Source organism: Aegilops tauschii, chromosome 5 (assembly GCF_002575655.3).
Source record: "Aegilops tauschii subsp. strangulata cultivar AL8/78 chromosome 5, Aet v6.0, whole genome shotgun sequence".
Taxonomy (NCBI): Eukaryota; Viridiplantae; Streptophyta; class Magnoliopsida; order Poales; family Poaceae; genus Aegilops; species Aegilops tauschii.
Window position 1 is genome coordinate 466301113 of NC_053039.3, and position 72089 is coordinate 466373201.

Below are 72089 nucleotides of genomic sequence, written 5' to 3' on the forward strand. Positions count from 1 at the left end.
ATGTTTCCTAGCCATAGACATGAGTTGTCATTTGATTAACGGGATCACATCATTAGGAGAATGATGTGATTGACTTGACCCATTCCGTTAGCTTAGCACTAGATCGTTTAGAATGTTGCTATTGCTTTCTTCATGACTTATACATGTTCCTATGACTATGAGATTATGCAACTCCCGTTTACCGGAGGAACACTTTGTGTGCTATCAAACATCACAACGTAACTGGGTGATTATAAAGGTGCTCTACAGGTGTCTCCGAATGTACTTGTTGGGTTGGCGTATTTCGAGATTAGGATTTGTCACTCCGATTGTCGGAGAGGTATCTCTGGGCCCTCTCGGTATTGCACATCACTTAAGCCTTGCAAGCATTGCAACTAATGAGTTTGTTGCGGGATGATGTATTACGGAACGAGTAAAGAGACTTGCCGGTAACGAGATTGAACTAGGTATTGAGATACCGACGATCGAATCTCGGGCAAGTAACATACCGATGACAAAGGGAACAACGTATGTTGTTATGCGGTCTGACCGATAAAGATCTTCGTAGAATATGTGGGAGCCAATATGAGCATCCAGGTTCCGCTGCTGGTTATTGACCGGAGACGTGTCTCGGTCATGTCTACATAATTCTCGAACCCGTAGGGTCCGCACGCTTAACGTTTCGATGACAGTTATATTATGAGTTTATATGTTTTGATGTACCGAAGGTTGTTCGGAGTCCCGGATGTGATCACGGACATGACGAGGAGTCTTGAAATGGTCGAGACATAAAGATTGATATATTGGAAGCCTATATTTGGATATCGTAAGTGTTCCGGGTGAAATAGGGATTTTACCGGAGTACCGGGGGTTACCGGAACCCCCCCGGGGGCTTAATGGGCCTACATGGGCCTTAGTGGAAATAGAGGGCAGCAAGGGGAGTGTGGGGCGCGCCCCCCCAAGGCCCAAACGGAATTGGTTTAGGGCAAGGGGGCCCGGCCCCCTCTTTCCTTCTCCTCCTCTCCCTTTCCTTCCCCCTCTCCTACTCCTACTAGGAATAGGAGGAGTCCTACTCCTAGTGGGAGTAGGACTCCCCCTTGGCGCGCCTCTCCCTGGCCGGCTGCCTCCTCCCCTTGCTCCTTTATATACGGGGGCAGGGGGGCACCCCATAGACACAACAATTGATCGTTTGATCTTTTAGCCGTGTGCGGTGCCCCCCTCCACCATAGTCCACCTTGATAATACTGTAGCGGTGCTTAGGCGAAGCCCTGCGTCGGTAGAACATCATCATCGTCACCACGCCGTCGTGCTACCGAAACTCTCCCTCAACACTCGGCTGGATCGGAGTTCGAGGGACGTCATCGGGCTGAACGTGTGCTGAACTCGGAGGTGCCGTGCGTTCGGTACTTGATCGGTCGGATCGTGAACGTACGACTACATCAACCGCGTTGTGCTAACGCTTCCGCTTTCGGTCTACGAGGGTACATGGACAACACTCTCCCCTCTCGTTGCTATGCATCACCATGATCTTGCGTGTGCGTTGGAATTTTTTTGAAATTACTACGTTCCCCAACAGTGGCATCCAAGCCTGGTTTTATGCGTTGATGTTATATGCACGAGTAGAACACAAGTGAGTTGTGGGCGATATAAGTCATACTGCTTACCAGCATGTCATACTTTGGTTCGGCGGTATTGTTGGATGAAGCGGCCCGGACCGACATTACGCGTACGCTTACGCGAGACTGGTTCTTCCGACGTGCTTTGCACAGAGGTGGCTGGTGGGTGTCGGTTTCTCCAACTTTAGTTGAACCGAGTGTGGCTACGCCCGGTCCTTGCGAAGGTTAAAACAACACCAACTTGACAAACTATCGTTGTGGTTTTGATGCGTAGGTGAGAACGGTTCTTGCTAAGCCCGTAGCAGCCACGTAAAACTTGCAACAACAAAGTAGATGACGTCTAACTTGTTTTTGCAGGGCATGTTGTGATGTGATATGGTCAAGACATGATGCTAAATTTTATTGTATGAGATGATCATGTTTTGTAACCGAGTTATCGGCAACTGGCAGGAGCTATATGGTTGTCGCTTTATTGTATGCAATGCAATCGCCCTGTAATGCTTTACTTTATCACTAAGCGGTAGCGATAGTCGTAGAAGCATAAGATTGGCGAGACGACAACGATGCTACGATGGAGATCAAGGTGTCGCGCCGGTGACGATGGTGATCATGACGGTGCTTCGGAGATGGAGATCACTAGCACAAGATGATGATGGCCATATCATATCACTTATATTGATTGCATGTGATGTTTATCTTTTATGCATCTTATCTTGCTTTGATTGACGGTAGCATTATAAGATGATCCCTCACTAAATTATCAAAGTATAAGTGTTCTCCCTGAGTATGCACCGTTGCGAAAGTTCTTCGTGCTGAAACACCACGTGATGATCGGGTGTGATAGGCTCTACGTTCAAATACAACGGATGCAAAACAGTTGCACACGCGGAATACTCAGGTTAAACTTGACGAGCCTAGCATATAACAGATATGGCCTCGGAACACGGAGACCGAAAGGTCGAGCGTGAATCATATAGTGGATATGATCAACATAGTGATGTTCACCGTTGAAACTACTCCATCTCACGTGATGATCGGACATGGTTTAGTTGATATGGATCACGTGATCACTTAGAGGATTAGAGGGATGTCTATCTAAGTGGGAGTTCTTAAGTAATATGATTAATTGAACTTAAATTTATCATGAACTTAGTACCTGATAGTATCTTGCTTGTCTATGTTGATTGTAGATAGATGGCCCGTGCTGTTGTTCCGTTGAATTTTAATGCGTTCCTTGAGAAAGCAAATTAAGTTGAAAGATGATGGTAGCAATTAGACGGACTGGGTCCGTAACTTGAGGATTATCCTCATTGCTGCACAGAAGAATTACGTCCTAAAAGCACCGCTGGGTGCCAGACCTGCTGCAGGAGCAACACCAGATGTTATGACGTCTGGCAAAGCAAAGCTGATGACTACTCGATAGTTTAGTGTGTCATGCTTTACGGCTTAGAACCGGGTCTTCAACGACGTTTTAAACGTCATGGAGCATATGAGATGTTCCAGGAGTTGAAGTTAATATTTCAAGCAAATGCCCGGATTGAGAGATATGAAGTCTCCAATAAGTTCTACAGCTGCAAGATGGAAGAAAATAGTTCTGTCAGTGAGCATATACTCAAAATGTCTGGGTATAACAATCACTTGATTCAACTGGGAGTTAATCTTCCGGATGATAGCGTCATTGACAGAATTCTTCAATCACTGCCACCAAGCTACAAGAGCTTCGTGATGAACTATAACATGCAAGGGATGGATAAGACGATTCCCGAGCTTTTCACAATGCTAAAGGCTGCGGAGGTAGAAATCAAAAAGGAGCATCAAGTGTTGATGGTCAATAAGACCACCAGTTTCAAGAAAAAGGGCAAAGGGAAAAAGAAGGGGAACTTCAAGAAGAACAGCAAGCAAGTTGCTGTTCCGGAGAAGAAACCCAAGTCTGGACCTAAGCCTGAGACTGAGTGCTTCTACTGCAAGCAGACTGGTCACTGGAAGCGGAACTGCCCCAAGTATTTGGCGGATAAGAAGGATGGCAAGGTGAACAAAGGTATATGTGATATACATGTTATTGATGTGTACCTTACTAATGCTCGCAGTAGCACCTGGGTATTTGATACTGGTTCTGTTGCTAATATTTGCAACTCGAAGCAGGGGCTACGGATTAAGCGAAGATTGGCTAAGGACGAGGTGACGATGCGCGTGGGAAATGGTTCCAAAGTCGATGTGATCGCGGTCGGCACGCTACCTCTACATCTACCTTCGGGATTAGTTTTAGACCTAAATAATTGTTATTTGCTGCCAACGTTAAGCATGAACATTATATCTGGATCTTATTTGATGCGAGACGGTTATTCATTTAAATCAGAGAATAATGGTTGTTCTATTTATATGAGTAATATCTTTTATGGTCATGCACCCTTGAAGAGTTTTCTATTTTTGTTGAATCTCGATAGTGGTGATACACATATTCATAGTATTGAAGCCAAAAGATGTAGAGTTGATAATGATAGTGCAACTTATTTGTGGCACTGCCATTTAGGTCATATCGGTGTAAAGCGCATGAAGAAACTCCATACTGATGGACTTTTGGAACCACTTGATTATGAATCACTTGGTACTTGCGAACCGTGCCTCATGGGCAAGATGACTAAAACGCCGTTCTCCGAAACTATGGAGAGAGCAACAGATTTATTGGAAATCATACATACATATGTATGTGGTCCGATGAATGTTGAGGCTCGTGGCGGATATCGTTATTTTCTCACCTTCACAGATGATTTAAGCAGATATGGGTATATCTACTTAATGAAACATAAGTCTGAAACATTTGAAAAGTTCAAAGAATTTCAGAGTGAAGTTGAAAATCATCGTAACAAGAATATAAAGTTTCTACGATCTGATCGTGGAGGAGAATATTTGAGTTATGAGTTTGGTCTTCATTTGAAACATTGCGGAATAGTTTCGCAACTCACGCCACCCGGAACACCACAGCGTAATGGTGTGTCCGAACGTCGTAATCGTACTCTACTAGATATGGTGCGATCTATGATGTCTCTTACTGATTTACCGCTATCGTTTTGGGGTTATGCTTTAGAGACGGCCGCATTCACGTTAAATAGGGCACCAACAAAATCCATTGAGACGCCGCCTTATGAACTGTGGTTTGGCAAGAAACCAAAGTTGTCGTTTCTTAAAGTTTGGGGCTGCGATGCTTATGTGAAAAAGCTTCAACCTGATAAGCTCGAACCCAAATCGGAGAAATGTGTCTTCATAGGATACCCAAAGGAGACTGTTGGGTACACCTTCTATTACAGATCCGAAGGCAAGACTTTTGTTGCTAAATTCGGAATTTTTCTGGAGAAGGAGTTTCTCTCGAAAGAAGTGAGTGGGAGGACAGTGGAAGTTGATGAGGTAACTGTACCTGCTCCCTTATTAGAAAGTAGTTCATCGCAGAAACCAGTTTCTGCGATGCCTATACCAATTAGTGTGGAAGTTAATGATGATGATCATGGAACTTCAGATCAAGTTATTACTGAACTTCGTAGGTCAACCAGAGTAAGATCCGCACCAGAGTGGTCCGGTAATCCTGTTCTGGAGGTTATGTTACTAGACCATGACGAACCTACGAACTATGAAGAAGCGATGGTGAGCCCAGATTCCGAAAAATGGCTTGAAGCCATGAAATCTGAGATGGGATCCATGTATGAGAACAAAGTGTGGACTTTGGTTGACTTGCCCGATGATCGGCAAGCAATTGAGAATAAATGGATTTTCAAGAAGAAGACTGATGCTGACGGTAATGTTACTGTTTATAAAGCTCGACTTGTTGCAAAAGGTTTTCGACAAGTTCAAGGGATTGACTACGATGAGACCTTCTCACCCGTAGCGATGCTTAAGTCTGTCCGAATCATGTTAGCAATTGTCGCATTTTATGATTATGAAATTTGGCAAATGGATGTCAAAACTGCATTCCTGAATGGATTTGTAGAAGAAGAGTTGTATATGATGCAACCGGAAGGTTTTGTCGATCCAAAGGGAGCTAACAAAGTGTGCAAGCTCCAGCGATCCATTTATGGACTGGTGCAAGCCTCTCGGAGTTGGAATAAACGCTTTGATAGTGTGATCAAAGCATTTGGTTTTGTACAGACTTTTGGAGAAGCCTGTATTTACAAGAAAGTGAGTGGGAGCTCCGTAGCATTTCTGATATTATATGTGGATGACATATTGTTGATTGGAAATGATATAGAATTTCTGGATAGCATAAAGGGATACTTGAATAAGAGTTTTTCAATGAAAGACCTCGGTGAAGCTGCGTATATATTGGGCATCAAGATCTATAGAGATAGATCAAGACGCTTAATTGGACTTTCACAAAGCACATACCTTGACAAAGTTTTTGAAGAAGTTCAAAATGGATCAAGCAAAGAAAGTGTTCTTGCCTGTGTTACAAGGTGTGAAGTTGAGTAAGACTCAATGCCCGACCACTACAGAAGATAGAGAGAAGATGAAAGATGTTCCCTATGCTTCAGCCATAGGCTCTATCATGTATGCAATGCTGTGTATCAGACCTGATATGTGCCTTGCTATAAGTCTAGCAGGGAGGTACCAAAGTAATCCAGGAGTGGATCACTGGACAACGGTCAAGAACATCCTGAAATACCTGAAAAGGACTAAGGATATGTTTCTTGTTTATGGAGGTGACAAAGAGCTCATCGTAAATGGTTACGTTGATGCAAGCTTTGACACTGATCCGGACGATTTTAAATCGCAAACCGGATACGTGTTTACATTGAACGGTGGAGCTGTCAGTTGGTGCAATTTTCTAAACAAAGCGTCGTCGCGGGGTCTACGTGTGAAGCGGAATACATAGCTGCTTCGGAAGCAGCAAATGAAGGAGTCTAGATAAAGAAGTCCATATCCGATCTAGGTGTCATACCTAGTGCATCGGGTCCAATGAAAATCTTTTCTGACAATACTGGTGCAATTGCCTTGGCGAAGGAATCCAGATTTCACAAGAGAACCAAGCACATCAAGAGACGCTTCAATTCTATCCGGGATTTAGTCCAGGTGGGAGACATAAAAATTTGCAAGATACATACGGATCTGAATGTTGCAGACCCGTTGACTAAGCCTCTTCCACGAGCAAAACATGATCAGCACTAAGGCTCCATGGGTGTTAGAATCATTACTGTGTAATCTAGATTATTGACTCTAGTGCAAGTGGGAGACTGAAGGAAATATGCCCTAGAGGCAATAATAAAGTTATTATTTATTTCCTTATATCATGATAAATGTTTATTATTCATGCTAGAATTGTATTAACCGGAAACATAATACATGTGTGAATACATAGACATACAGAGTGTCACTAGTATGCCTCTACTTGACTAGCTCGTTGATCAAAGATGGTTATGTTTCCTAGCCATAGACATGAGTTGTCATTTGATTAACGGGATCACATCATTAGGAGAATGATGTGATTGACTTGACCCATTCCGTTAGCTTAGCACTCGATCGCTTAGTATGTTGCTATTGCTTTCTTCATGACTTATACATGTTCCTATGACTATGAGATTATGCAACTCCCGTTTACCGGAGGAACACTTTGTGTGCTACCAAACGTCACAACGTAACTGGGTGATTATAAAGGTGCTCTACAGGTGTCTCCGAATGTACTTGTTGGGTTGGCGTATTTCGAGATTAGGATTTGTCACTCCGATTGCCAGTTATATTATGAGTTTATATGTTTTGATGTACCGAAGGTTGTTCGGAGTCCCGGATGTGATCACGGACATGACGAGGAGTCTCGAAATGGTCGAGACATAAAGATTGATATATTGGAAGCCTATATTTGGATATCGAAAGTGTTCCGGGTGAAATCAGAATTTTACCGGAGTACCGGGGGTTATCAGAACCCCTCGGGGGCTTAATGGGCCTACATGGGCCTTAGTGGAAATAGAGGGCAGCAAGCGAAGTGTGGGGCGCCCCCCCCCCCCCCCCAAGGCCCAAACCGAATTGGTTTAGGGCAAGGGGGGCCGGCCCCCTCTTTCCTTCTCCTCCTCTCCCTTTCCTTCCCCCTCTCCTACTCCTACTAGGAATAGGAGGAGTCCTACTCCTAGTGGGAGTAGGACTCCCCCTTGGCGCGCCTCTCCCTGGCCGGCCGCCTCCTCCCCTTGCTCCTTTATATACGGGGGCAGGGGGCACCCCATAGACACAACAATTGATCGTTTGATCTTTTAGCCGTGTGCGGTGCCCTCCTCCACCATAGTCCACCTTGATAATATTGTAGCGGTGCTTAGGCGAAGCCCTGCGTCGGTAGAACATCATAATCGTCACCACGCCGTCGTGCTGACGAAACTCTCCCTCAACACTCGGCTGGATCGGAGTTCGAGGGACGTCATCGGGCTGAACGTGTGCTGAAGTCGAAGGTGCCGTGCGTTCGGTACTTGATCGGTTGGATCTGAAGACGTACGACTACATCAACCGCGTTGTGCTAACGCTTCCGCTTTCGATCTACGAGGGTACGTGGACAACACTCTCCCCTCTCGTTGCTATGCATCACCATGATCTTGCGTGTGCGTAAGAATTTTTTTGAAATTACTACGTTCTCCAACAATCCGCCCCATATTTGGGTTGGATATGAGGGGTGCCGGTCGGCCCGGGCGTTTGAGGCTCATTTGAGGCGTCTGTCTGGGTAGAAAAAACGTGACCGGCCATTGACCGGACGGCCCCACCGGACGTACGAGGCGGGTTGAGGCGCCCGATTGTAGATGCTCTAAGGCCACAGGAGACGAGGCAATAACCCTAGACGAGGGATAACCCTGCCATACTTTTTTATTCTATCAATAAAAAACATAGCTATTCACATTAGTTTTTCTATACAATCTTTTGTGGTGCTCAGTAGGTTACATACAAAAATTGCTCTAAAATTAATGTATGTCAGATAGAGCATAGAAATCGATTAAGCGTCATACAATAGCGAAATGACGGAAATGACTATGAGAATATCCCTAGTATTCGTCATAGTACCATATGATTAGTCGATGCGCTGGCTCGCTTTCCGACTACCTACATATATGGAGAAACAAAAGGACTGATTGCAGCAACTAACGCGCTTTGTAATTGTATGAATCGTAGCACCGCACTTACTCGGACAGTAACGTTTTGGCTTATACCACTCCACTGTGAAATTCGTAGCAAAATCGTCGAGCTTTGGCTCGAGGAAAACCTTGTCGCTTCTCGAACGTACTTGCGTTGGTTTCCTTGTGAGCTACTATTTGACTCGGGTGACATCTCTCGGTGTCCTCAGTCCTTCCTCTTCCGACTGGAAAGAATTTTCATGCGACTTGGACGGTTCTCAAGTAAGTCGCGAGGATAGCGGAGCCTAATTTAGAACACGTCAAAGTCCAAGCCAAAACTATTGTACTCGTCTGTACGATTGATGCCGACTCATGTTATTTGATCATTAACTTAGACGGGTTTGGTAATACTCAGGCAACCAAAACTAATTTCTGCGCCAATCGACTTCCAAAACGCGTAGATAGACGAGTGGAAGGAGCAGCGAACCCCTGATCGAGGCAGAAGACGGCGAGACACGAGGACTGGACGCCGGCGAAGCCTCGGACAGAAGCGAGCCCGAAGCAGACGATGACGTGGTAACGGTGGACGCAGGTGTTAAACGTATCAGATGCACTCTTTTCGTCCGAAAAAACTTGCCCCAACCTTATCCCTCAAATAGATATATCTAGCACTAACTTGATGCTACATACATTCATTTGAAGGATAACTGTTTTTCGGACGGAGAGAGTATGTATGAGCTGTTATCAGCTGGACACGTTTTATCACCTAATGCCTATTAATTAAATAAACCGTTGGCGTGATGCGTCGTAACAAATTCGCGCCAGAGCCAGAGCAAGCTGACGTGCGTGCATAAGAAAGTGAAGGTGCACAAGCACAATGATGCATCTTTCATTCTTTCTCGACTAGGAAGCAACTGGAGCTGATAGGGCAAAAGTGATCGACTATGCTACTACCATGGAAGAATTTTAGCAAACTCATCATGATGCCCTGCTGCAAGGATTTTGTGGTAAAATGGACCTTTGTCAGCGTCCCATGCATCTCATTTGGTCATGTTGAACCCGGCCCTAGTGGCTTAGTTTTTTTAGTTGGGCTGAGTTGGCACTCCTGGCGTGGTGTTGCCCAGTAAGGCAGTAAGCAGTCAACACAGTCAAAACCTGTTAGCATAGTCACCAAGCAAAATCAGGTGAAGGGTTGATTCCTGAACCAAGTGACAAGTTAAGGGTCTAGGGCAACCGGTTTTTTAGTTGAGGATTGAATCTTAAACCGAGTGATTACTTTAATGAATTTTTCTCTTCCGTGGTATCACCCTTACAACAAATATGCACAATCTTTTGTTATATAATGGTATCAATTTTTGAGAACCATAAGACTCGTTAAATATCAAGGGCATTTTGATACGCCGGATTTTCAAAGTGCAGGAACCAGCAAAACATAAGAGTTGGAGTGGCGTGTTCTCTTAAATTTTGTAGGATTGGAAAAATCATATGAATTTGGATGAAGAGTTCTTAACGCTTCAGGAAAAATAAAGAAATGTACCAAAAAGTTTGAGTGGATAGACATTTTGTTCCAAAAAGAAAGTTCCTCGAAATATTTCCGAAGGATACCAATCCTATGAATCAAATGGAGAAAGAGGCGGATTAGATGGACGCGGCTACGCCAACGACATCGCAGTCCACGGAGCTCGAGCTGTGGGAGGAGACTGAGCTCTAGCTAGAGGAGGAGCTTGATGGGCACCTCGCCGTCGAGGCGTCTGTCGACAACCATGACGCCAAGGCATCGGGCTCCCACAAGGGGCACATGACCCCCCTTCGACGAGGATCGGAGCAGTACTTACTTTAGCTCAATTAAGTGGCAATCTATGTTAATTTAAGTGTTTTTTAATTTAATCTATCGGTGTTATGTACAATTATGCACTCTGTTAGCTTAATCTTGTTTGAAATGAGTAGTTTGGTCAGGTTTGTGATTTTGGAAGTTAAATTTGGAGGAAGGACTAGAAATACAAGGAGTTAAATTCTCAAAGCTGATTTGGGAGAGAATTCCTTATTTGGCCCTTTCTTAAATTTTGATTCCTTATTTAGCCCAAAATAAATATTCTTCCCTATTTGACACCTAAAGTTAATTATGTTCCTTATATGACACTTTCATCCATTTTAGGTACTAACAGTGTTAAGTGTGAGGCGAAAATACCATTTTGCCCATAGTGCATTGTGTAAAAAAGCAATAAGTTCACCCATGTTTTAGGGATGTTCAATGGTTGTTGTGCATGCATATGTATGCTCTAATATTTGGTTCTTTGGATAAACTGGTATGTGCGTGTACGTACAAAACATCCGTAGAACTTGTACTAGCATATCTATGATCAGTATGTAACTATCTTTGTGAATAAGTACAGTAACATATGTACATCATATTTTGGTTACTTCATCACGTGGAAATGCGGCTGTGGAGTGGACGACCCACGGCACTGAGGTGGGCTCGGCCTTGGGTGTCCATGCGGACATGGTTCCACGGGCAGGGCGCCGACATCGCCTGTGGTGCTGCGCCAGCGGTAGTCACATGGCACAGCGACGTCCGAGCTTGCGAGTGAGGCGACGGACGTACCACAGTATCAACATCTACAGCCGCGATGCGCCTTCAAGGCTGGACGCATGTTCCAAAGTATTACACAAACGACACCGTTGGAGAGGGTCTCACGAACGACACCGTACGACCCGGGTCGCATAAGATTTTCTTCCCAAACTACTAATTATTAGAACTAGTAGTACAATACGCATGATAAATCCTCGAAATAAGTAGTACACGACGCATACCGGCAGCTATACACCACGCACACGAGACATGGATGACGAGAACGCATACTGCTGGCCACGAGCAACCGAACACCACGCACACGGCCCGATAGTTGGGAGCGACGGCAGCCAACCACACGCGGCAGGAGAACGGATGCTCGCTAAAGGCAGGGAGAGAAAGCCGTGCGATTCTATCAAGAGACAATCGATCTAATCGATCCAGTAGAAGCTAGCCAAGGCGTTCACGTGTATGGGCGTGTGCCACTACTAGAAAACTAATCAAGCGCGTACAAGAATCAATCAAGCTATCTGTGTGCTTGTTTGAGGCTAGCTTTGCATGCAGGGGCAAAATGGTCTTTTCACCTCACACTGAACACCATTAGTGCCTAAAATGGATGAAAATGTCAAATAAGGAACAAAATTTACTTTAGGAAAGAAATTTTTATTTTAGGCCAAATATGAAAGCAAATTTTAAGAAAGGGCCAAATAAGGAATTCTCTCCTGATTTGAAGGGTTAAAATACAAGGGACGGACTAGAAATGCTGTGGCTAGAACGTGTCAAAGTCCACGCAAAGACTAGGACTGTGCCCACACTTCTCAGCCTAGAAGCTGATTGATGATAGGTGTGGTTTCTGGTTAGTGATGGTCGTCGACGTGTTAGTCTTTGCTTACCCAAGAAAAACTCGATGCCGGCTTCGCTCTTGGCATCAACTTCTTTTCTGGAACACATCAAATAATTTTCATTGTAAATCTTGGCACCAATCAGATCACTCCTCAATGTGGCGCCCATTTGCATAACGCGTTGCTACATAATTTTCTTGGTAACTAACGTGACAAATGACAATACAACATTTCCTTGGAGGCGACGGAAAACAGAGAATGCTGGAGCGTCTCTGCGCTCTGCAGAAAAATGCAAACCCTGACAAGCAATCGTGGTCGTGGAAAAAGAAGACATGTGCTAAGCTAATGGGACGGCGGCATCGGCGGGCACTCCGGCCGTGGCAACCCCGGCAGCGGCGGCTGCGGCCGGAGCCCTCCGCGGCAGAGCGGGCACGTCCGGTGCTTCCGGAGCCACTTGTCGACGCCGCAGCTCGCGTGGTAGAAGTGCCCGCAGGCCGGCACCACTCGCACTAGCTCGCCGGCGTCGCCCTCACCGTAATCAGACAGGCAGAGGGCGCACCGCTCCTCCTCCTCCTCCTCCTCCTTCTCCTTCGCCTTGTCCTTCGCCTTCTCCTTCTTCCTGGCGGTCGCCAGCTCGTACGTCATAAGCGTGTCGTCGCCGAGGGCGGCCTCGACGTCGGCGTCGTGCACCGCGGCGCTCCCCGTGGCGCCGGCCGCGTCGTCGCAGGCTCCGCCGGATGCCATGACGGCCACGGCGACGATGATCACCGCCATCACGACCACCGCGGCGATCTCGAGGTGGAGCGCCAGGTCCGGGTCCATGCTCAGTGCTCCTTGGCCAATGCCAAAAATGCCAGGCGAACTACCGCTCCAGTCCAGCCTCCAGCCTTTGTATAGGAGCTCCGGTCCAGAGCCTTCTCGGCCAAGTCAGGACGTAGTGTGAAGGAAAGACAGGGGTTGAGCTTTCCCAGAATGTTTCCGCTGATTTCCTTTCTTCTCCCACTGGACAATTCCCTTGTGGCTGTCTTGTTTCACTTCACTACTCCGGTTTTGGACTTAATTCAATTGTCTTCTTCTTCTTCTCTCTCCTTTTTCCCCTTTTGAAATGAATCAAGATGCGATTACCGCGTAACTTGTATCCCTTTGCCACTACTAATAAAATGGAATAAGAAACAACGTCGCTGTCTTCCATTTAAGACAGCCTCACTGGTTATGACAACCAGCTAAAACTGTTTGTTCATCAGTTGAGTTTCATAATTTCTTAAAATTCAACCATACTCTCTCCGTCCGCAAATAATTGTACTTGTACCATTTGTCTTGAGTCAAAGTTTTATAATTTTGACAAACTTTTTAGAAAAAAAAGTACTCCGTATATGGTATAAGAAGAAAAAAGAAAGAAAGAAAAAAGTCGTCCAGGGCTATAAGATTAGGGTGTGAATTGGTATTGGATAGAAATTGATCAATCCTCATGGAGTAGAGAAAAGACGGAAAGGGCTATAAGATTACGGTGTGGCTAGGTCTCAGTCGATTGAGACTTAATCAAGTCTCAGTTAAGTGATATAGTATAAGAAGAAAAAAGAAAGAAAAACTAAAAAGAAAATGGGAGTACCTAGAACTCATTTAGATGAGATATTATTTGATCTCATTCACCTGGAAGACAGAACAGATGAAAAAGGAGTACCAACCTATATCAACACACACGCATCTTATAGCATCACATCCAATGGCTATAAAAGTGAATGAGACATAACTAAAACTCAGCTAGATGAGTTCTAACAAAACTGAAAGAAAATTTGTGTACGAATCTCCATGCAAGATTAAAGAAATATAGCATCGACTGAAATATAACAAAGTCTCAGTCGATTAAGAGTTAGCAAAACTGGTAAGATTATCCCCGGTATTCGTCATAATACCATATGATTAGTTGATGCGCTCGCTCGCGCGCCGACCACATAGGAAAAGCAGAAGCACTAAGATTGCAGTGACGCGCTTTGTTTAACCCGTATGTATATATACTGCACTTGCTCGGACAGTAACGTTTCGGCTTAGATATACTCCACTGTGAAAATTCGTGGCAGCTGACACTGGCAAAATCGTGGAACCTTCCAATTGTACGTGTCGTAGGCCGGCCCCGCTCGAGGAGAACCTTCTCGCTTCTAGTTCTGGAACATCTAGTTCTTTTGTTGCTTTGCTTGTGAGCTCTTTGACCGGGTGACATGTCGTTTCACGTTGACATCTCTCGGTTCGGTTTGGAGTCCTTCCTCTTCCGACCGGAAAGAACCCATGCGACCCGCGTCCGCCCGCGTCTCCGACGGCTCTCGGCTAGCTAGAACACGTCAAGGTCAACTGATGAACCCACTGGTCTGGTACCCTCCCCTGTAAGCGTTGGTGGACTGGTGGCGATGTTACCAACATTTTCATAATGAACGTAACGGTTCTGCTGACTGTTTACAAAACGCGTAGAGAGACGAGTGGGAGGAGCAGCCAAGCCCCGAGGCCGAAGACGGCGGGGACGCCGGCGCCGGTGAGGCCTCGGACAGGAGTGACCCGGAACTTACAATGACGCGGCGGCGGGCGACACAGGTGGAGGCCTGGAGGGAAGTCGAGGTTGGCGGGTTCGGGTGGAGGGTGCGGACTCGCCGGCGAAGAAGATGAGCATGTCAGACGTGAGCAGGAGGAAGGGATGGCGGCCGTTAGATTTTATTTTTTTAAAATAGCCGTTAGATTTTGGTAATTCAACAGCTGGGACAAAATCGACCGATGTAAATAGCTTTTCCAGGCAACTGTGGCATGGGTGCTTCTCACCCAATTCGCCATCGGCTGTTGTTTCTCATTTGCCTACCTGTGTTAAACGTATAAGAAGTATGAAAGGTCATCACTTGGACACGTTATCACCCAACCCCGATTAATTAAGCCGTTGGCGTGATGCACCGTCACGAATGGAATTCGCACCAGAGCCAGTAAAATTCTTGGAGCAAAGGCATAACGTTCCATTTCACCAGTAGCACTAGCAAGCTGACGTAAGTGAAGGCGTACAATGCATCTGATCTCTACTACGAAGCTCGAAGCAGCTGAAGCTGATCGGGAAAAAAAATGATGGACTACGGTACTACCACTACGACGACGGCGGCGCGGCCCGGCAGGCGCGGCGCGGAAGGCCAGAGCGCGCCCCGGCAGAGCGGGCACGTCCGGCGCGCCCGGATCCACCGGTCGGCGTCGCACGCGGCGTGGAAGAAGTGCCCGCACGCCGGCACCACGCGCACCACCTCCTCGGGCGCCTTGGCGTACTCCGACTGGCAGAACGCGCAGCAGCGCTGCCGCGCCCTCGCCGCCTCGCCCACCTGCGCGTACGCCACCAGCGTCGCGTCGCCGAGCGCGCGCTCCACGTCCTCGGCCGCCGCCGCGGCGCCGGCGTCGTCCCTGCAGGCGCCCGAGGCGGCGAGGGCGAGGGCGACGATGAGCACCGCCACGGCGAGCACCGCCGCCACCTCGAGGTCGAGCGCCATGGCGGGGCTCATCCCTTCCTTCCTTCCCGGCCTGATCGATCGGACGAACGGCAGGGCGCGACACCAACCTTGTATGCGCAGTGTGTGTCCTCTTCCGGTCTTCCCTTGTTCCTTGGGCTGACCTCTTTTTGTAGTACGTATCTTCCGTGTTTCAGCTAACCAAATTAACGAACGGGCCATCTCATCTCGGTGGCCTTCTTTTCCGTGTCTCCCCTCTCCCCTCGCTCGGCTCGCCATCTGCTTTCTGTACGAGCTGGCGGTTACCACGAATAAAAGTTTTTTTTTCACGAGAAAATTTCCAATCTATTCACCTTCAATCATAGCAGTACAACGAACACCAGTAATAATAAAAGTACATCCAGATCCGTAGACCACCTAGTGACAAACTTGGTTACGTTAGAATCTTCAGATTTGTGCGAGTGTTGTTTTCTTTTTTCTTTTCCCCGTATGGTTGGTACCGAGACACTATTTTGAAGGAAATAAAGATTTAAAGTTCATGCCTACAAGCGTTGTTATCAAAATCTAATGTACCACTCCACTCAAAAAGAGAAAAAATCTAATGTACCACTTTAGAGTTTGAATCATTAGATTTTTCCCATCCAGTGATTTGATCGAAGCCACAGTAAAATCGCAGCCACTGAGACATCTGCGGCCGATTTAAGGTTGAAGCCATGACCTAAGGCCAACCGCACGACACAGCTGCAAAAAACAACACAATAAAGGGGGATTAAGATCAACATGCAAATGCCAGCACGGGCACATAATCTAGATTACTTTTGTTAATGTTTGTCATTAAGAAGATTTAAAACGTTTTGAATTTGTTTCCAATAATTTTTTTTTGATTTTACTGTTCACCCAATCATTTGAGCTCGAGACTAAAAGAGTACTTTCGTCGATTTCCTTTCTTCTTCCGGTAGACAATTAATTCCCTTGAGCTTGTCGTCTTGTTGCTACTCTGGTTTTGGAGTCAATTGTCTTCGTCTTTTTCTTCTCTCTTTACTTTGCTCTACGGCAGATTTGGACTTAATCAGAATGTGATTACCATGTACTCCCTTCGACCGAAAATACTTGTCGAAAAAATGGATGTATCATATACTAATTCTTGTGAACATGTAGTTCGGAGTCCTTCCTCTTCCGACTGGAAAGAATCCATGCGACATGGGTCGCCAGGAGAGCGTAGCCTAGCTAGAACACGCCAAAGTCCACGCGAGGACTACTATTTGGTACGTGCTCCTATGCACGTGTTGCTCGATTCATACCGATATTATTTGAACATTAACTTACGGTTTCGCTAATAATACTCAGCCAACCAAAACTAATCTTTGCGTCAACCGATTTCCAGAACGCGTAGAGAGACGAGGGGAAGGAGCATCGAAGCCCCGAGAACGAAGACGGCCATGCACGAGGACGCCGGCGAGGCCTCCGACGGAAGCGAGCCCGAAGCCGGCGACCACGCGGCAACGGAGGACGCAGATGTTAAACGTTATCACCACCTAATGCCGATTACTTAATTAGTATTACGCCGTTGGCGTGATGCGCCGTGACAGATTCGCGCCGGACGCCAGCCCACCAAAGTTAGTTCTTGGACAAAGAAATGGTGTGCCGTTTCACCAGTAGCAAGCTGACGTACGTGCCCAAGTAAGTGAAGGCGTAATATGCATCTTTCTCTACCAGTAGTACGATGCGGCCGAAGCTGATAGGGAAAAAATTGATCGACTATGGTGGTGGTACTACTACGGCGGCGTGGCTCGGCGCGGGCGGCCAGAGGGCGCCCCGGCAGGGATGAGACTTGCTCCCCGCGCATGCGCCCATCCGTGTTCCCGCGTACGTGGCTTAATTTGATTGAAACAAAATATGCCTAGCTCCATCCCGTTAAAATCAGGGAGGGATGATTAGATTAGAAAGAAAAAAGAAAAAAAAACAGCCGTAGGATAAAGTGAAAGCACGGATGGGAGCATTGAGAGGGAGCAGCCAAGCCGATTCCCCCAGCAGAGCGGGCACATCCGGCGCGTCCGGATCCACCGGTCGGTGTCGCACGCGGCGTGGAAGAAGTGCCCACACGCCGACACCACGCGCACCACCTCTTCCGGCGCCTTGGCATACCCCGACAGGCAGTAAGCGCTGCCGCACCCTCGCCCGCCTCCGCGTACGCCACCAGCGCCACGTCGCCGAGCGCGCGCTCCACGTCATCCGGCGCGTCCTCTTCCCTTTGTAAGTTCGTTCGATGTTCAAAAAAAGGGTGGGCCATTCACCATGAAGGCTAAAAGCAAGATAGGCTTTACTGGACATTTTCGCAGCCGATTCTCCGAAATTTAAGACAATTATCCTCATGGCTACAGCTTAACCAAATTAACAGGGCATCTGCCTTCTTCCCCGTGTCTCATTTCACTCGGCTCGTGCTCTGGTCGGCAAATTTCCTTCCTGCAGTGGCCAACTCGGCAAATTTCCTTCCTACGTGCGTCCCCTTTTGCTTTTCCATGTGGTTCGTAAAGCCATTATACTGGTACTTTTGCGACCTTACTTTTACTACCTTTTGAGACTATCAAAATCTGCCTTTGTGCGAAACAAGAAACGACTTACGATCGCAGCCACAGTAAAATCATATACGGAGTATTGGTTAGGAATAAGCTGAAATGACCTACCAACGAAGGTCATGTCAACCTAAGGCCAACAAGCATGAAACAGCCGCAAAAAAAACATTACGAAGGGTGCCAGACGAACGGATTAAGATTAAGATCCAAATGCCAGCACGGCACATAATCGAGATAACACAATCTATAACTCCAGCAAGACAAACAAAACTCAAAGGAACAGGTCATTGTGCAGAGTGCCGGACTTTAACAAAAACGCACGTTGCAAGACTACACTGGGGTGGACAAGAGCGCTCTTCACTCGTCGTCGTCCTCGTCGTCATCGGCGGCACCGGCAGAGTTGTTGAGGGCGTTGAGCCTTTCGACGAGGCTGGCCTTCCTCTGCTCATAGGTCAGCTTCTTGGGGTTGTACCTGCATCCAAAAGACAAAGTTCACAATGCAGCTCGCAGCAAGTTGTTAAAGAAACAGTGGTCAAGAGTAAATGCACACTCAAGCCAGTATGATGAAGAGCTTGCCGAGTATACCTCTTGTGAGTCTTGGGAGGCGCCTTGGTTGATTTGGCCATGGTGGGATCAGCACGGATGGCAGCATGAACCTTCTTGTAAACTGCTTCCATGTCATCAGCTGAGATTCCCCTCTTGATGTACTCACTGAAATGAGTTTGGAACTTCTCTGGTTCCTCATCTGCTAGTGACTGGAATAAGAGAAAGGCAAAGTTCATTAACAGATGAACAACGAACTAGGGTCATTTCATTGCTCTAGGTACAAGAGCATGAACAAGGGTAATACAAAATCAAGAGAGCAATGGCTTCCAACTCACCCTCATGTAGTCAGCAACATGCCCTCCAAAGATGTACTTGCGGTGAATCTCAGCATCCAGCGACTTCTCGTCCTTTTTGAACCCAGCAAATCTCTTGTCACTGTGGGGAATGTCAAGGCCACCATCCAAAGCTCCCTGCAGGACCAAAAATAATTACACCAGCGGCAAAAAAAAGCTCCAACGGATAAAACCTATGCATTCTAAAACAAGTTCTGAAGTTCAGCCGAATAGGGAGCAACATATATCACTTGATGCAAATAAGAGAACGAAAAGCAACAACAATGCCTTTTCACTAGGTCAAATAGCATAAATAGTTGCTTTAGAAACTTGACACAATAAAGCAGAGCACCTAAAAGCAAGTTACAGGGCAAACATGCAATTAAACTCCCAAGTCTAAGGTAGCTAAAGAAGAACGACCAATCATGATTTGCCAATAGTTTCATGTCAAAGGCCTGTGACATTGGGTGCCTATCTGCAATTATAAAACTGTACAATAATAACACCGCTTACCTTAAGGGCACCAAACACACGGTTTCCAGTGGTGGTCCTAATAAGACCAACATCCAAAAGCGCACGGAAAGGCCTCCTCTCATCAGAAGGCTCAACAGAGAAGTCCTCACCAGTGGCCTGAGCAGACATATATTAGTTGTGTTCATCAGACGCAGCAAATCAGGATATTAAACTAAAAATAATGATGAAAACAAATTATACCTCAACATTGCCTTCATACTCCTCATCAAGATCACGGTTCTTGAGCACACGACGAGCCAAAAGCAGACCAGTGCAGTAGGCTACATCATACATTCAGAAAATTAGATTAGAAAAGAGGCATGCAGAAGATCACAGCATGCATTTGTGCATTCATTCAGTAGCTAAAATCAACCTGCAGCATAGTTGGTGAGGCCAACTTCAAGACCATAGCGAGGCAACTCATGGGAGTAGGCAGCGGCCATCACAATATCACCAGCAATGGTAGCATACACAATTTGTGCAGTGACATCCTTGTTGGTCTAAAGTACTATTGTTAAGAGATACAACATGCCTCCAAGGTAATAATAAGCAGAACATTGATGATTGACAAGTGCATAAATTATAATGAAGAAACTTTGAAGGATACAAATCGCACAACAAAACGGTACTTGGGGGTATTGTATTTGTTCTTGTCCTGGTTTGTGAGCCTCAGCCTGGCCCTGTAGTCGGTCTTCCCCTCTGAGAAAACATGGGGAAAAGGAAAATCAGCCAATCAGAATCGCTGTCAAATGACAGAAGTGGCAGATTCATGGAGAAGCAGGTGTTAGACATACGGCGCCTTCTCTTGAACTTGACTTGGAAACGCTTGGAGTACGCCCTTGTCTTCTGGTTCTTGATGTACACCTAGAAGACATATCCAAGAGAAGCACATGAGTACAACTAGGTTTGGAACCCAGGAAACACTAGTAATCAATCAGGCGGCACAAACAAAACATACAAGACAAGATTTTAAGTAGCTCATAGTTCCATTCAATGACGAGAAACCTCATGGAACCTCCCAAGCTTAGGATAATCACAACAAGTAATTGCTAAATAAACCCCAGTTTACTATCGCGACAAGAAACAAAACCGCACCATACAGCAATCCCTCGTCAATCCACTACAGTGATGAATCTGGTCTAAGAAATGGGAACTTCTTCTCAGTTCTAAAATTAGAGCAGGCAGAGAGCTACTACAGCATGATTTGCGAGCAATAAAATCTTATCAAGCGGCACAAATCCAGATCTAACAGATTCTACGAGCGGCGAGTACTATTCCTCCACGACACAGAGCAAAACCCCCGCAGATCTGACCAGTCCAGTGCTGAAACCTTAAGCCCTGAGTTGGGTAGTGCAAGCTATGAAACAAGAATCGAAAACCTAGGCGACGATTCCTGCAGCGAAGGCGCACGGAAGGCAGACGCTGCGGGCAGCAACGCGCGCGGACCGAAGCAGCAGCCATGGAGGAAGAGGAGGAGGGGAGACCGGACGTACCATCGCGCCTGCGAGGAGGGAGCTCCTGCGGAAGGAGGAGGCGGCGGCGGCGCGGGCGGAAGGGCTAGGGATGGGAGGCAGCGTGGTGGCGCTTATATATACGAGGGGGCGGGCCTGGCTGCTTGCTGGGCCGCGGTGCGAGTCGCCCCCGAATGGGTGGGCTTCTTTCGGTCTGCTTCTAAGGCCCATGAACTGCGTTTCGTTTTTTTTTTTCGGCTCACTGGAGAGCGAGAGCATAACGGCCGCTGTTGCATGTTGCAGTTGTAGAGGGGAGATTAAGTTGACTATCACTTCTTTTATTTCATGTAACGTAGTTCATGAATTTAAGAGCTTCAATAAGGAGGCTCACAATCTAGCGAAGCATGCATTAATGTTAGGGTCTGGGCGTCATGTTTGGTTAGGCCAGCCGGAAGGTCTTTCCTTCGTCCCTCTAAACATTGTGACGGGTTGAATAAAAGCTTCGTGAGATTGCCTAAAAGTTGTAGAGGGGAGAGAGCAGTTGCTCGTTCCTTCGCTCGTCTTACGCTGATACAATACAATACAATACAATATAAAGATAACAACAAACTTATGTTTTTATTAAAATTATCACAAATGGACATAATTAAGTAGATCAATAAGGATATCGAGGGACTAGTCGAAGTCGCCAAACACGTTGTTTGCGGTGTACTCAATCAACATGTTCTCTGTTTCAGCAGGATCCTCATGCGGATAAGGAATCATGGAGTTGCTCGGTCCAGGGGGGACATCGTGCGAACCACCAGTTCCTTTTGCGTTATGTGGATGAAGGTTGAAGTTGGCTTCAAACGTCCCTTGAGGTGCTTTGCGTCCCTGGGATTGTTGATACATCATAACCAGATGCTTGGGCATTGTGCATTTTTCAGTAGAATGCGTGTAGCATCCACACTTGTTGCAAAGCTTAGATTTATAAAACCTGGGCTTTGAAGTGCCTTTTCCCTTGCCTGGGTTTCTGGATCTCATGTTCCCACTGCGCTTTCGCTTATGCTCGAAATTGGATTGTTTACCTCGAAAGGTACCATTAAACTTTTGTCTATTCGCGACATTCAGATGAACTTCAGGTAAAGGTTGTGCCCCAACTGGGCGCTGAGAGTCATTCTTATCGAGTAGCTCATCATGCTTTTCAGCCTGAAGTAACATGTGAATAAGCTCATAATAGACAGTGTAGTTACGAGCACGGTATTGCTGTTGGAGAATCCTATCTGAAGGGAGCATAGTAGACAAAGTTTTCTCTATCTTCTCCCCCTCAGTAGGTTCCTTCTCACAAAACGCGGTTTAGTACATATCTTATGAACAGCATGATTGTACTCACCAATGGACTTGAAATCCTGAAGACGAAGATGAGTCCAATCATGGAGTGCTTCGGGCAGGACTATTGCCTTCTGTTGTTCATACCTCGTTTTGAGGACCAGAAACAAAGTACTAGGGAGATTACTCATGTAAATACTCACACTTGAGATCTGAATGAATATGGTGCCTTATGATGAATAAAGCAGCGTAATTCTGCTGTTCTGTCAGCGGCGTGGCTCCAGACGGGAGAGGAGTCCCAGGGGGTTGGATTGCACGCGCTATCCCACGAGACGCAAGACTGATCTTGATGTCCATAGCCCATGTAGGGTAGTTGTGGCCATTGAGGGCAAGCTCCTCAAACTCTTTGGCGGTCATCTTTGCCCACACGAGGAACCAGAGATAATTAATTTACGGGTGGTAAATTAAAAACCATCGTGGTTCTGTAATAAGAATGCAAAAAATTAATGCTCAAGTGAAAAACTTGAAAAATTCTCAACCTCAATTGTGTGAACATACACATGGAAGATCACTTAGATCTCACAATAATAGGCTACATTGTCATTACCTTGTGTATGCTACAATTCAGATATAAGGAATACACGTTGGAGGTAATCGCTTGTCGAGATTGACAAAAGCGTAGACCTCACATTAAGTGGGGATAATTTGCAAATGAGCAGTAGATCCCAACTCATTACCTTGTGATTCCAAATATAATGAGGGAGAAATATTCAAAAATTTGCAAGTTTGGTATGCGAGAGGAGATGATCTCAATCGCAAAAACATGTTTAAGAGAACTTGATATGTGGTAAACACATGGAACATGTCATTCTTCCCAGATGAAATCCAGTACTTTATTTATATTATCAATCCTTTGCATAATATAAACACACTAATAATTACACAAGTCCTAACCTAGATTAAATCTAGAACTGGACTAGAATGTAAGTAGCAGTCAAACTAGGTGCTAAACAGTATAAACATAGTATAAAACTGCACTAATACAATAATTAGTACTAATGTTTAACTAAAACAGAGAAAAAAATGAAAAACGAATCCTGAAGGGGCAGGCCAGGCACCTAGGCCTGGGCCGCCACGGCCTTTGGCTGGTCCACCCGCGGCTCCACCGCATAACAGAGAGAGGGGACGACGGATAAGGGTCGGATAATCCGACACCCACACTACCCTATTGATCCCCACTCTACATGGCGCCGCCGACGGATTGGAGAGGCCGCCGCCGCCCCTCACGACTCCAGTGGTCACCGGCACAGCACGGACGAGCCCTCCTCGTCCGAAGAAGAGTTGACGACGACAGGGTCTAGGCGAGCACCCTGTGGCGTAGCGCTGGTGAGGCCGAGGCTCGCCGGAGCCCACGAACCGGGGTGACGGTCGATGGCAGCGAGGACGCGCCCAAAGAGGCGTCCGAAGCGTCGTTCTACGCGGCTGCTCGAGCCCGCGGTTGCCTCTAGCATCGGCGGGGCGTTGGCGTCCGCGCCCTCCATCCCTGCTCCGAGGCGGATGACGCCATACGGTGGGCGCTGATGTCTACTATGCAACTTTATTCTTGTAGACTCGTGTTGCGCCTCCAAGTGCAGAGTTCTGTAGGACAGTAGCAATTTTCCCTCAAGTGGATGACCTAAGGTTTATCAATTCGTGGGAGGTATAGGATGAAGATGGTCTCTCTTAAACGACCCTGCAACCAAATACAAGAAATATCTTGTGTCCCCAACACACCCAATACAATGGCAAATTGTATAGGTGCACTAGTTCGGCAAAGAGATGGTGATAAAAGTGTAATATTGATGGTAGAAATATATTTTTATAATCTGAATAAATAAAAATAGCAAGGTAGCAAATAGTAAACGGGCACAAAAACGGTATTGCAATGCTTAAAAAGGAGGCCGAGGGTCCGTACTTTCGCTAGTGCAATCTCTCAACAGTGCTAACATAGTTGGATCATATGATTATCCCTCAAAGTACAGCAAAGAATCACTCCCGAGTTCCTATTAGCGGAGAACAAAAGATAGGAATTTGTTTGTAGGGTACGAAACCATCTCAAAGCTATTCTTTCTGTTCGATCTATCCTAGAGTTCATACTAGAATAACGCAAGCTATTCTTTCCGATCGATCTAATAAAGAGTTCGTACTAAGATAACACCAAACAAAATTCATATTCATAATACTCAATCCACACAAAGAACTATAAAGAGACCCCGAAGTTTCTACCGGAGAAAAACGTGCATCAACCCCTATGCATAGATTACTCCAATATCACCGCGGGAATCCGCGAGTTGAATGCCATAACATATATCAAGTGAATCAATAGGATACCCTAATTGTCACATCAATTATTCATACCGCAAAACATATATCATGTGTTCTCATCTCTGAATATTCAATCCGATATGACAAAACTTCAAAGGGGAAAGATTCAATTCATCACAACGAGAGTATAGAGGGGAGAAACATCATATGATCCGACTATATTAACAAAGCCCATGATATAGATGTTGGGGAACGTAATAATTTCAAAATTTTCCTACGCACACGCAAGATCATGGTGATGCATAGCAATGAGCGGGAGAGTGTTGTCTACGTACCCTTGTAGACCGTAAGCAGAAGCATTTTGTCAACGCGGTTGATGTAGTCGTACGTCTTCACGATCCAACCGATCCAAGTACCGAACGCACGGCACCTCCGAGTTCAGCACATGTTCAGCTCGATGACGTCCCACGAACTCACGATCCAGCAGAGTGTCGAGGGAGAGTTTCGTCAGCACGACGGCGTGGTGATGGTGATGATGAAGCTACCGACGCAGGGCTTCACCTAAGCACTACGACGATATGACCGAGGTGGATTATGGTGGAGGGGGGCACCGCACACGGCTGGAAACAATCAACTTGCGTGTTCTAGGGTGCCCCCTGCCCCCGTATCTAAAGGAGCAAGGGGGGAGGCCGGCCGGCCCTTGTGGCGCGCCAGGAGAGGAGGAGTCCTCCTCCTAGTAGGAGTAGGACTCCCCTTTCCTACTCCTACTAGGAGGGGGAAAGGAAGGAGGAGAGGGAGAAGGAAAAGGGGGGCACCGCCCCCCTCCTTGTCCAATTCGGACTCCCAAGGGGGGGCGCGGCCTGCCCTGGCCGGCCCTCTCTCTCTCCACTAAGGCCCATGAGGCCTATTAGTTCTCCCGGGGGGGTCCGGTTGAAGGAAATATTCCCTAGAGGCAATAATAAAGTTGTTATTTATATTTCCTTATATCATGATAAATGTTTATTATTCATGCTAGAATTGTATTAACCGGAAACTTAGTACATGTGTGAATACATAGACAAACATAGTGTCACAAGTATGCCTCTACTTGACTAGCTCGTTGAATCAAAGATGGTTAAGTTTCCTAGCCATAGACATGAGTTGTCATTTGATTAACGGGATCACATCATTAAAGAATGATGTGATTGACTTGACCCATTCCGTTAGCTTAGATTTTGATCGTTTAGTATATTGTTATTGCTTTCTTCATGACTTATACATGTTCCTATGACTATGAGATTATGCAACTCCCGAATACCGGAGGAACACTTTGTGTGCTACCAAACGTCACAACGTAACTGGGTGATTATAAAGGTGCTCTACAGGTGTCTCCGATGGTACTTGTTGAGTTGGCATAGATCAAGATTAGGATTTGTCACTCCGATTATCGGAGAGGTATCTCTGGGCCCTCTCGGTAATGCACATCACTATAAGCCGTGCAAGCAATGCAACTAATGAGTTAGTTGCGGGATGATGTATTACGGAACGGGTAACGAGATTGAACTAGGTATTGGGATACCGACGATCGAATCTCGGGCTAGTAACATACCGATGACAAAGGGAACAACATATGTTGTTATGCGGTTTGACCGATAAAGATCTTCGTAGAATATGTAGGAACCAATATGAGCATCCAGGTTCCGCTATTGGTTATTGACCGGAGACGTGTCTCGGTCATGTCTACATAGTTCTCGAACCCGTAGGGTCCACACGCTTAACGTTTGGTGACGATCGGTAATATGAGTTTATGTGTTTTGATGAAGCGAAGGTAGTTCAGAGTCCCTGATATGATCACGGACATGACGAGGAGTCTCGAAATGGTCGAGACATAAAGATCGATATATTGGATGACTATGTTTGGACTTCGGAAGGGTTCCGGGTAAGTTCGGACAAATACCGGAGTATCGGGGGGTTACCCGGAACCCCCCGGGGGGTGTAATGGGCCTATTGGGCCTTAGTGGAGAAGTGGAGGGGCGACCAGGGCAGGCCGCGCGCCCCCTCCCCCTCTAGTCCGAATTGGACAAGGAAGGGGGGGCGGCGCCCCCCTTTTTCCTTCCCCCTCTCTCCTCCTTCCTTCCCTCCTACTCCTACTCTTGGAAGGGTTGGAGTCCTACTCCCGGTGGGAGTAGGACTCCCCTTGGGGCGCACCTAGGAGGCCGGCCCCCTCCCCCTCCTCCACTCCTTTATATACGGGGGAGGGGGCACCCCATAGTGACAGAAGTTGATCTTTTAGCCGTGTGCGGTGCCCCCCTCCACCATAATCCACCTCGGTCATATCGTAGTGGTGCTTAGGCGAAGTCCTGCATCGGTAGCATCATCATCACTGCCATCACGCCGTCGTGCTGACGGAACTCTCCCTCGAAGCTCTGCTGGATCATGAGTTCGTGGGACGTCACCGAGCTGAACGTGTGCTGAACTCGGAGGTGCCATGTGTTCGGTACTTGGATCAGTCGGATCATGAAGACGTACGACTACATCAACCGCGTTGTCATAACGCTTCCGCTTACGGTCTACGAGGGTACGTAGACAACACTCTTCCCCTCATTGCTATGCATCACCATGATCTTGCGTGTGCGTTGGAATTTTTTTGAAATTACTACGTTCCCTAACAGTGGCATCCGAGCCAGGTTTATGCGTAGATGTTATATGCACGAGTAGAACACAAGTGAGTTGTGGGCGATACAAGTCATACTGCTTACCAGCATGTCATACTTTGATTCGGCGGCATTGTTGGATGAAGTGGCCCGGACCGACATTACGCGAACGCTTACGTGAGACTGGTTCTACCAACGTGCTTCGCACAAAGGTGGCTGGCGGGTGTCAGTTTCTCCAACTTTAGTTTAATCGAGTGTGGCTATGCCCGGTCCTTGTGAAGGTTAAAATAACACATACTTGACGAAATATCGTTGTGGTTTTGATGCGTAGGTAAGAACGGTTCTTGTTCAGCCCATAGCAGCCACGTAAAACTTGCAACAACAAAGTAGAGGACGTCTAACTTGTTTTTGCAGGGCATGTTGTGATGTGATATGGTCAAGACATGATGCTAAATTTTATTGGATGAGATGATCATGTTTTGTAACAGAGTTATCGGCAACTGGCCGGAGCCATATGGTTGTCGCTTTATTGTATGAAATGCAATCGCCATGTAATTGCTTTACTTTATCACTAAGCGGTAGCGATAGTCGTAGAAGCAATAGTTGGCGAGACGACAACGATGCTACGATGGAGATCAAAGGTGTCGCGCCGGTGATGATGGTGATCATGACGGTGCTTTGGAGATGGAGATCAAAGGCACAAGATGATGATGGCCATATCATATCACTTATATTGATTGCATGTGATGTTTATCCTTTATGCATCTTATTTTGCTTAGATCGACGGTATCATTAAGATGATCTCTCACTAAATTTCAAGGTATAAGTGTTCTCCCTGAGTATGCACCGTTGCGAAAGTTCGTCGTGCCGAGACACCACGTGATGATCGGGTGTGATAAGTGCAGGAGCAACGCCAGATGTTATGAACGTCTGGCAGAGCAAAGCTGATGACTACTCGTTAGTTCAGTGTGCCATACTTTACGGCTTAGAACCGGGACTTCAACGACGTTTTGAACGTCATGGAGCATATGAGATGTTCCAGGAGTTGAAGTTAATATTTGAAGCAAATGCCCGAATTGAGAGATATGAAGTCTCCAATAAGTTCTACAGCTGCGAGATGGAGGAGAATAGTTCTGTCAGTGAGCATATACCCAAAATGTCTGGGTATAACAATCACTTGATTCAACTGGGAGTTAATCTTCTGGATGATAGTGTCATTGACAGAATTCTTCAATCACTGCCACCAAGCTACAAGAGCTTCGTGATAAACTATAATATGCAAGGGATGGACAAGACAATTCCCGAGCTCTTCGCGATGCTAAAGGCTGCGGAGGTAGAAATCAAGAAGGAGCATCAAGTGTTGATGGTCAACAAGACCGCCAGTTTCAAGAAAAAGGGTAAAGGGAATAAGGGGAACTTCAAGAAGAACGGCAAGCAAGTTGCTGCTGAAGTGAAGAAGCCCAAGTCTGGACCTAAGCCTGAGACTGAGTGCTTCTACTGCAAAGGGACTGGACACTGGAAGCGGAACTGACCCAAGTATTTGGCGGATAAGAAGGATGGCAAGGTGAACAAAGGTATATGTGACATACATGTTATTGATGTGTACCTTACTAATGCTCGCAGTAGTGCCTGGGTATTTGATACTGGTTCTGTTGCTAATATTTGCAACTCGAAACAGGGACTACGGATTAAGCGAAGATTGGCTAAGGACGAGGTGACGATGCGCGTGGGAAATGGTTCCAAAGTCGATGTGATCGCGGTCGGCACGCTACCTCTACATCTACCTTCGGGATTAGTTTTAGACCTGAATAATTGTTATTTGGTGCATGCGTTAAGCATGAACATTATATCTGGATCTTGTTTGATGCGAGACGGTTATTCATTTAAATCAGAGAATAATGGTTGTTCAATTTATATGAGTAATATCTTTTATGGTCATGCACCCTCGAAGAGTGGTCTATTCTTTTTGAAACTCGATAGTAGTGATACACATATTCACAATATTGAAGCCAAAAGATGCAGAGTTGATAATGATAGTGCAACTTATTTGTGGCACTGCCGTTTAGGTCATATTGGTGTAAAGCGCATGAAGAAACTCCATTCTGATGGACTTTTGGAATCACTTGATTATGAATCACTTGGTACTTGCGAACCATGCCTCATGGGCAAGATGACTAAAACGCCGTTCTCCGGAACAATGTAGCGAGCAACAGATTTATTGGAAATCATACATGCTGATGTATGTGGTCCAATGAATGTTGAGGCTCGCGGCGGGTATCGTTATTTTCTCAGCTTCACAGATGATTTAAGCAGATATGGGTATATCTACTTAATGAAACATAAGTCTGAAACATTTGAAAAGTTCAAAGAATTTCAGAGTGAAGTGGAAAATCATCGTAACAAGAAAATAAAGTTTCTATGATCTAATCGTGGAGGAGAATATTTGAGTTACAAGTTTGGTCTTCATTTGAAAAATTGCGGAATAGTTTCGCAGCTCACGCAACCCGGAACACCACAGCGTAATGGTGTGTCCGAACGTCGTAATCGTACTTTACTAGATATGGTGTGATCTATGATGTCTCTTACTGATTTACCACTATCGTTTTGGGGTTATGCTTTAGAGACGGTTGCATTCACGTTAAATAGGGCACCATCTAAATCCGTTGAGACGACGCCTTATGAACTATGGTTTGGCAAGAAACCAAAGTTGTCGTTTCTTAAAGTTTGGGGCTGCGTTGCTTATGTGAAAAGGCTTGAACCTGATAAGCTCGATCCCAAATCGGAGAAATGTGTCTTCATAGGATACCCAAAGGAAATTGTTGGGTACACCTTCTATCACAGATCCGAAGGCAAGACTTTTGTTGCTAAGAATGGATCGTTTCTAGAGAAGGAGTTTCTCTCGAAAGAAGTGAGTGGGAGGAAAGTATAACTTGATGAGGTAATTGTACTTACTCCCTTATTAGAAAGTAGTTCATCACAGAAAACTATACCAATTAGCGAGGAAGCTAATGATGATGATCATGTAACTTCAGATCAAGTTACTGCCGAACCTCGTAGGTCAACCAGAGTAAGATCCGCACCAGAGTGGTACGGTAATCCTGTTCTAGAGGTCATGTTACTTGACCATGACGAACCTACGAACTATGAGGAAGCGATGATGAGCCCAAATTCCGCAAAATGGCTTGAGGCCATGAAATCTGAGATGGGATCCATGTATGAGAACAAAGTGTGGACTTTGGTTGACTTGCCCGATGATCGGCAAGCCATAGAGAATAAATGGATCTTCAAGAAGAAGACTGACGCTGACGGTAATGTTACTGTCTACAAAGCTCGACTTGTTGCGAAAGGTTTTCGACAAGTTCAAGGAGTTGACTATGATGAGACTTTCTCACGCATAGCGATGCTTAAGTCCGTCCGAATCATGTTAGCAATTGCCGCATTTTATGATTATGAAATTTGGCAAATGGATGTAAAAACTGCATTCCTGAATGGATTTATGGAAGAAGAGTTGTATATGATGCAACCTGAAGATTTTATCGATCCAAAGGGTGCTAACAAAGTGTGCAAGCTCCAGCGATCCATCTATGGACTGGTGCAAGCATCTCGGAGTTGGAATAAACATTTTGATAGTGTGATCAAAGCATATGGTTTTATACAGACTTTTGGAGAAGCCTGTATTTACAAGAAAGTGAGTGGGAGCTCTGTTGCATTTCTAATATTATATGTGGATGACATATTGTTGATTGGAAATGATATATAATTTCTGGATAGCATAAAAGGATACTTGAATAAGAGTTTTTCAATGAAAGACCTCGGTGAAGCTGCGTATATATTGGGCATCAAGATCTATAGAGATAGATCAAGATGCTTAATTGGACTTTCACAAAGCACATACCTTGATAAAGTTTTGAAAAAGTTCAAAATGGATCAAGCAAAGAAAGGGTTCTTGCCTGTGTTACAAGGTGTGAAGTTGAGTCAGACTCAATGCCCGACCACTGCAGAATATAGAGAGAAAATGAAAGATGTTCCCTATGCTTCAGCCATAGGCTCTATCATGTATGCAATGTTGTGTACGAGACCTGATGTGTGCCTTGCTATTAGCTTAGCAGGGAGGTACTGTTGGGGATATAACTATTGAGTATAAACCGCCCAGGAGGGGCCGGGTTATGCTCATAGTGATTTACCCATATTTGAAGCCCATGAAGACATGGAAGATGGCGCTTTACGAGGGAGGCTTAATAGTAAGGCCCAAAGCCCAAAGGCGGATTAGGGTCCAAAGATGTAAACCGCCATAAGATGTATGACTTGTATTGTAAGATAGGAAAGAGTAGAAACCGAGCCGAACGCGTTTATGAGCCGGCCGGGATTCTGCAAACCGCTGGGTGTCAACCTGTGTATATAAAAGGACAACCCGACGGCGGTTTAAGGGCAAGAAACAACAACTCAAGAGCCAGGCAAAGCGTATTCGCTCCCTGGTCATCGAAACCCTAGCAATACCACCTCAAACTGGATTAGGCCTTTACCTTCACCGCAAGGGGCCGAACCAGTATAAACTCCCCGTGTCCTTTGTCCTGTTTAACCCCTTTAAGCTAACCTCGTCACAATGGCTCCACAACCAAGTCCTTCCATGAGGACATCCGTCGTGACATTTCCACGACAGTTGGCGCCCACCGTGGGGCCAGCGCACGGTGGTTTCGAGTTCTTAAAGGGCAGCTTTGAAGGGATCAAGGGGTACGCTGTGGGCCGGATGACCAAGAGTCGTCGCGGTAAGCTCTACATCAATGACGCAGGCTGGGGCCCCGACGCCGGCTCAATTGAGTACGGGTACTGGGTCCCCTTTGGAGGAATTCACGTCTTCATCGGCAAGATCAGCGAACCGGGCCCTGAGCCAGACATCTGCACCGACATCATCGAAACGGCTCAACGTGCGAGACCCTCCCGGGTTCAGCCTGCCATGAAGCATGCCTTCGTGGGATTCATCCACAGGGCGGAATCTGAGGATAGATCGGTATCTGGTGGTGAGATCATCATTTATTCAGATGGCGAGTCATCTACTGGAGAAACCGAGTCGTTGTACCAACTGCAAGACGGCTGTCTTGGGGGCTATTCCGATGGTGACAGTATTCCGGATCCCTACGAGCCGCCGAACCGAGTCACAATCTTCATGGCCGGTACACAGCCAGGGCAGAATTCCTCAACTGCGGCGGCGTTGATTTCCGGACCAGCAGCGGCAACAGCGGCCGGGGCAGGTGGCCCTGTGCACCCGCCGGCTCAAGTCTTGTCCGGTTTACTTGACACTTTAGCAACACTGATGACGGCCGAGGTTAGTGGGGCAAATCGAGACGAGCATAATGCGGAAGTTGCAAAGGTGAGAGACCAGATAGCTCAAGCCAAGGAAGACCTGACAGCCGAGGACGTGAGGATGGCCACGATGCGGGCCGAGTTGGATGTTCAGGCGTAGCGGATTCAATTGGAGTCCTTCCGGCTTTGCTAGATCAGAACGCGTCAAATGATGTGATGAGGAGAAGGCTTCCTTTGGTTTACGAGGCGAGAAACCTCTTTAACACGCCCGGAGCAGGGACCAGTAACCAGCCAGTGGTAAACCGGACTGAAACACCGGGAACGGGGGCGCCGGTTCAACCGCGCACGATGTACCCGCCTCGTCAAGACAATAACCCGCCGCAACACGTGCCGACGCCGCAGCATGTGCCGACACCGCCGGGTCATTACTCTAACCCCTTGGATAACATGGTTGCGGCCGCTTCGCGATTGGCGGCTCTCCCAGTCGACGGTGAGTCCCCAATAGCGGTTGAGACGCGGCGGGCTAGAGAGCTCCTTCAGACATCCTTGGCTGAGCAGCAAGCTTATTCGTACAGCCGTGAGAGGATTCATTCCACCCCCCGCCCAAGCCGGAGTTACAGCAGACATATTGACGAGCCGGCCGTGTCAAGTAGTGCGCGAAATCGTAATCCGCCTCGCGGCCATAACCCGGCAAGCGGTGGTGCTGATGCTCAGAACATGGTGGACCAAGGTAGAGCACGTCGAGAGGCCGAGCTGGCGGCGCAGTACGCGGCCGGTCAACCTTATCCGGTTCGTCTGACGACTTCGGTCGAGACAGGTGTGACTTTCAGGACTTTGGGTGTACCGTGTTTCGCCCCGGCTCTGCGTAACGTATGGTTGCCCAAGGATTTAAAGGTCCCCGTAAGGTGCCCAACTACACTGTCGATTTACCTCCTGAAGCATGGATTGAGAGTTATGAGATGGCGATGGAACTGTTGGATGTTGATGAGGCTGCATGCGCTAAATACTTCACCATGATGTTGGAACGGACGACTCGTACTTGGTTGAAGGGGTTACCGGCTAACTCTGTTGGATCATGGGCCGAGTTAAAAGCCCGGTTTATCCAGAATTTCAAGGACACGTGCAAGCAGCCCATGTCAATTGTGGATTTGGCCTCCTGTGTCCAAGAAGAAGGTGAGTCGACAACCCATTGGGTGCACCGGGTTTCAACAATCCTGCACTCATTAGACCGGATCAATGCTGATTCAACAGTCTTGACGTTGGAGAAAAATTGCCGTTTTACGCCCCTCAAGCAAAAATTAGGGCGGCTAAAACGCCACTGCAATGACATGGGGACGCTCATGCCGCCTCTGGTAAAATACGCTGACTCTGATGGTACCAAGGACCCCGAGTCTGACGATGAAAAGACGGGAAAGGTAAAGAAGAGCAGCAGCACCAGAGAGCAGCAGCATAACCCGGCGGTGAATCAAGGAGGTAATGGTAAGCGCAAGGCTGATAATAGTTTGGACTTTGTGGCAAATACCAATGCACATAATAATGGCCAGGGTCATAAGGGTAGACCGCCCCCACAGGCCGGAGGATCAGGCATTAATCTTGAGCATCTGTTGAATCAGCCCTGCCCAAGGCATGGTACGCGACAAAGACCGTCTACTCATCTCTGGAAGGATTGTTTTATCGTGAAGGAATTCAAAAATTCAAATCTTTTTCAAGGCAACCATGGACCGGGTGGTGGTTCAGGATCTGGCTCTCAGGGTCCGGGTTATGGTGGTGGCGGTTCAAGCTCTAGATTCCAAGGCAATCAAGGTAATTGAGGCAATCAGGGCAATCAGGGGGGTTACCATCAACAGTCAGGTCAGGGGAATCAGCAGCAACAGTCTGGGTATCAGAGTAACCCGAAGCAGTTGAATAGTGGGCAATACCACATCTTCACCACGAGTTTATGCAAACGAGATCAGAAGCTTCATAAAAGGGCAGTAAACTCCGTTGAACCGGCAGTGCCCCGTTACTTGCGCTGGTCTGAGCGGCCCATTATCTGGAGTCGAGAGGATCATCCGCCCCGGGTTGATAATCCGGGTCATCTGGCATTGGTGGTTGCGCCTCAGGTTGGAGGGTATAAGTTCACCAAGGTGCTCATGGACGGAGGGAGCAGCATCAATATCCTTTATTATGAAACCTTCCGTCGCATGGGGTTGACAGATAAAAATCTTAAACCGTTGAACACTGTTTTCCATGGTGTGGTGCCCGGTAAATTGGTGTATCCAGTTGGTAAGATAGCTCTGGAGGTTGCTTTTGGAGACGATCATGACTCTAGATCAGAGACATTAACCTTTGAGGTGGTGAAAATCAAGAGCCCTTATCATGCCCTGTTTGGACGGCCAGCTTATGCTAAGTTCATGGCAAGGCCCTGTTATGTTTATCTGCAGCTCAAGATGCCGGGTCATAAGGGGACCGTCACGGTACATGGGAGCCGGAAGATAGCTTTGGAATGTGAAGAGGGTGATGCGGCTTATGCTGAGTCGGTTTGTGCAACCGAGGAGTTGAAGTTTTATAAGGACAATGTTGATCCGGCGGATATGACTTCTTTGAAAAAGTCAACTACAAAGCATGATCCGGCCTTGAAGTTTAAATCGGCTGATGAAACTAAACTGGTTGATTTTGTTCCTAGCGATTCATCCAAGCAGTTCAGCATCAGCGCTAATCTGGATCCGAAATAGGAAAGCACGCTCATCGAGTTCATCCGTGAGAACCGGGACATCTTTGCATGGAAACCTTCTGACATGCCAGGTGTACCGAGGGAACTCGCTGAGCACACCCTTAACATTGATCCTAAGTTTAAACCGGTCAAGCAGTTTCTCCGCCGGTTCAATGAGGAGAGGCGTAAGGCCATTGGTGAAGAGGTCGCCCGGCTCTTGGCGGCTGGTTTTATTGTTGAAGTTTTTCATCCTGAGTGGTTGGCTAACCCGGTGCTGGTACTCAAGAAGAATGGCACTTGGCGCATGTGTGTGGACTACACAGATTTAAACTAGGCTTGTCCAGCTGATCCTTTTGCTCTCCCTCGTATTGATCAGATTATTGATGCTACGGTGGGTTGTGAGCGTTTGAGTTTTTTGGATGCTTATTCTGGATATCATCAAATCAAGATGGCAGTTAAGGACCAGGAGAAGACATCTTTTATAACTCCCTTTGGAGCCTTCTGCTATGTGTCTATGCCTTTTGGGCTCAAGAGCGCCCAGGCAACGTATCAGCCATGTGTGCAGAATTGCCTTCATAATCAGATTGGGTGCAATGTTCATGCTTATGTGGATGATATTGTGGTAAAATCCAGGAAGAATGAGACGTTGATAGATGATCTGAAGGAAACCTTTGATAATCTCCGGGTTTATAAAATGATGCTTAATCTGACCAAGTGTGTTTTTGGTGTTCCGGCAGGCAAGCTCTTGGGCTTTCTGGTGTCTAACAGGGGCATTGAAGCTAATCCGGAGAAGATCAAGGCCATCACTTCTCTGACTAAACCGGCATGTGTTAATGATGTGCAACGTCTGGCAGGTCGTATTGCGGCCTTAAGCCGGTTTATAAGCCGGTTGGGAGAGAAGGCTATCCCTCTATATCAAATGATGAAAAAGACAGATAATTTTGTCTGGAGTGATGCCGCTAATGCGGCCTTTGAGGATTTGAAGAAGTAGTTAGCTGAGCCACCTGTTCTTGCTGCCCCTGTTGATAAGGAGCCATTGCTGTTATATGTGGCTGCTAATGCCCGGGTTGTCAGCGTGGCTATTGTGGTGGAGCGAAAGGAGGCAGGCAAGGAATATCCGGTTCAACGGCCAGTTTATTATATCAGTGAGGTGCTTATTGAGTCTAAGCAGAGATACCCACATTGGCAGAAGCTTGTGTATGGAGTTTTCATGGCAAGCCAGAAGTTTAAGCAATATTTTCAGGGTCATCCCATCACTGTGGTCAGTTCTGCTCCTTTGGGAGATATCATCCAAAACAGAGAAGCAACTGACCGGGTTGCTAAGTGGGCTATTGAGCTTGGACCTCACGGGTTAAAATATATGCCTCGTACGGCTATCAAATCTCAAGCACTTGTGGATTTCATCAATGATTGGACAGAGTTGCAGGCATCAGTGGAAAATCCAGATAACACATATTGGACTATTCATTTTGATGGCTCCAGGCAATTGGAGGGCTCGGGGGCTGGAGTTGTGCTCACTTCCCCTCGAGGTGACAAGTTTCGTTATGTTCTTCATTTGATGTTCCCTTGTACTAACAATGCAGCTGAGTATGAGGCCTTGCTCCATGGTCTTCGAATGGCTAAGGAGATGAACTTAAGCCAGGTAAGGTGCTTTGGTGACTCAGACTTGGTAGCTCAACAAGTCTCTGGTACTTGGGATTCCAAGGATCCACTCATGGTGGCTTATCGACGGGAGGTGGATGTTATTGCGGGTCACTTCAAGGGTTATCAGGTTGAGCATGTTGATCGGTGCAAAAATGAAGCGGCGGACGCTTTAAGCCGGTTGGGTTCTCAACGTAAACTGGTGCCGCCCAATGTTTTTCTTGACGTTTTGCATAACCCGTCGGTCAAGTTACCTACAGAGGAGGATTTGGCTATTCCTGACCCGGAGGCACAGTTGGTGGCGGCTCTTCATGTTATCCCTGATTGGACGGTCCCATATTTGGCATATATGACCCGGGGCGAGTTACCTGAGGACGAAACTTTGGCCAGGCAGATAACCCGGCGGTCCAAGTCAATGACTATTGTCAATGGGGAGTTGCATCATTGCAGTGTCACAGGGGCGTTTCAGCGTTGCTTCTCTCCTGAAAAAGGCTGTGAGATTTTGCGTGAGATCCACGAAGGAGATTGTGGTCATCATGCCGGTTCAAAATCTCTAGTAGCCAAGGTTTTTCGTCACGGTTTCTATTGGCTGACGGCTCATGCTGATGCTGAGGACTTGGTCAAGAAATGTGACGGTTGTCAAAAGTTTTCACGTCGAGCTCATGTTCCGGCTCAGGAGTTGAGGATGATTCCGATCACTTGGCCGTTTGCAACTTGGGGGCTTGATATGGTTGGACCTTTTAAGAGGTCCAAGGATAAGAAAACCCACCTTCTGGTGGCGGTTGGTAAGTTCACTAAGTGGGTAGAGGCAGAGCCAGTCAGTAAGTGTGATGCAGCACCGGCGGTTCAATTCATGAAGAAGGTGATCTTCCGTTTTGGCTTCCCACACAACATTATAACAGACAATGGCACTAATCTCTCCAAAGGTGCTACGAAAGAATTTTGCCAACGTGAGCACATCCGGCTTGATGTGTCATCAGTGGCTCACCCCCAGTCTAATGGTCAAGCGGAGAGAGCCAACCAAGAGATCCTGAGAGGCATCAAGCCCCGGCTTATGGTTCCCTTGCAAAGGACGCTGGGTTGCTGGGTGAAGGAGTTACCTTCCGTGTTGTGGAGCATTAATACCACCCCCAACAGGTCTACGGGTTACATGCCTTTCTTCATGGTTTACGGAGCAGAAGCAGTTCTCCCTAGTGACATCCGTCATGACTCGCCTCGCGTGGCGGCTTATGTTGAAGCGGACAATGAAAAAACACGTCAAGAAGCACTGGACCTGTTAGATGAGAAGCGGGACATAGCGGCGGCTCGATCGACGATTTACCAGCAAGATCTGCATCGTTATCACAGCCGTCGGGTTAAAACCAGAACTTTTCAAGAAGGGGATCTGGTGCTCCGGCTTATCCAGGATCAGGCTGATATGCACAAGTTATCCCCACATTGGGAGGGACCCTTTGTGGTCAGCGAGAATCTGAACAACGGGTCATACTACCTTATCGATGTTCGAGAGCACAAAGACACGTAAATCGGAGGAGGAGACCCACCGGCCGTGGAATATTGCTCATCTTCGGCCTTACTACACCTGAGCCACAGGCTCTCCTTATGTACATATTTCTGACAATGTATATATTATGATCAATATAATAAACCGGCATCCCCGCTAAAGCGGGGCCTCTGTCGTTCTTTCTTAAAAAAATTGGTCACATGGGGGCTTCCGGCTTATGCATGAAGTTATGATTGCCCTTTGAACCGGCTGATAAGCCAAAAAAAACACTTGGGGGCTTGCTACCCAGGTTAAAGGGACCAAAGAGAGTCTGTTGTAAAAGCACAGCTCAAACATAGGTGCCCCTTGGGCACAACCCACAATATCATTTGGGGGCTTGGTCGTATTCGAACCATAGCTTATACCCTCTTGATTGGCGTAAGGCCACCAGGATAATCACTTGGGGGCTTGGTCGTATTCGAACCATAGCTTATACCCACTTGATTGGTGTAAGGCCACCAGGATAATCACTTGGGGGCTTGGTCGTATTCGAACCATAGCTTATACCCTCTTGATTGGCGTAAGGCCACCAGGATGATCACTTGGGGGCTTTGGTCGTATTCGAACCAAAGCTTATACCCTCTTGATCGGCGTAAGGCCACCGGGATGATCACTTGGGGGCTTTGGTCGTATTCGAACCAAAGCTTATACCCTCTTGATCGGCGTAAGGCCACCAGGATGATCACTTGGGGGCTTTGGTCGTATCCGAACCATAGCTTAAACCCTCTTGATCGGCGCAATGCCACAATTATGACTATCTAAATCTTCTTGATTTTTTAGGTTTATTTGATAAGGCTTATAATGCTTTATGATTATAATTCAACTGTGTTTATTAACCCAGCCTGGCCTTTGACTATAAGTCACCAGTAAGAGGTAAACTAATATCCGGTGTTTATTGACACGGCCTGGTTTTATTCATAAACCGGCAAACATATGATAATTACCAGTATTCAAGTTTTGGGTTATCACCCTTACTCACTAGTTTGGTAAACCAACAGTGTGATCAAATATCACAGGTATGATCTATTTTAGGTTATATATGGTTATTCTTAAAGTCCAGCCCTGGTTATAAACTATCTTAGTTTCCATGGTTTTATATTGGGCATTATAACCCGCCTAGCGGTAAACCGCCAAGACACTTTCAAACTGTCAAATGCAGGAACAGATTCAAGAACTGATAATCTCATGAAGCAGATGCGACATATCTTAACATGACGGATTAACAGTGTTATGCAAAGTAATATGCACGATGGCATAGCAGATCAAGAGTTTAAACTAGCCTATTACAAGGTGGTTGATGCCCAAAAGAATAATTGTTTTCAATAAGTCTTGCACAAGGCAGAAGTTAAACCGACCCTCGGTTTATGAATCTTGGCCAGGCTGGCTTGAAGCTTGCGAATCATCCTGCGCCGGTTCATCCTCCTTTTCTCTACCCAGTTGCTGGAAGTCAATGGTTGACCAATCGATCCGAGTTAAGGCTTTGAATACAGCTTCATCACTTATAAGGGTGGAGGGGTCAACATCAGGGGCATAGGTATGCTTACGGATTGGCGGGATAAAATTTTGCGCATCATAGGTTGGCGCATTAACCCGTTTGTTGTCGGCATCATAAATCGACTGATAATGTGAAAGATCAGTCTCTTCAGCCAATTTGCTAGCCAATGGACGCATTTCCCTCGTTATGGCTCTGAGGTCGTCATTATCAAAATCTGACCCGTCCTCCTTTATGCTTGGATAGTCGTTTCCAATATCGGCCGAATCAAGGTCAGATATCCATGCTTTGGCCCGAGTTAATGCAGTAAGAGCACCTGCCCTGGCAGCCGATTTCTTCGGTTCTTCAAACCGGTCAGGCATCATTGACAGCCTTTCCAATGTTTCCTTGATTAAGGTTGGGGCGGTTTATTATGGGAGGTTGTGCAGATGACCCGCTGTACGCCGGTACATAACTGCTCTATAAGTGTATAGGCAGCTTTCAGCTTTAGACGCATATCTGAGCCAAGATGCGCAATGCGGCTTCCTGCATTATCAAAAAACATTAGTAAACCGGTAATTTCATAGATACTACATATCTTAAGCTTATGAAGAGGTTCTTTGCCAAAAACAACAGAGGTCATGGCATTTATTTGCCGCTTCAAGCCATTCAGCTCCTCTGTTGCCGGATTAAGGGCCACTTCAGCATCCTCAGCCCTCTTTAGCAGAGTTGCTTTCTCTATGTCCCAGCCTGCCCGCTCGTTTTTGAAGTCCTCCTTCAATTTCTCCATGGTTGCTAAAGAGCTGGTCAACTCCTCTTTGGCCTTGGAAGTTTCTGCTTGCTGAGATTTAATGTTATCTTGAAGGTCGGCGATTTGGGATTCTTTCTTGCTAAGATCAGCCTATAAGAAACATTCAATTTATGAGTTGGCAGTACATATTTGAAGTCCCAAGCACATAACAAGTTATACACTTGGCACTTGGGGGCCAATGCCTATTGCTTCTTATCAAAATTGTGATAAGTCCCAAGCTCAATACAAGTATTATTCTTGGCACTTGGGTGCTAATGCATATTTGTTCAAGTTAAGGCTATGGATTTTTCTTCCATCAATCAGTTTGGTCTAGCGGTTTACAAAGGTATTTCAACAAGAATTTTTGGACTAACAACATGAAGTCCCGGTTCATCCTTGAAAGGGTAAACCGGCCCTTGGGGGCTACTGGAGTTGATAGTCTAAACCGGTCATAAGGAAAGAATACTTATGCAGAGTTGGTGACATTTACCTCATACCGCTCCTTCATCATGTTCACTAAACCGGCTTCATAATCACGGCTTGTGTACAAACGGTTTAAAAACCCAGAATGGATATCTTGGGCGTTGAGGTGGGCATAGCTTGCCAAATCCGTTTTCCACTTGCCCTTGTCCATAGCAGCAAATTCTTCCTTGGCACTATGTTTTGACAAAGCAATAGGGTTGCCAGGGGTGGTGTAGCCAAAGCCAGTAACTACAACATCATCTGTTTTGTCATCAGCAGTTTTGACTGGGCTTGTCGGTTTATCAGCATGGCCCGTCGGATCAATTTCCATTTGTTCAACAATAAAGTCATGATCTTGCGGTGGCGGATCATCAAGAATAGCGTCAACGTTTGGTTCCAATGGTTCTGGGGTTTTCTCCGGTTCAGTGGCCGTGTTGTCGTCAGCCGGTTTATTCAACTTAGGCTTTTTGCTGGGTCTGGCTTTAGCTCTGAAAGGGACGAACATAAAGGTTAGTATAGTGAGTAAACGTAAGGTATAAAGGGTTAATTTGATATGCTCACCCAGGAACAGTTTTGAGGGGTGGAAGTTGTGTCCCTGTGGACTCGCCTGAGGAAGAATGAGAAGTTCCCTGATAGTTTGAATCAGACGGATTAAGAGGTTGTCGGAAATAACCCGCCTTGGGATAAGATGTGTTAGAAATATAAGAGACCTTTGGGTGGCGTTTACGAAACGGCGTGTTCGGTAAACCGGATGAAGTAACCACCTGGCCACTATGCCGGGTTGTGCGGCGAGCTTCGTGTTGCTGTTTCTTCAAAAGAAAGTTTGGATCCAAATAAGCTAGAGGGTGTGAAAATCTTACTTTCCGGTTTGCTTGATGGGTTTTCTGTGTTGGCAGAGGATCTGAACCGGAGCAAAGAATAATTACCTCTACTTCACCAGCATGGCTAGCCTCAGCGTCATCCTGATAATGGTCATGGTCAATGAGGTGTATGAAAAAGGAGCCAAGAGAATCAAGTTCTACCTCTGATTCCGGGTTATCAAGATCATCATCGATGTTCAACTCGGTGGACTCGGCGGTTTTCTTCTTGGCAGGCTTCTTGGTGACCTTGGTCTTGGGGCGAGGTGTCTTTGCCGGTTTATCCTGTGGTTTCTTCTTCCAGAATGGATCATCACCTTGTTAAAAATTGACAAAGGTTATAAAGGAGTATTAAAAAGATCGGATTAAAACAGGAGTTAGGCAATTCTTACAGCTGGTGGTTTATTTGAAACGCAGAAGGGACTAAGCCCCGTTTTACTGCAGACGGCTACCGGCTCATCCAGTATTTTCTTGACAGATTCAGTAATTTCAGCATCAGTTAGCTGAATATCAATGTGCCGTTGAGGGTCTTTCACATCCCCTGTGTTGGGGATATGACTATCAGGCATGACCCGCTAGGAGGGGCCGGGTCATCCTGATAACGATTCATCTCCATGAAGCCCAAGATCGTAACGATGGTTCATAGATAGGCTGAGTAAAGGGCCCAAGCCCAAAGGCGGCTTAAGGCCCATAGTTATAAACCGCCATATTTCTATGACTTGTATTGTAAGGTATATGTAATTGGTCTCCGAGCCGGACACGTATATGAGCCGGCCGGGACTCTGTAGACCGCAGGGCGTCAACCCGTGTATATAAGGGGACGACTCGGTGGCGGCTTAGGGCAAGAAACAACAACTCGAGAGACAGGCAAAGCGTATTCGCTCCCTGGTCATCGAAACCCTAGCAATATCACCTCAAACTGGATTAGGCTTTTACCTTCACCGCAAGGGGCCGAACCAGTATAAAACTCCCCGTGTCCCTTGTCCTGTTTAACCCCTTTAAGCTAATCTCGTTGCGATGGCTCCACGACTAAGTCCTCACACTAGGACATCTGCCGTGACAATTCCACGACAGTTGGCGCCCACCGTGGGGCTATCGCACGACGGTTTCAAGTTCTTGGAGGGAAACTTCGAAGGGCTCAAGGGATACGCCGTGGGCCGGATGACCAAGAGTCGTTGCGGCAAGCTCTACATCGACGATGCAGGTTGGGGCCCCGAGGCCGGCTCAATTGAGTATGGGTACCGGGTCCCCTTCGGCGGAATTCACGTCTTCATTGGCAAAATCGGCGAGCCGGGCCCTGAGCCGGACATCTGCACAGACATCATTGAGACGGCTCAGCGTGCGAGACCCGCCCGTGTTCAGCCCGCCATAAAATGTGCCTTCGTGGGATTCATCCATGGAGCGGAATCTGAGGATAGATCGGTATCTGGCGGTGAGAAGGTCATTTACTCTAATGGTGAGTCGTCCACTGGCGAGACCGAGATATTGTACCAACTGCAAGACGGCCGGCTTGGGGGCTGTTCTGATGGCGACAGTATTCCGGACCCCTGTGAGCCGCCGAACCGGGTTGCGATCTTCATGGCCGGTACACAGCCGGTGCAGCACTCGTCGACTGCAGCAGCAATGGTTTCTAGGTCAGCAACGGCAACAGCTGCCGGGGCAGGAGGCCTTGTGCGCCCGCCGGCTCAGGTCATAACTGACTTGCTGGATAAGCTGACAGCATTGTTAACAATAGTGGTTAACCCGGTAGATCAGGACCAGCACAACGTGGCAGTTGCAAAGTTGGGTGATGAGATAGCGCAGGCTAAGGAGGAGCTAACACTACAAAAAAATACAATTCCGTGATGATACGTGTTTGTCATAGTAGGTCGCGTTTTTTGTCATGCATGTACATCCATGACAATTTTATGACAGAATCAAGATAGTCATACCTGTGCTGTCGTAGAAGTGTTCCATGACATTACCAAAATTATCATCATGGAAGTGTCCACTTCCATGACGATAAATCGCGCGTCACAGAAGTGCTTTCGTCAAGGGTGACCGACACGTGGCATCCACCGTAACGGAATGCCGTTAAGCTATCGGGTTCGGTTTTGGATCCGATAACCCGCCAACAGCCCCGACCAATGGGGATTTTCCACATGTAAAATCATCATTGGCTGGAGGAAACACGTGTCGGCTCACCGTTGGGACAGATGTCATCCACTCATTGGACCTGTCGTGGTTTTGTCACGGCAGATGTCCTAGAGAAAGGACTTAGTCATGGAGCCATCGCTACGGTTTAGCTTAAAGGGGTTAAAGCGGACAAGGGACGCAAGAGAGTTTTATACTAGTTCGGCCCCTTATGATGAAGGTAAAAGCCTACGTCTAGTTGTGATGGAATTGATGGGGTTTCGATGACCAGGGAGCGAATATGCTTTGCCTGAGTCTCGAGTTGTTGTCTGTTGTCCCTGAACGGCCGCCGGGTCGTCCCCTTATATATATGGGTTGACGCCCGCCGGCTTACAGAATCCCGAGGCCGGCTCATAATCGTGTCCGGCTCGGTCTCTGCTACTTCTATCTTACAACACAAGTTTACATGTCAATGTCGGTTTATGTCTACAGGCCTTAAACCGGCTTTGGGCCCTGGGCCTTCATGAAGCGTCACCGTCTGTCTTCATGGACTTCAGATACAGATGAACTACTTATGGGGTTAACCCGACCTCTCCTGGCCGGTTTACGCCCAGTGGTAATATCCCCAACATTAGGCCCCAGATTGATTTGAACTGGTTCATGTTAATCCTCAATACTTAAGAAAATTTCTTCTTCAACATCTTCACACAATCTTGTAAACCGCCGTGACATCATCTTCTAGGATCATGGTAAACCGCTGTGACGTCACCTGTCATTAACGAGCCTTCGTCAATCGAGGCGACAGCTCCGCCTCATATCCAAAATTTAGGCTCCTTGATTTGCGCGCCTGACGCTTATCTTTCTGCCCATATAAATAGGGCCAGGGGGTCTTTCCATTCCCCCCCCCCATATCTCTTCACCTCGTCCTCTTCCTTGCGCTGCCCGACCTTTGGAGCTCCACCGCCACCGTCGACCTTCGCTTCTGCCTCAACTCCGGCCGCTGCATCACCCTGAATGCACCAGAGAATCGCGGCGCCTCTCCGCTCTTCCATCAGCATCGGTAAGCCTTCTTTCCTTCCGCCATAGATCTGTCATTAGGGTTTCAGTGTTCATCGGTGTTCGTCGGTGTTCGTCGTTGTGCAATAGCTCTTTGATTCAAACCTTGATATTTATCCTGTACGACGATAGCCGTAGCCCTTCTTTTCCATCCATGCATCTCGTTTAAGTAGAAAATCCCATCTGAACCTTCATCAACTGCTTCGGTACCAATATTTAGGTCTGAATATATTTTCATTTTCTGACATGCGGTAGATCCAAAATTATAATGCCAACTTGTGAAACCTATTTTCCCCTTCACTTATACATCTTTAATACCAGATTGGGCGGTTTAACTTCATATACAAAATGATGACCCAGTAGATACCATTAGTCCCCTGTTGAACCGCCAATGCTTTCATCATTGTACTGTTTCCATTGTCAGACTCCGGTTTACAAATAACCAACTCCGGTTTATCAATATGCTTGTATCCTTATACTGCTGTGTAGTTGTCCACTGTAAATCTTAAACCGGCAATAATCATGTTTCAGATTTCCATTGCCATGGCCAAGCAAGTCTATGAATGCAATTGGGCTCCCTCTCGAGTAACCGAAGAGTAGTTAAACAATCTTGTTAAAACGGGATCTTTAGCTAAAAAAGATGTCATCCACTGGAGGGTCCCTGGCCCGGAAAATCCTCCTACACCCAAGGATGGAGAGGTAGTCGTGTTCGCTGATCATCTCGGACGAGGTTTTAACCCTCCCAGTTCAAAAAAATTCCAGGATGTACTGGCTAGTTTCCAACTGCGCCCTCGAGACATCGGTCCCAATTCTGTAACCAACATCTACCACTTCCAAGTCTTTTGTGAGGTTTATCTGCAAGAGGAACCTTCAGTCGAACTGTTTAGGGATTTCTTTCACTTAAACCGTCGCACAAAGTTCTCGGATGGACCCAATACCGAACTGGGCGGAATGGCGGTTCAGAAAAGGAAGGAAGTCACCTTCCCCCATCCCAAACTCCACAGTCACCCCAAAGAGTGGAACCAGACTTGGTTTTACTGCATGGATACATCTCCATCTGATGAAAACCCCCTGCCGGGTTACCGCCCTGAACGCCTTAGCAACACACATCCTTTTCCTCAGAGGTTGACGGCAAGAGAAAGGGCCAACTATGCTCCCCAATTATCAAAGCTTAGAGCCTTCATGGCGAACGGTTTGACAGGAGTTGATCTTGCTCGTTGCTGGATAAGCTGGAGTATTCTGCCCCTAAGCCGGCGCTCCGGTTTGATGTGTGAGTATACGGGGAGTTTGAAGGATGCTCAGCGGCACATTGACATTCAGCTTACAGATGCAGAAGTCACTGAGGCTGTAAAAAAGATACTGAACGAACCGGAGGCTGTCTGTGCCCAAACCGGACTACTCCCTTTCTGCACCTTCAACAAACTACCAGCTGTAAGAATCATATAATCTTTTTATATGAAGTTGCTTCTGTCCAAATATTCTCTGAAAGTGTGATTATTTTCTGACAGGGTGATGATCCGTTCTGGAACAAGAAACCATCCCAAGACAGACCGGCGAAGCCGCAAGATAAACCGGTCAAGCCAGTTCGTCCAAAGACCAAGGTTGTTAAAAAACCTGCCAAGAGAAGGACCACTGCATCCTCCGATCCACCAGCTGATGACGATGTGGGTAACCCGGAACCAGAGGTAGAACTTGACTCTCTTGGTTCATTTTTCGTACATCTCATTGACAAAGATTATTATCAGGACGACGCTGAAGGCAGTCATGCTGAGGACGTAGAGGTAACCATTATTTCCTCCGAATCAGATCCTCTGCCAACATCAAAAATCTGTCAAGAAAACCGGAAAGTAAAATTTTCTCACCCTCTTGCTTACTTGGACCCAAACTTTCTTTTGAAGACGCAGCAGCACGAAGCTCGCCGTACAACCCGGCACAGTGGCCAGGTAGTTACCTCCGCTGGTTTACCGAACAGTCCGGTTTGGAAACGCCGATCAGAGGTCTCTTATCCCATTGATACTTCATGCCCAAAAGCAGGTTGTTTCCGCCAGCCTCTTAACCCGTCTGATTCAAATTATCAGGGTACTTCTCACTCATCCTCTGGGGAGTCATCGGCCACGCAGCTTCCACCCCTCAAAACAGTTCCTGGGTGAGTTATGCACGTGTCTTTATTCTTGATGTGTTATCTTTACATACTGTACTGATCCTTATGTCTATCTTTTCTCAGCGCCAAGCCAAGACCCAGCAAGAAGGCTCGGTTAAGCAAACCGGCTGATGACAATGTAGCTGCTGAACCAGAAACAACTCCAGATCCGGAAGAAACCAACGCTGACGACATGCTTAACGATCCGCCTCCTCAAGACCACGACTTCCTTGCCGAACAAGTGCAAGTTGACATTACAAGCCATGCAGACCGTCCAACCAGCCATGTCCAAACTGATGACAAACCGGCCAGTCCGGTTAAGGATACTGACAAATCGCCAACTCCAGCGAAGGCTGCTGATGATCAAGATGATGACATTATGATTACTGGCACTGGCCACACCACTCCTGGCAACCCTGTCGCTTTGTCAAAGCATACTGCCAAGGACGAGCTCTCTGCTATCGGCAAAGGCAAATGGAATGCCGATTTATCAAGCTACGCCCATCTCAATGCTCAAGACATTCACTCTGGCTTCTTGAACCATCTGTATACCAGCCGTGACTATGAAGCTAGTTTGGTAAACTTGATGAAGGAGCGATATGAGGTAACTACTATTTTTCTCTTTTGTCCAATTGCAGTTTATCAACTCCTAGTAGCCCCCAAGTGACGGTTTATGATACCAATCTAAACCGGGACTTTGTCATAACTTAACTTTGCATATTTAGCCTCCAGGGACCAGATTACTTCTTTATGATGAACCGGTTCCTTAAAATTTGCCATACTGCTCTTTCACCGGTATGGCCCCCAAGGGCCGGTTTAACTTTATAAAGATGAACCGGGACTGTATAAGAGTTCCCATACCAACAATTTTTGAGCAAACACACATTAGCCCCCAAGTGCCAAGACTAATACTTGTATTGTGCTTGGGACTTGTAGAAATTTCTGATAAGGAGCAAATATGCATTAGCCCCCAAGTATCAAGGGCATAACTTGTTGTGTGCTTGGTACTTCAAATATGTATTGTCAACTCATTATGTATCTGTCTCTTTATAGGCTAAACTGAGTAAGAAGGAAAGCCAAACCGCTGATTTGCAAGAGAACATCAAGTCCCAATAGGCCGAAACTTCCAAAGCAAAAGATGAGCTGACGAGCGCCTTAGCCGCTATGGAAAAGCTAAAGGAGAGCTTCGCCAAGGAGCGGGCGGTTTGGAACACAGAGAAATCCGCTTTGCGGAAAAGAGCTGAAGACGCTGAAGCAGCTCTCAAACCGGTGGTAGACGAGCTGACTGGTGTAAAGCGACAGATACATGCCATGACTGCTGCTGTGTTCGGTAAGCATCCTTACTTTATACTTTCAACATATCTTCCTATGCGTTGCCGGTTTGCTGATGTTTGCAATGATGCAGGAACTCGCATTAGTCATCTGGGCTCTGATGTTCAGAAGAAGCTGAAGGCTGCCTACACGCTGATAGAACAACTGTATACCGGCGCACAACGAATTATCTGCACCGCTTCTCACAATAAGCCGCCCCCGACGTTAATCAAGGATACCTTAGACAGGCTATCTATGCTGCCTGCCCGGTAGAAGAGCTAAAGAGGTCTGCTGCAAGGGCTGGCGCTCTGACCGCACTAACCCGGGCAAAAGCATGGGTGCCTGATCTTGATCCGACGAATGTGGCTAAAGGCTACCCAAGCTTAAAAGAAGACGGATCAGAATTTTGTACTGAAGATCTCCGTGCCATAAACCGGGAAGTACGTCCACTGGCTTGTCAACTTGCTGAAGAGGCTGATCTTTCATTTTACCATGCGAGTTATGATACTAATAACAAGTGGGTTGCTGCACCAACTCCTGAGGCTCAAAACCTGATCCCTCCAATCCGTAAGCACAGTTATGCCCCTGACATTGAACCGTCCACCCTTATAAGTGACGAATCTGTGTTCCAAGCTTTAACTAGGATCGACTGGACAACTGTTGACTTCTAGCCGCTGGGTAGGGACGAAGATGAATCGGTGCAAGATGATCCGCAACCGTCAGGTCAAGCTGATAAGCAATCATAATCCGGGGCCGGTTTAGTCTTCCACTTGCTGCAATGCTTATTGAGAAACAATTATCCCTTTGGGCACTGAAACACCTTGTAATAGGCTAGTTAAAACACTTGGTCTATTATGCCTTCGTGCATATCTATCTGCAACTAATGCGTGTTAATCCGCCATGCTTAAGATATGATGTTCATAATCCATAGCTATTTATTCAAGTTATTCCTGCAGATAAGAAGCTTAAAGTGCCCTGGCGGTTTACCACCGGGCGGGTCATGATACCCAAATATATATATGACCAAGGTTTATAACCAAGGTAAAAGATAACCAAATATGGAAATATATGGTACCTGTGACCTTTAGGCACAGTGTTGGCTAACCAACTTTGTAATGAGGGTAATAACCCTAATCCGGAGTAGAAGTAACTCCTGTTATATGATGCCGGTTTATCAGAAAACCGTTCCGGGCTGTGATAAACACCAGTTTATTCCATACTGGTGACTTTGAGTCAAAACCAGACCCGGCTGATGGTCTCCGGATTATAATTTGATTGTATACTGTCAACTTGTAGTTGATAGCCTAACCGGGCTGATAAACACCGGTTTAAAAACGTCACAAATCTTATTAAAACAAAGAAAACTCAGCAAAAGGCAAATAAAAACCGTTGTAGTCGAGGCTTTTCACGGGCTGCCAGGCCCCAAATTTGATCAAGAGGTGTAGCTATGGTTCGGGTTCGACCAAGCCCCCAAGTGATGCTGTGGCATTACGCCGATCAAGAGGTGTAGCTATGGTTCGGGTTCGACCAAGCCCCCAAGTGATGCTGTGGCATTGCGCCGATCAAGAGGTGTAGCTATGGTTCGGGTTCGACCAAGCCCCCAAGTGATGCTGTGGCATTGCGCCGATCAAGAGGTATAGCTATGGTTCGGATACGACCAAGCCCCCAAGTGATCTAATATCAAGCTTTGAGAAGCTAAAACAAGGGGTAAACCGGATGCCGCTTTGTAAGCTCCATGTAACCACACATGATGTAAGAAAACAACAGATACCCCGCTTTAGCTGAGGTTCCAGTTTATTATATTGATCATAATATATACAATGTCATAATATGTACATAAGCAGGGCCTGTAGCTCAAGTATAGTAGGGCCGAAGATGAGCAATATTCCATGACCGGTTGGTCTCCTCCTCCGATTTACGCGAGTCTTTGCGCTCTCGAACATCGATTAGGTAGTATGACCCGTTGTGCAGATTCTTGCTGACCACAAAAGGTCCTTCCCAAGGGGGGGATAGCTTGTGCATATCCGTCTGATCCTGGATGAGTCGAAGCACCAAATCTCCTTCCTGAAAGGTTCTGGTTCTAACCCGACGGCTATGATAACGTCGCAGATCTTGCTGATAAATCGCCGAACGGGCTGACGCCATGTCACGCTCCTCATCTAACAGGTCAAGAGCTTCCTGCCGTGCTTTCTTGTTGTTAGCTTCAACGTATGCTGCTACACGAGGTGAGTCATGACGGATGCCACTAGGAAGAACCGCTTCCGCTCCATAAACCATGAAGAACGGTGTGTATCTTGTCGATCTGTTGGGTGTGGTATTGATGCTCCATAACACTGAAGGTAGCTCCTCAACCCAACAACCCGGCATCCGCTGCAAAGGAACCATAAGCCGGGGTTTGATGCCTCTCAAGATCTCTTGATTGGCCCTCTCCGCTTGACCATTGGACTGGGGGTGAGCCATTGATGACACGTCAAGCCGGATGTGCTCACGTTGACAGAACTCCTTCATGGCACCCTTTGACAGATTGGTACCATTGTCTGTTATAATGCTGTGTGGAAAGCCAAACCGGAAGATCACCTTTTTGATGAATTGAACCGCCGTGGCTGCGTCACACTTACTAACTGGCTCTGCCTCCACCCACTTCGTGAACTTATCAACCGCCACCAAAAGGTGGGTCTTCTTGTCCTTGGACCTCTTGAAAGGCCCAACCATATCCAGCCCCCAAGTTGCAAACGGCCAGGTGATTGGAATCATCCTCAATTCTTGAGCTCATACATGAGCGCGCCTTGAGAATTTCTGACAGCCATCACATCTTTTGACCAAGTCCTCGGCATTAGCATGAGCTATCAACCAATAGAAACCGTGACGAAATGCCTTGGCCACCAAAGATTTTGAACCGGCGTGGTGACCACAATCTCCTTCGTGGATCTCACGCAAAATTTCACGGCCCTCCTCAGGAGACACACAACGTTGAAACGCCCCTGTCACACTGCAATGATGTAACTCTCCATTGATAATAGTCATTGACTTGGACCGCCGGGTTATCTGCCTGGCCAAAATTTCATCCTCTGGTAACTGGCCCTGGTTTATATACGCCAGATATGGAACCGTCCAATCCGGGATAACATGAAGAGCCGCCACCAACTGAGCCTCCGGATCAGGAACAACCAAATCCTCTTCACCAGGGAGCTTGACGGACGGATTATGCAAAACATCCAGGAAGACATTAGGTGGAATCGGTTTACGTTGGGAACCCAGGCGGCTTAAAGCGTCCGCCGCTTCATTCTTCTGCCGGTCCACGTGATTCACCTGATAACCTTTAAAGTGACCTGCAACAATATCCACCTCACGACGATATGCTGCCATTAGTGGGTCCTTGGAATCCCAAGTGCCGGACACTTGTTGAGCCACCAGATCCGAGTCACCAAAGAACTTAACTCGGCTTAGGTTCATCTCCTTAGCCATCCGAAGACCATGGAGTAAAGCCTCATATTCAGCTGCATTGTTAGTGCAAGGGAACATTAAACGGAGAACATAACAAAACTTATCACCTCGTGGGGAAGTTAATACGACTCCGGCCCCCGAGCCCTCCAATTGCGTGGACCCATCAAAATGAATAGTCCAATAAGTGTGATCCGGCTTCTCCTCTGGCGCTTGTAATTCTGTCCAATCATTGATGAAATCCACAAGTGCCTGAGATTTGATCGCCGTTCGGGGGTATGTATTTCAACTCGTGAGGCCCGAGCTCGATAGCCCACTTAGCAATCCGACCAGTTGCTTCCCTGTTCTGGATTATATCCCCCAAAGGAGCGGAGCTGACCACCATGATGGGATGACCTTGGAAATACTGCTTAAGCTTCCGGCTTGCCATGAAAACCCCATACACCAATTTTTGCCAATGCGGGTACCTCTGCTTGGACTCAATAAGTACCTCACTGATATAGTAAACCGACCGCTGAACCGGATATTCCTTTCCTGCCTCCTTGCGCTCCACCACAATGGCCACACTAACAGCCTGAGCATTAGCTGCCACATATAGCAACAATGGTTCTTTGTCCACTGGAGCAGCGAGAATCGGCGGATTAGCCAGCTGCCGCTTTAAGTCCTCAAATGCTTCATTAGCGGCGTCACTCCAGACGAAGTTATCCGTTTTCTTCAGCATCTGATATAAAGGGATGGCCTTCTCGCCAAGGCGACTGACAAACCGGCTGAACGCGGCAATCCGGCCTGCCAGGCGTTGAACATCATTGATACACTTCGGTTTAGCCAAGGAGGTGATGGATTTGATCTTTTCCGGATTAGCTTCAATGCCTCTATTAGACACCAAAAAGCCCAAGAGCTTGCGTGCAGGTACACCAAAGACACACTTGGCCGGATTAAGCATCATTTTATAAACCCGCAGGTTATCAAAGGTTTCCTTCAAGTCATCAATCAATGTCTCTTTCTTCCTTGATTTTACCACAATGTCATCCACATAAGCGTGAACATTGCGGCCGATCTGTTTATGTAGACAATTCTGCACACACCGTTGATAAGTCGCCTGGGCACTCTTGAGCCCAAAGGGCATGGACACATAGCAGAAGGCTCCAAAGGCAGTTATGAAGGCTGTCTTCTCCTGGTCCTTAACTGCCATTTTGATCTGATGATAACCAGAATATGCATCCAAAAAGCTTAAACGCTCGCAACCCACCGTAGCATCAATAATTTGATCAATACGGGGAAGGGCAAAAGGATCTGCTGGACAAGCTTTGTTGAGGTCTGTGTAATCCACACACATACGCCAAGTGCCATTCTTCTTGAGGACCAGCACCGGATTAGCCAACCACTCAGGATGGAATACTTCAACGATAAATCGAGCCGCCAAGAGCCTGGCTACTTCTTCTCCAATAGCTTTGCGCCTTTCTTCATTAAACCGGCGGAGAAACTGCTTGACTGGTTTATACTTGGGATCAACATTGAGAGTGTGCTCAGTGAGTTCTCTCGGTACACCTGGCATGTCAGAAGGCTTCCATGCAAAGATGTCCCGATTCTCACGGATGAACTCGATGAGCGCGCTTTCCTATTTTGGGTCCAAGTTAGCGCTGATGCTAAACTGCTTGGACGACTCGCCTGGCACAAAGTCAACAAGCTTAGTCTCATCAGCCGATTTAAACTTCAGGGCCGGATCATGCTCGGTAGTTGGTTTCTTCAACGAAGTCATATCTGCCGGATCAACATTGTCCTTGTAAAACTTCAACTCTTCTGTTGCACAAACCGACTCAGCATAAGCCGCATCACCTTCTTCACACTCCAGAGCAATCTTGCGGCTCCCATGCACGGTTATAGTTCCCTTGTGACCCGGCATCTTGAGCTGCAGATAGACATAACATGGCCGTGCCATAAACTTAGCATAAGCTGGCCGTCCAAATAGGGCATGATACGGGCTGCTGATTTTCACCACTTCAAAGGTCATGGTTTCTGATCTCGAGTCATGCTCATCTCCAAAAGCCACCTCCAGAGCTATCTTACCAACAGGATATGCCGACTTACCAGGCACCACACCATGGAACACCGTATTGGACGGTTTAAGATTTTTATCTGTTAACCCCATGCGACGGAAAGTTTCATAATAAAGGATATTGATACTCCTCCCTCCATCCATGAGTACTTTAGTGAACTTATAACCTCCCACCCGAGGTGCCACCCCAGAGCCAGATGACCCGGATTGTCAACCCGGGGTGGATGATCTTCTCTACTCCACATAATCAGCTGCTCAGACCAACGCAAATAACGGGGCATCGCCGGTTCAACGGCATTCACCGCCCTTTTATGAAGCTTCTGATCGCGCTTGTCCAAGCTAGTGGTGAAGACATGATACTCTCCGCTATTCAACTGCTTCGGGTTGCTTTAGTAACCCGACTGCTGCTGCTGCTGATTGCCCTGATGATTATAGCCACCTTGGTTACCCTGATTACTTCGATTGTTATATCCACCCTGATTACCGTGGAAGCCTGAATCGGAATTTCCTCCACCATAACCCGACCCATGAGACCCGGGGCCTGAACCGCCTCCTGGTCCATGATCATACCGGAAAGAATCAGAATTTTTGAACTCTTGCATGATGTAACAATCTTTCCAGAGGTGCGTGGACGGTTCCTCCTTCGTCCCATGCTTTGGACAGGGCTGGTTCAACATATAAGACAAACGGTCCGGATTAGGATTTGGCCTTCCACCGCGCTGGGGCGGTTTACCCTTACGCCGCTGGCCACAAAGTCTAAACCATGGTCCTCCTTACGCTTGCCGCCGTTTCCATGACCCGCCGGGTTGTGGTGCTGCCCCTTGGTGTTGGCGCTCTTCTTTCCCTTCCCTGTCTTATCATCGTCAGACTCGGGATCCTTGGTACTATCAGAGTCGGCATACTTCACCAGTGCAGCCATGAGGGTTCCCATGTCATTACAATGATGTTTGAGCCGTCCCAACTTCAACTTCAGGGGTTCAAACCGGCAATTGCCTTCGAATGTTAAAACTGCGGTGTCAGCATTGATGCGATCTGATGAATGCAAAATCTCCGAAACCCGGCGCACCCAATGGGTTGTTGACTCTCCTTCGTCCTGGACACAGGCAGCTAAGTCCACAATTGACATGGGCTGCTTGCATGTATCCTTGAAATTCTGAATAAACCGGGCTCTCAACTCGGCCCATGACCTGATAGAACTAGCCGGTAAGCTCTTTAACCAAGTGCGGGCTGTCCCTTCTAGCATCACTGTGAAGTATTTCGCACATGCCGCATCGTCCACATCCAACATCTCCATGGCCATCTCATAGCTTTCGACCCATGTTTCAGGGGATAAATCGGCGGTGTAATTCGGCACCTTGCGCGGGCCCTTGAAATCCTTGGGCAGGCGCACATTGCGCAATGCTGGGACAAGACATGGCACTCCCAAAGAACTAGAGGTAACTCCTGGTTCCACCGATGTGGTTGGACGAACCGGAGTAAGCTGACGGGCTTCATGTTGTGCCGCTAACTCGGCTTCTCTGCGTGCCCGAGCCCGGTCCACCACCTCCTGAGCATTACCAGCACCACCCGCCGGGTTATTGCCACGGGGCGGATCACGGTTCCGCGCATTGCTTGACACTGTCGGTTCATCCATACGCCTGCTGTAACTCCGGCTTGGACGGGGAGTGGAATGAATCCGATCGCGACTATATGAATAAGCCTCCTGTTGAACCAAGGCTGTTTGAAGATGCTCCTTAACCCGACGCGTCTCGACCGCCGCTGGAGAATCGCCTTCGATCGGGATGGCCGCCAGCCATGAAGCGGCAGCGACAATGTTGTCCATCGGGTTAGAATAATGACCCGGTGGCGTGGGGACATGTGGTGCCACAATGTTGTTCTGACGAGGCGGATCCACCAAACGTGGCTGAACCGGCGCCCCTGCCCCCGGTGCCTCCGCCCGGTTTACCACCGGCGGATTACTGGTCCCCGCTCCTGGGGTGTTAAAGAGATTTCTAGCGTCATAAACCGGCGGCAAGCGAGATCGGTGCCTCCTCTTCAGGACTTCGTTCGACGCACTCTGATCTAGCATAATCCGGTAAGCTTGTGCATCCAAAGCGGCCCGCTCCACGGCTATCCTGGTATCCTCAGCTGCTAAGTCGGCTTTGGCCTGGGTGATCTGATCTTTCACTTTCGCGATTTCCGCATTGTGTGCATCCTGATCCGCCGGGTTAACCTCCGCCATCAGCGTTGCCAACGCGTCAAACAAATCAGATAGAACCTGAGCTGGCAGTCGCACAGGGCCTCCTGCCTCAGCCGCTGCTGCCGATCCGGAAATCATCGCCGCTGCGGTCGATGAGTGGAGCGCCGGTTGCGTGCCGGCCATGAAGATCGCAACCCGGTTTGGCAGATCAAAGGGGTCCGGAATACTGTCGTCATCGGAACAGCCCCCAATCCAGCCATCTTGTAACTGATATGATGACTCGTCGCCGGAATAAACGACAGTCTCACCACCAGATTCCGATCTATCCTCAGATTCCCCTCCATGGATAACTCCCACGAAGGCACGCTTCATGACAGGCTTGACCCGGGCAGATCTTGCACGCTGAGCCGTTTCGACGAGGTCGGTGCAGATGTCCGGCTCAGGGCCTGGTTCGCCGATCTTGCCAATGAAAACGTGTATGCCACCAAAGGGGACCCGGTACCCGTACTCGATTGAGCCGGCCTCGGGGCCCCAGCCTGCATCGTCGATGTAGAGCTTGCCGCGATGACTCTTGGTCATCCGGCCCACAGCGTAACCCTTGAGTCCTTCGAAGTTGCCCTCCAAGAACTTGAAACCATCGTGCGATAGCCCCACGGTGGGCGCCAACTGTCATGGTTTTGTCAAGGCAGATGTCCTAGAGAAAGGACTTAGTCGTGGAGCCATCGCTATGGGTTAGCTTAAAGAGGTTAAAGCGGACAAGGGACGCAAGAGAGTTTTATACTAGTTCGGCCCCTTACGATGAAGGTAAAAGCCTACGTCTAGTTGTGATGGAATTGATGGGGTTTCGATGACCAGGGAGCGAATACGCTTTGCCTGAGTCTCAAGTTGTTGTCTGTTGTCCCTGAGCCGCCGCGGGTCGTCCCCTTATATACATGGGTTGACGCCCGCCGGTTTACAGAATCCCGAGGCCGGCTCATAATCGTGTCTGGCTCGGTCTCTGCTACTTCTATCTTACAACACAAGTTTACATGTCAATGCCGATTTATGTCTACATGCCTTAAACCGGCTTTGGGCCCTGGGCCTTCATGAAGCCTCACCGCCTGTCTTCATGGACTTCAGATGCAGATGAACTACTTATGGGGTTAACCCGGCCTCTCCTGGCCAGTTTACGCCCAGTGGTAATATCCCCAACAGGACCGAAGGCGCCTATGATACGTCGACACGTGGCACGGTCGAACAGAGGCCCATTCCTGTGAAAAGGCCGGCCCGTTTGACTTGGTCAAAAGGTGGCGGGCCGGCCCATGGAAAGCATGTTAACGGCCTGTTCACATATAGCCCATTTACAATCCGGTAACCCAGGGCCCGTTACGGCCTATCCGAATTAGGTCCAGTCGCGTCATCTGGGCCGTCCAATATGATTCCAGCCCATTTTAAGTTCCGGCCCATGTATGGCCAGATGTCTACTACACAACCTTCTTCTTGTAGACGTTGTTGGGCCTCCAAGTGCAGAGGTTTGTAGGACAGTAGCAAATTTCCCTCAAGTGGATGACCTAAGGTTTATCAATCCGTGGGAGGCGTAGGATGAAGATGGTCTCTCTCAAACAATCCTGCAACCAAATAACAAAGAGTCTCTTGTGTCCCCAACACACCCAATACAATGGTAAATTGTATAGGTGCACTAGTTCGGCGAAGAGATGGTGATACAAGTGCAATATGGATGGTAGATATAGGATTTTGTAATCTGAAAATATAAAAACAGCAAGGTAACTAATGATAAAAGTGAGCGTAAATGGTATTGCAATGCTAGGAAACAAGGCCTAGGGTTCATACTTTCACTAGTGCAAGTTCTCTCAACAGTAATAACATAATTGGATCATATAACTATCCCTCAACATGCAACAAAGAGTCACTCCAAAGTCACTAATAGCGGAGAACAAACGAAGAGATTATGGTAGGGTACGAAACCACCTCAAAGTTATTCTTTTGGATCAATCTATTCAAGAGTTCGTACTAGAATAACACCTTAAGACACAAATCAACCAAAACCCTAATGTCACCTAGATACTCCAATGTCACCTCAAGTATCCGTGGGTATGATTATACAATATGCATCACACAATCTCAGATTCATCTATTCAAACCAACACAAAGTACTTCAAAGAGTGCCCCAAAGTTTCTACCGGAGAGTCAAGACGAAAACGTGTGCGAACCCCTATGCATAGGTTCATGGGCGGAACCCGCAAGTTGATCACCAAAACATACATCAAGTGAATCAATAGAATACCCCATTGTCACCATGGGTATCCCACGCAAGACATACAGCAAGTGTTCTCGAATCATTAAAGACTCAATCCGATAAGATAACTTCAAAGGGAAAACTCAATCCATTACAAGATAGTAGAGGGGGAGAAACATCATAAGATCCAACTATAATAGCAAAGCTCGCGATACATCAAGATCGTGCCAAATCAAGAACACGAGAGAGAGATCAAACACATAGCTACTGGTACATACCCTCAGCCCCGAGGGTGAACTACTCCCTCCTTGTCATGGAGAGCGCCGGGATGATGAAGATGGTCACCGGTGAGGGTTCCCCCCTCCGGCAGGGTGCCGGAACAGGGTCCCGATTGGTTTTTGGTGGCTACAGAGGCTTGCGGCGGCGGAACTCCCGATCTATTCTGTTCCCCGATCGTTTTAGGGTATATGGATATATATAAGCGGAAGAAATACGTCAGGCGAGCCACGAGGGTGGAGGGCGCGCCCAGGGGGGGTGGGCGCCCCCCTGCCTCGTGCCTCCCGGGTTGCTTTCCTGACATGCACTCCAAGTCTCCCGGGTTGCTTTCCTTCCAAAAATAACTTCTCCAGAAGGTTTCATTCCGTTTCGACTCCGTTTGATATTCCTTTTCTTCGAAACACTAAAACAAGGGAAAAACAGGAACTGGCACTGGGATCTGGGTTAATAGGTTAGTCCCAAAAGTAATATAGAAGTGTTTAATGAAGCCCATAAACATCCAAAACAGATAATATAATAGCATGAATACTTCATAAATTATAGATACGTTGGAGACGTATCAGCATCCCCAAGCTTAATTCCTGCTCGTCCTCGAGTAGGTAAATGATAAAAGAAATAATTTATGAAGTGTGAATGCTAGCAGGTGCATAAGTTTGATCAATGATAATTTCAATCACCTTTTCTAGCATCATTATATGTCATAATAGTAGCTCAACTCATAAAACTTTTCATGATCAAGTAACAAGCTATTCACATGTTAAAGCATAGATCATAAACTTTCTTGAAAACTAACAAACAATGTTCTCAGTCATCAAACAATTGCACTTCATCGTATTTTCAGGAAGGGTCTATGTAAGAGCTTTGATTTAACAAATCCCACATACTCAACTATCATCTAGTCTTCCATGATTGCTACCACTCAAAGCATATTTTTAGAACAATTAGCATCCATCGAACACAGAGAAAGATAGGGGCTTAATGTTTCGCCTCCCAACTTATTTATCATATAGATAATTGTTAACAATAATAATTCATGATCAAATATATTTGAATGGCCATATATGCTTAGATCTTTCCATCACATGATGCTTGCCAACTAAAGAGTAGGTTGGAATGAGAAGGAATACTACTGACTCTTGCATAAAAGTAAAAGATAGGCCCTTCGCAGAGGGAAGCAGGGATTTGCAGAGGTGCCAGAGCTCGAAGCTAAAACAGAGATGAAAATAATTTTGAGAGGTATGCTTTCATTGTCAACATAACGACCAAGAGTTCCCAATATCTTCCATACTACATACATTATAGGCGGTTCCCAAACAGAAAGGTAAAGATTTTTACTCCCCCTCCACCAACAATCATCAATCCATGGCTTGCCCGAAACAACGGGTGCCTCCAACTAACATCAAACCTGGGGGAGTTTTGTTTGCAATTATTTTTGATTTGAATTCGATCTTTTGATCATGGGACTGGGCATCCCAGTTACCAGCCATTTTCTCGTGAATGATGAGCGGAGTCCACTCATCGTGAGAATAACCCACCTAGCATGGAAGACACTGCTAGCCCCTAGTCGCTACATGAGCGATTCGGGCATACAAAACAGATTATTATTTGAAGGTTTAGAGTTTGGCACATGCAAATTTACTTGGAACGGCAGGTAAATACCGCATATAGGTAGATATGGTGGACACTCATGGAAGAAACTTGTTTCAAGGAATTTAGATGCACAAGCAGTATTCCCGCTTAGTACAGATATTTTGGCTAGCAAAGGATTCTAAATAGCAAGCACCACATGTTAGAGGATCCATAACAATATAACTTCTATACAAATATACCCAAGCATAACTCATTATGTTGTCTTCCTTGTCCAACTTCAACTAATTTGCTCAGGTTTGAAAATAATTAATGGGGCTCACAATCATAGAAGATGTCCAAGATAGTATATTTATATGTGAAATCTCTCTTCCTTCAATATTCTTTCATGAATTGTTCAAGTGACCAAAACAACGTTTGCTAACCTACAAAAAATTTACCACCTCTACTTCTTATATGTGAAGGTATTACTCCCCATGGGAAAGGCATATGAAACATATATAATTTCAGATTTATGACATTCAAATCATTCAACCATTTACTCATAGGATATAAGTGAAGCACATGAGCAAACAACAAACTACTCCGAAAGATATAAGTAAAGATCAATGAGTAGTCGAATAATTATGTAACTATGTGAAGAATCTCTAACATTTAAGACTTTAAGATCGTGGTATTTTATTAAAACAGCAAGCAAAGCTAAAGAAAATAAAATGACGCTCCAAGCAAAACACATATCATGTGGTGAATAAAAATATAGCTCCAAGTAAGTTACCGATGGAAGTAGACGAAAGAGGGGATGCCTTCCGGGGCATCCCCAAGCTTTGGATTTTTGGTGTCCTTAGATTATCTTGGGGTGCCTTGGGCATCCCCAAGCTTAGGCTCTTGCCACTCCTTGTTCCATAATCCATCAAATCTTTTACCCAAAACTTGAAAACTTCACAACACAAAACTTCACAAAATATCTCGTGAGCTCCGTTAGCGAAAGAAAACAAAACACCACTTCAAGGTACTGTAATGAACTCATTCTTTATTTATAATGGTGTTAAACCTACTGTATCCCAACTTCTCTATGGTTTATAAACTATTTTACTAGCCATAGATTCATCAAAATAAGCAAGCAACACAATGAAAACAGAATCTGTTAAAAACAGAACAGTCTGTAGTAATCTGTATCAAACGTATACTTCTGGAACTCCAAAAATTCTAAAATAAATTGGTGGACCTGAGGAATTTGTCTAGTAATCATCTTCAAAAAGAATCAACTAAATAGCACTCTCCAGTAAAAAGTTGAAGCTAATCTCGTGAGCGCTAAAGTTTCTGTTTTTTACAGCATGATCATAAGGACTTCACCCAAGTCTTCCCAAAGGTTCTACTTGGCACAAACACTAATTAAAACATAAAACCACATCTAACCAGAGGCTAGATGGATTATTTATTACTAAACAGAACCAAAAATCAAGAAACTAAAATAAAATTGGGTTGCCTCCCAACAAGCGCTATTGTTTAACGCCCCTAGCTAGGCATGATGATTTCAATGATGCTCACATAAAAGATAAGAATTGAAACATAAAGAGAGCATCATGAAGAATATGACTAGCACATTTAAGTCTAACCCACTTCCTATTCATAGGGATTTTGTGATCAAACAATTTATGGGAACAATAATCAACTAGCATAGGAAAGCAAAACAAGCATAACTTCAAAACTTTAAGCACATAGAGAGGAAACTTGATATTATTGCAATTCCTACAAGCGTATATTCCTCCCTCGTAATAATTTTCAGTAGCATCATGAATGAATTCAAAAATATAACCATCACCTAAAGCATTCTTTTCATGATCTACAAGCATAGAAAATTTACTACTCTCCACACAAGCAAAATTCTTCTCATTCGGAATAGTGGGAGTATCATACGAGACTTGAATACTATAAATTGTTTCCACATTAAAAGAGTAATGTTCAGAAAAAGGGTAATCATAATAATGACAAGTTTTATAAATATAATCATCACTACTTCTTATAGCATAAGTTTCATCACAATAATCATCATAAGTAGCAACTTTGTTCTCATCATAATCGATTGAAACCTCTTCCGAAATAGTGGATACATCACTAAATAAAGTCATGACCTCTCCAAATCCACTTTCATAAATATTATAAGATTCAACATCCTCCAAAATAGTGGGATCATTACTTCCTAAAGTTGACACTCTTCCAAACCCACTTTCATCAATATAATCATCATAAGTAGGAGGCATGCTATCATCATTATAAATTTGCATATCAAAACTTGGGATACTAAAAATATCATCTTCATTAAACGTAGCATTCCCAAGCTTGGGACAGACATTAATTGCAGCAAATATATTCTCAAAAACATCATCTTCATCAAACATAGCATCCCCAATCTTGGGCCTTTTCATATCATAAGCATAATCACTCTCATCATTAATAGTATGGATAGCACCGATAGTATAGCAATTATCATATTCTTCCAAGCAAGTGCCAAAAAGATTTTCAAGATCATAAGAAGTATCATTATCTTCCCAATCATAATCATCACAACAAGCAATAGGCATAACGAGATCATCATCAAGTGCATCATCTTCCACAATTATTTTTGATTCATTTTCATGAGGCACAACAATAATAGGAGCAACATTATTTGGGAGAGATATCTTTTTACCTCTCTTCCTTTTCCTTTTCTTCTTCTTCACCACATCATGTGTGGGTTCAATCCTTTTTTTGAAGCTCCTTATTAATGAAATTGGTTGAATAGAAGGCTCCTCCTCGTTACCTGATTCATAAGAAATAATAGGAGGATATTGGGCAGTCTCTTCCCCTTCATTAGTATTATCTTCATCTTCTATTTGTTTTCTTTTCTTTATGTAATTGGCAATATAAGGATTTTCAACGCAATTCACCGCACAATACTTATAAATTTCCTCTAGATCAAAACCAAGAAGTTTGTCACGGGCAAATACTGGAAGATAGTTAGTTATACGTTTCATTTCTTCATAACCCATAAGCAAACTAAGTTCATTATGATGTGCAAGGGAAATCAAGTCATCACAATTTTTGGAAACAATTAGATCATGAAACAATTTGCATCGGATAGTTAAATGACCACGTTCATTGCAAAGTTCACAAGTATGGCCAAGAAAATTTAAATTTTCAGCACAAACATCTAGCCTTTCTTGCAACAATTTAGTTTCTAAATGCTTATGCCTCTTGCAATATCTATCTTCCCTATTTGGTGTGTATTTGCAAACCCAATGCACTCCACAAAAATTGACATGTTTATAGGAGACATTTTCATCATGACTAGTGCAATCATCATTAGTACCATGGATATTCATAGAGTTCATACTAAAAACATTGCAATCATGCTCATCATTCAAAGATTTAGTGCCAAACATTTTAATGCATTCTTCTTCTAACACTTTGGCACAATTTTCCTTTCCATCATACTCACGAAAGATATTAAAAGGATGAAGCATATGAGGTATCCTCAATTCCTTTTTTTTGTAGTTTTCTTTTATAAACTAAACTAGTGATAAAACAAGAAACTAAAAGATTCGATTGCAAGATCTAAAGATATACCTTCAAGCACTCACCTCCCCGGCAATGGCGCCAGAACAGAGCTTGATGTCTACTACACAACTTTCTTCTTGTAGACGTTGTTGGGCCTCCAAGTGCAGAGGTTTGTAGGACAGTAGCAAATTTCCCTCAAGTGGATGACTTAAGGTTTATCAATCTGTGGGAGGCGTAGGATGAAGATGGTATCTCTCAAACAACCCTGCAACCAAATAACAAAGAGTCTCTTGTGTCCCCAACACACCCAATACAATGGTAAATTGTATAGGTGCACTAGTTCGGCGAAGAGATGGTGATACAAGTGCAATATGGATGGTAGATATAGGTTTTTGTAATCTGAAAATATAAAAACAGCAAGGTAACTAATGATAAAAGTGAGCGTAAATGGTATTGCAATGCTAGGAAACAAGGCCTAGGGTTCATACTTTCACTAGTGCAAGTTCTCTCAACAATAATAACATAATTGGATCATATAACTATCCCTCAACATGCAACAAAGAGTCACTCCAAAGTCACTAATAGCGGAGAACAAACGAAGAGATTATGGTAGGGTACGAAACCACCTCAAAGTTATTCTTTCGGATCAATCTATTCAAGAGTTCGTACTAGAATAACACCTTAAGACACAAATCAACCAAAACCCTAATGTCACCTAGATACTCCAATGTCACCTCAAGTATCCGTGGGTATGATTATACGATATGCATCACACAATCTCAGATTCATCTATTCAAACCAACACAAAGTACTTCAAAGAGTGCCCCAAAGTTTCTACCGGAGAGTCAAGACGAAAACGTGTGCCAATCCTATGCATAGGTTCATGGGCGGAACCCGCAAGTTGATCACCAAAACATACATCAAGTGAATCAATAGAATACTCCATTGTGACCACGGGTATCCCATGCAAGACATACATCAAGTGTTCTCAAATAATTAAAGACGCAATCCGAGAAGATAACTTCAAAGGGAAAACTCAATCCATTACAAGAGAGTAGAGGGGGAGAAACATCATAAGATCCAACTATAATAGCAAAGCTCGCGATACATCAAGATCGTGCCAAATCAAGAACACGAGAGAGAGATCAAACACATAGCTACTGGTACATACCCTCAGCCCCGAGGGTGAACTACTCCCTCCTCGTCATGGAGAGCGCCGGGATGATGAAGATGGCCACCGGTGAGGGTCCCCCCTCCGGCAGGGTGCCGGAACAGGGTCCCGATTGGTTTTTGGTGGCTACAGAGGCTTGCGGCGGCGGAACTCCCGATCTATTTTATTCCCCGATCGTTTTAGGGTATATGGATATATATAGGCGGAAGAAATACATCAGGGGAGCCACGAGGGGCCCACGAGGGTGGAGGGCGCGCCAGGGGGGGGTGGGCGCGCCCCCTACCTCGTGCCTCCCTCGTTGCTTTCCTAACATGCACTCCAAGTCTCCCGGGTTGCTTTCCTTCCAAAAATAACTTCCCCAGAAGGTTTCATTCCATTTCGACTCCGTTTGATATTCCTTTTCTTCAAAACACTGAAACAAGGGAAAAAACAGGAACTGGCACTGGGCTCTGGGTTAATAGGTTAGTCCCAAAAGTAATATAAAAGTGTTTAATAAAGCCCATAAACATCCAAAACAGATAATATAATAGCATGAATACTTCATAAATTATAGATACGTTGGAGACATATCATGGCCCATGATGTCTTTCGGCCCATATGAGGCCCTTTGTAACTCTTGGCCCATTAACGACCCATGGTGAAACTGGCCCGTAATGAACAGTGTATCACTTTATACCCATTAACGGCCCATTAATCCATTGGGCCGTTTACAGCCCATGTTATCTTTCGGCCTTCTCAGGGCCCATTTATTCTTGGGCTCATTTCCAGCATTCGGTTACTTACGGTCCGTTACTGCCATTTTCTGCTTGTGGGCCAAATTCAGCCCGTGGTTATAGTCGGCCCGTTTGTGGCCCGTTAATATGTTGGGCCGTTTTCATAGTGTCATCAAATACGGCCTATTAACGACGACCCATTATGGTTGGCCCATGAACGGACAACTCCAACTCTAGCACGTTTACGGCCATAATGCGGTCTGTTTTTGGCCCATGTTTGGCCAATCGATCATACAGCCCGTCTAAGGCCCATTGATGATACGGCCCGTAGAAGGCCCATTGTTTCTACGGCCCATAGAAGGCCCATTGTTTCTACGGACCGTAGAAGGCCCATTGTTTCTACGGCTCGTAGGAAGCCCAGTGTCACTACAGTAAATATGTAGCCCATGACCTGTTAAAGGCGGGAAACTACTATAGGTTTAGACCTGCTAATGGCCCAAGATGATTATAGGCCCACGTTTTGGCCCATATGAGTAACGGGCCGGCCTGAAGACCGACAACACTTAGATCCACTGAACCTTCCGGCCTAAATTACAGCATGCCGACCAAAGAATAAACCTAGACTATACAATAAAGAAATTACGGCATATTACATCCACTGGGAATCAAAGTTCGCTACCGGTGATAATAAAGCGCAACATGACCGCGGATTACATACACTGGGCATCAAAGGTCGCCACCAGTGCATATAAACGCGCCGACAAAAGAATATACAAAACTGAGAGCACTTCAGAAGGCACTAGACCTGGCAAGCTCAGGCCCCGCAAGCAGCCGAACAAGCTGATGAGACCTAAGTTGTGTCAATGATAGATGCTTCATCCCTAGCTGTATGGCACCATAGTGCGCAAGGCAGTCCCCTGACATCCTCATTACATCTTTGACTTCAAGTCGGAGTTGAGCCGAAGCAAGCCTTTCCGCTTTAAGTTGGGACTGAAGAAGTCGAACTGATTGAGGCAGCGACTGCACAGAGGTTGTCTCACACCTGCTGGTGAGTAGCTTCAACTCACTGTCTTCATCAAGACAGGACCTTGGGGTCATCTCGCTGTCCTCAAGATGGTTTGGCTCACTATCTTTCCTAAAGTTCTGCCTAGCATAAGAGATACGACTCTGAAAGAGAAACAAGGAGACACGTAACAGGTTCCACAATTATATAAGCAAATAAATGGATCTGTTCTGCATAAGGAACATGTTTTTACAACTACAATTTAAAACTGGTAGTTGTTGCAAACATCCAATCAGATGTAAACAGCAGTGGAGGAAATGATGCCTATCCAAATCTATACAAGAACAAAGTTTGAAGGCTTGAGAAGGATGAACTTACATTACATGTTAACATGGGCTGGACAAAGCCCTTCTCCATGTTGATGGAAAGATAATTAAATAAATTCCCCAAAGAAAATTCTTTATAAGCGTTGCCATTATTCTATATTTTGCAAAGAGTAAATATAGATCAAATAATATTGGAAGAAATAGAGGATAATGAAGCTCATGTGCAGAATGATGATACATAATCAAATAGCAATTAATTTAAGTATAGCGTTACAAGGCAAAAGGTACTGACAAGAGGAATGCAGACATCAACGTGTGCAGTGGCATTGGCTTTATTCAACATTTTGGTAAGAGTAAATGTAGATATGATAATTTGGAGAAAGTGGAGGGCAGGGAAGATAAGATGCAGAGTAATGCTAGACAATCAACTATCTCGCGATGCATGTACAGTAATACCACCACCGTCCGTTATTAGTTGTCGCTCAAATGGATGTATCTAGCACTATTAAGTTCTAAATACATCCAATTGATCAACAATTAATTCGATACAGAGGGAGTACATGACAACATGTACTTACATGAGCAATCCAAAACTTCATAACCATTGTGTTAATTTATCTAAGAGTAAATATAGATCTTATAATTTCAAGCAAAGGGAGGATAAAGAAGTGAACATTTACAGTGATGCTACATAATCAAACAGCAATGAGTGTAAGTATGCTGACAAAGGGCAAGAGGTACTGACAAGAGCAATGCAGAGCCCAGTATTGTCGTGAGATCCTATGATCCTTTGAGCAAGGAGATTCATATGAAATTAGTTTTCATACAAGAGAGAAGGTAAGGCACATGCAGAAATTTAGGAGTTCAAATTTTGAATTGATATCATAGACAGTACCTGACGCTGGGCTGTCAGCAGTTCTAATAGGGGTTTGGCCACTGGAGTAGGGGTAAAGTCTGTTACAGTTGGGCCTGTGTTTTCTGTGGCTGCTGATCTATCTGATTTAACAGGTATCACTACCTTTTCCAAATACCTAGTTTGTCCTCCTTGAGGATCTGCAATCACCCTCTTCCTTTTGGACATCTATTACGAAAGAACAACATTTGACTGGAAAAACATAGTATGACGACACATGGAATAGGTACAGAAAATGGATAGGTATGTCATATACTCATATATGATGCTTAAACTAAGCAGATGGTGTAACGAAGTAGAAGTAATGCAAGAGGTCAGATGCAAAATATGTGCGACCAATACAACCTTGCCAAGTTAGAGCATGCACCTTGATGGGTGAATAAGATAGGCCATCCTCCACCATGCCAAGTTTGTTAGCCAGTGGATTGTTCCGCAATATTCCTCTCGTGCGCCCATTCTCATATTCATTTTGATAATGTTCAATACCTGACATGCATGAAAACATAAAAACAAGTGAGATTATCTTTGTAATGCAGAAGTGATTCTAATCTAATACTTCCTCCCTGTAAACCCCTTTGTGCTATCTCTGCAATTCTTCTAAGAGGTGCCATGCATGCTGTAATTTGATGTGTGCATTAATATAATGTGGCCTACTACTCAAAATATGAGAGCTGCAGAAGTGATGATACTTCGCAGATGACAGCTTCAACATATAGTAAAGAAGAACAAGTCGACCTGACCTGACAGATTCAAAATATACTAAGGGAGAATAACTCGACCTGGCCAGTCGACCGCAAGAGAAGAGGATCATCTAAAGAAGAGCAGAAGAGCAAGCAGATTGAAGATATTACAAGTTTTTCTATACAATGTCGGTTGGCCACCCATGATGAACCAGAGCGCACAGAGAAATACTATTCCTTCCGGTCTCTCCATATGTGGCTCACATGCATTTCGAAACGGAAGTAGGAACATTTAGCTGACCAATTAAACATCTCTCAGTTTTACTAATATCAACATAATATCAGATTTGAATTTGTACAACTAAGCTTGTTTAGCTCGATGGGTGGAGCAGTGCTATTACGACACGAACCACGTAGGCTGATCGTGGTCATCATAAAATGGGGAAACCGTAAGCATGATGAGTATAGTGTTGACCGTGGCAGTGGGATGGCAGATCTGAAGCTGCAAACCGCGCAAAGGGTAGTTAGCAACCGATATTTGCTTTGAAATAACAACTAAGATTTGGTATGGACAAGAAATTACAGTCAACAAGTGACAAAGAAATGCAATTCTACTGTCTCTCTATATGTCGCGACATGCATTTGGAAACTCAAGTGGGACCTTTAGCTAACCAATTAAATGTGTGTGTTAACTAATATCAGTATCATATCACAATCATATTTGAACAACTAAGCTTTGGAATTTTGAGTGTTGTGTTGTTTAGCTTGAAGGGTGGAGTAATGCTAGTATGACAGAAAGCACCTACGCAGATCATAGTAGAGTAGATAAAAGGGGAAAACCCTAAGCATCAAGAGTAAAATCACGGAAGTGGAACTAGCTGGACCAGTGGGTGGCGCACATGCTTTTCGAAACGAATATAGGAACATTAGGTGACCAATTAAACATTCTCTGTTTTAGTAATATGAGCATCATATCAGATTCGTATTTCAACACGTAAGCTTTGGAATTATGAGTGGCATGTTGTTTCGCTTGATGGGTTGAGGTCTTGATGAGCAGTGCTAGCACGACACAAAGCAGTGAAGCACCTACGATGATGGTAGTGAATATAAAGGGGGAAACCATAAGCTTTACGAGTATAGTGACAGTGACATGGCGGATCTGAAGGTGCAAACCGGACAAAGCTACTTGCAACCAATGTTTGCATTCAACTAGCCACTATGATTTGGTACGGACAAGAAAAGTACAGTAAACAATTTAAGATCTATTTTTCGGGTGAGATCGATAACTTAAGCACATATGGAAGAGTACAACCTATCTTGCGACGCCGTGTAGGCCCCTGCTGATACGTTGAGGGTGCTGCGGGTGCGATGGCTGTCGGCGGCGGGGAAGAAGACTTTAGATGGCAGACTGCCGGGTCGGGGGATAAATCCTGTTGCCGTGGATGAGGTGATCGTAGGAGCGACAACGACAAAGTGGACGAAGGCGCCAATGAAGCGAGAGGACGCGATGAAAGGATCCTGGTCCGGCGCCGTGGATGAGAGACGTCCATCTCTTGCAGTCGACGACGGGGTAGGGGTAGCGGCTCCAGCAAGGTGGAGGATGGGGTGGCGGATGGAGGAGGCTGGCCGCAGTGGGGAGGTTGTCGTGGCGCCGACGGGGTATGAATGGGGAAATGGAGGGGGAGGGGGGGATCTCAAACTTTGGGACGCGCTTGTCTGAAATGTGGGAAAGTTACGAACTTATCCCCCGTTTAAAATTTTGGACATCACGTCGGTTGGGGATAGGACGGTAATCTCGCATCTCCCAAATATTTGCCGGTAACGATTTCGGGCGAGGAGAGGGTGTTTTGCCGCCCACGGTTGGCGCCCACAGATAATTTTATGTTTTGTTATTTATTTCTTCAAAACCACAACAAAGATTTATTCCACCTTTATATATGATTATGATTTAGAAATGCCGTGATCTTCGAATTCAGTAGGTTGGATACACTTTGAGTCAAACAGTTATTTCATCCAATACAATATGCTCACAGAAAAACAGTTCACCTTATGTCAATCATACAAGTACTGAGGATTACCTCGCCTAAAAAATCCGGATCATTACAACACATGGACAACATAGGGGGTCTTACAACATAATCCATTCAGAGACATGACACAACATGCAAGTACAATAATCTAATGACAATTTCAACTGCTATCTAAAGAAGAACTGGGGTTATCCTGGGCTTCAGATAGCAGAAGCAGCAAGACCTCCTCCGTCTTCAAATGCAACATTCTTACTTCCTCCAATTCTTGGGTTGCTTGCATAATGCGTGCAACTAATTGCATAATTTCCAGCTTCAAGATCAAGATTACCTCATTCATGGCAGCCACACCATCTCTTTCTGCCTCTAGTAGAGCCTCAAGAACTATAATATCTATGCTCAGACTGCTCTCCGGCGGTGTTGCCTCTAAACTGCTGCCATCTAGTAACATGGATGGCGCACTGCTTCCACAAATAGATTCTGGGGTTGTACATTGTGTCCTAGTCTGAACGACATCCTCAAAGGTTTCCACTGGACATAAGTAAGAGATAGTTATCGCATGATCCAGGCAGTAAGCTTACATGGTAAACGACATATGAATTATTGCCAAGCATGGCAAGCTATATTTAAATGGTTCGAAGCAACATCAGCCGAAAAGAAATTAAAATGGTAAGATGAAACTAGGGATGTAAGTGGCAAATAAACGACATCCGCTAGTCCCATCTAGTTAGTTTTTGCTAGCTCCCTGGTTCATTTTCCTCAAAAAACAAAAACTCTTTTGAACTATCATACCACTAGTGGACTTTAATCGGGATTAAAGGGGACCCAGTTGACATCCCTAGTTGAAAGGGAGTGTACCACCGCTATATTTAAGTTGCCAAGGCATCTAAGCAGTTGAAATAATCTGAGAAAGCACTTAACAGTGTGGCCTCACATAAACTACGAAGACAGTCTTGTGATGAAGTTCAGAGGAAAAGTTAAGGACTCAAATGAACTAGGCATGCATTTCTTTATGATAGTACAGCAGGCACTGCGGACATATTGGCCAACTCAGGTATAGCGTAACAAGTAACAAACAAGCATTCGAATCAAGCAATACAGCAAAGCAGACAACTGAACTATTTGTTATTCTATAGGATTACAGGTTGAGGGCACAAGCCAAGAAAGCAGCCCACACGCATTACATTTCACATGTACTAAAACACACTGGCTTACCATATGTTGCTGTGAAGCCTCACTGCTGTTGCAATGTTCTTTGAAGATATCGTCAGCATCCCGTGGTTGCAAATCTACTTGTAGTTTATTCTGCACCCTCTATTTAGGTAAAATTAATTTTAATCGCATGCACTGGTTCGAATTGATCATCAATGG

The 72089-nt window shown here is 46.0% G+C and overlaps 3 protein-coding genes across 3 annotated transcripts; all 3 read right to left on the reverse strand.

Annotated features, from left to right (window-relative positions):
- Positions 1-12167: 12167 nt before the first annotated feature.
- Positions 12168-13676, reverse strand: LOC109756378 (uncharacterized). The gene has a single exon (XM_073498683.1). The coding sequence runs from the start codon at positions 12896-12898 to the stop codon at positions 12419-12421; it is 480 nt and encodes a 159-aa protein (XP_073354784.1). The 5' UTR covers positions 12899-13676; the 3' UTR covers positions 12168-12418.
- A 1361-nt stretch (positions 13677-15037) lies between these two features.
- On the reverse strand, positions 15038-15867 carry LOC109756377 (uncharacterized). The gene has a single exon (XM_020315226.2). It carries the CDS (start codon positions 15817-15819, stop codon positions 15178-15180), a length of 642 nt encoding a protein of 213 aa, XP_020170815.2. The 5' UTR covers positions 15820-15867; the 3' UTR covers positions 15038-15177.
- A 2414-nt stretch (positions 15868-18281) lies between these two features.
- LOC109756380 (large ribosomal subunit protein uL18z) lies at positions 18282-21201 on the reverse strand. The gene is made up of 9 exons (XM_020315229.4): positions 20998-21201; positions 20299-20368; positions 20112-20203; positions 19878-20004; positions 19706-19785; positions 19505-19621; positions 18995-19129; positions 18699-18868; positions 18282-18585 (listed from the first exon to the last, which is right to left on the reverse strand). Exons 1-9 carry the CDS (start codon positions 21184-21186, stop codon positions 18471-18473), a joined length of 1095 nt encoding a protein of 364 aa, XP_020170818.2. The 5' UTR covers positions 21187-21201; the 3' UTR covers positions 18282-18470.
- Between the last annotated feature and the right edge of the window lie 50888 nt (positions 21202-72089).

Bases quoted from the DNA above. Each gene is read 5' to 3' on its own strand.
- LOC109756378 (XM_073498683.1), bottom strand. From the start codon at position 12,898: ATGGACCCGGACCTGGCGCTCCACCTCGAGATCGCCGCGGTGGTCGTG.
- LOC109756377 (XM_020315226.2), bottom strand. From the start codon at position 15,819: ATGGCGAGCCGAGCGAGGGGAGAGGGGAGACACGGAAAAGAAGGCCAC.
- LOC109756380 (XM_020315229.4), bottom strand. From the start codon at position 21,186: ATGGGCCTTAGAAGCAGACCGAAAGAAGCCCACCCATTCGGGGGCGAC. The intron at 19,130-19,504 runs GTAAGCGGTGTT...TTGGTCCTGCAG, and splicing joins GTGTGTTTGGTGCCCTTAAG to GGAGCTTTGGATGGTGGCCT. The intron at 18,869-18,994 runs GTGAGTTGGAAG...CTCTTATTCCAG, and splicing joins ATGTTGCTGACTACATGAGG to TCACTAGCAGATGAGGAACC.